The sequence below is a fragment of the Salmo salar genome, chromosome ssa05 (assembly GCF_905237065.1).
Source record: "Salmo salar chromosome ssa05, Ssal_v3.1, whole genome shotgun sequence".
Lineage (NCBI taxonomy): Eukaryota > Metazoa > Chordata > Actinopteri > Salmoniformes > Salmonidae > Salmo > Salmo salar.
The window spans coordinates 54,817,483-54,889,571 of NC_059446.1; the positions used below are offsets into that span (position 1 = coordinate 54,817,483).

The 72,089-nt window shown below is 43.2% G+C and overlaps 3 protein-coding genes and 1 long non-coding RNA gene across 6 annotated transcripts; 1 reads left to right on the forward strand and 3 right to left on the reverse strand.

The window, feature by feature from the left end:
- Positions 1–8,545: 8,545 nt before the first annotated feature.
- On the reverse strand, positions 8,546–25,581 carry LOC106605136 (ras-related GTP-binding protein C-like). The gene is made up of 7 exons (XM_014200482.2): positions 25,161–25,581; positions 22,864–23,067; positions 16,962–17,161; positions 15,149–15,263; positions 12,182–12,324; positions 11,771–11,919; positions 8,546–11,380 (listed from the first exon to the last, which is right to left on the reverse strand). The coding sequence occupies exons 1-7, from the start codon at positions 25,341–25,343 to the stop codon at positions 11,229–11,231; spliced, it is 1,146 nt and encodes a 381-aa protein (XP_014055957.1). The 5' UTR covers positions 25,344–25,581; the 3' UTR covers positions 8,546–11,228.
- A 1,193-nt stretch (positions 25,582–26,774) lies between these two features.
- Positions 26,775–53,225, forward strand: LOC123743121 (uncharacterized). Its single transcript, XR_006769908.1, has 3 exons — positions 26,775–26,901; positions 52,651–52,779; positions 52,892–53,225. It is a non-coding gene; the product is annotated as an uncharacterized lncRNA (long non-coding RNA).
- Positions 53,226–53,783: 558 nt separating this feature from the next.
- LOC106605137 (gap junction alpha-9 protein-like) lies at positions 53,784–58,084 on the reverse strand. Its single transcript, XM_014200483.2, has 2 exons — positions 56,225–58,084; positions 53,784–55,691 (listed from the first exon to the last, which is right to left on the reverse strand). The coding sequence occupies exon 2, from the start codon at positions 55,667–55,669 to the stop codon at positions 54,176–54,178; it is 1,494 nt and encodes a 497-aa protein (XP_014055958.1). The 5' UTR covers positions 55,670–55,691; positions 56,225–58,084; the 3' UTR covers positions 53,784–54,175.
- A 1,952-nt stretch (positions 58,085–60,036) lies between these two features.
- Positions 60,037–68,473, reverse strand: LOC106605138 (rhomboid-related protein 2-like). 3 transcript variants are annotated; one of them, XM_014200487.2, is made up of 8 exons: positions 68,420–68,473; positions 66,674–66,928; positions 65,292–65,440; positions 62,970–63,082; positions 62,464–62,564; positions 62,300–62,360; positions 62,111–62,172; positions 60,037–61,350 (listed from the first exon to the last, which is right to left on the reverse strand). In XM_014200487.2, the coding sequence occupies exons 2-8, from the start codon at positions 66,908–66,910 to the stop codon at positions 61,174–61,176; spliced, it is 900 nt and encodes a 299-aa protein (XP_014055962.1). In that variant the 5' UTR covers positions 66,911–66,928; positions 68,420–68,473; the 3' UTR covers positions 60,037–61,173. The 3 variants fall into 3 exon arrangements, with proteins under 3 accessions (XP_014055962.1, XP_014055963.1, XP_014055960.1); XM_014200488.2 differs by lacking the exon at positions 68,420–68,473 and adding an exon at positions 68,267–68,413; XM_014200485.2 differs by lacking the exon at positions 68,420–68,473 and adding an exon at positions 68,033–68,413.
- Positions 68,474–72,089: the final 3,616 nt, after the last annotated feature.

Below are 72,089 nucleotides of genomic sequence, written 5' to 3' on the forward strand. Positions count from 1 at the left end.
GCATGCATATGTGTGTGCATTGTGTTCGAGTGAGTGTACAGTTCAAAGGGCCTATACTCCAATGCTCTGCACAAATTGCAGGGCCATACCATTAGCATGTGGATCTTGTGTTAACGTGTTCCTGTGTGTTGCTTGCCTGGCCCCAGATACTGCATAAGGAGCAGGAGCTAGAGGCTGAGACTGGACCAGTGGATGCAATGTATGCAGGCTGGGCTATTGTCGATGTCCACCTGTCCGTGCCTTCAACTCCTGCCTTAGGCCTCCTCTCTCAGCCTTGCTTCCCATTGGTCTCTCTCCACCTCTCTACTCATGTACTCTACTGTGTTACATATCAGCACCTCTCCATCCACTTTCACATCCCGCTCCATTCCTCTACAGTCATCTTCCTCTAATCCTCTGTCCCATGGCTGGTTACATGTAGTTGCTCTCGTTTTCTTGTGCACGCATACACACGCTCGGCAGCAGGATGCAATCCGTCACACTCACTTCTCACTTGCACTCTCTCAGTGTGTTGCCCCTGGAAGGCTCTAAGGGGCAAACACACACACTCTCTCTCTCCCCCTCTCTCGCTTAAATAAAGAAGAATAAAGAAGACAGATCACTTCCGAGGAGAATACTAAGTATACTACCAGACTATAAGAAGCTCATCAGTACAACAAGAGAGTTAGCTTTAGAGCAAAACAGAGAAGGCAGAGACCCAGGGACAGAGACTAAGTATAGAACGTAGTGGGGGTGGTGTCTTGCAGTGCCATTAGAATACAAGGCTCCAGTAGTTACCATGGAGAGACTGCACTTCACACAGCATCAGGACATCGCTCTGCTGGATGTCCATGCTGCTGCTTCACAGTGCCATAGAAGGGTGTGTGTGTGTGTGTGTGTGTGTGTGTGTGTGGTGTGTCTGTGCACACACACACTTCTACATGCACAAGTGTGTGTGTGTGTGTGTGTGTGTGTGTGTGTGTGTGTGTGTGTATCAGGGCTCCATGGTTCTCATTGCTGTCTCCCTGTCATGCGCTCCTCTTCCTGAGAAGACCCAGCAGCATAAGAATCCTACGTGTCATATGCTCACATACTGGCCTCTCTTAGAAAAAGGCCTCACCATGACCGCACAGAATGGTTTAATAGATATTGTCTTCTTAAATCGGGATTTGAACATGTTTTTTTCTGTATTTTTGTGTGTGAGAGAGAGGGAGACCATAGAGTTGCCCCCCATTTTAAACCTTGGCTTTAGACACCAGTATTCCCAACAGAAGGTTCCACAATAGAAAGCAGGTACATTAGTCTGACGTGATCCTGTTTGTCCCCCTTCAGTGAAACACAAAAATGCACAGCCACGTACATCTCCCATGATGCCGATCATTGTCATCTAAGCAAGGCATGACGTCATACCGAAGGTCTGTTTCCAGTCACACTGATTAAAAAGAGAGACAGAGAGAGAGAATGCAGGGCTGGAGGGGGTACAGTAGTGCCCTGATTAGTCTGGCAGCAACGGTGTCAGACACTCAGCGGGGGGGGGTTAGAAGGCTGTGTGTGTGTGTGTGTGTGTGTGTGTGTGTGTGTGTGTGTGTGTGTGTGTGTGTGTGTGTGTGTGTGTGCGAGCGTCAGTGGTGGATGAGGCTGAAATAGCGGAATAACAGTAATGAGTAAAGAGAGGCCTAAAGCGAAGATCTGCTTCCTCACAACTAACTGGATTTATCATTCACCTGTGGAGATTCAAAGACCATGGGAGGAAATGTATCACTGCAGAGACCTTCACTCCTCCATCACAGACTGTGTCTGTCTGTATGCCTGCCTCGCTCTCCCCCTTTTTCCCTTTCTCGCCCTCCCTCCCTCCATCTTTCCCTCTCTCCGGCTAAGGTCCGGAAACTCCAACCCAGTGTTCAGTCTCAGTCTAGAAAATGACTGGAGGGCTGACATTCCACTGTCAACATCCATCTCCACAGTCTATATCACTGTCCCATGTCACCACACCACACTGAGCAGAGCGAGCACAAATTTGTTATACCCCAAAAACACTGCCTAACGACTCTCCCTCCCTCCCTCGGCCAAGCCTGTTAAATATGCTGCCACATCCCCCGTACGGCCCCATTTTGGTTCTCCAAATGACCAGAACATCCTTGGTGAAGTGGAAACTGCATATGTTATAAACCCAACACCAGATGAAACGCGGAGTGCATGCAATGTGGTTTTCATGATCCCTCTGAATACTGAGCGAGAACTGGGTGAGTGATCCAAATGTCTAGCAGTAACTACACTGGTCATGCATACTCAAGCACACACTCACAGTCAGTCCCGCACACACACACTTGGAGGAGTATGGAGGTGCTCAGATGAGTGTGAACAGGCAAGTCTAGTCCCAGTGATAATCCAGTGCTTCTCTAGCGTGTTTCATTAACTTTGCACACGCAGACACACATCCACCCACGTACTCGCTCACAGACACACACACACACACACACGTGCGAACAGATACACACCATCCCATATCCCCTCCTCACACCCACACATCTGACACACACACACAAATGCACACCACTTTACCCCCTCCACACACACACACACACACACACACACACAAACACAGGGCTGCCTGTCTGTCTGTCTGTCTCCAGGCCTGTGTCTGCATCCAGTTGTATCTGCATGAGGCTGAGATAATGGCATCTGTCACTGCTCCTTTTGTCACTGTGGCTGCTCTGCTACTGCCCATTAGCTGGCTGTTGTCTGACTGGCCCTGCACTACATGGTCTACTGGCTGACCAGCAACGGAAGTACAGGAGACGGCTGCCTCTACCTCCCTCTTTCTTTCTTTCTGTCTGTCTCTCCTCTTCCTCTTTCCCCCTCCAGTGCAGGGTCAGAGGGTGGGAGGGGAGAGGAAATAAGGCAAGGGGGTTTGACAGTCTGGGCCCAGATATAGGTGCTCCTGCCCCCTCACTGAGAGCCATGTTTCAAGGCTATTGAACATGACAACACAGTTGCAGTGGCATCATTTCAGGGTATCTATATAGGAGAACAGGGGAATCGTGTACAAAGCCGACTTCTACTTTCAAATGAGTACAAATGTTATTCCATATACTTACTAATTTGTTACATAATGTTATTGAATGTAATTACTCTGATATAAGGCTGATCTAATACAAAAAGTGACTCTTGATTTGAAAACCATACAATCCGAATGAATTAATCCTAATTTGCTTGAAAGTACGACAGTACACACGGTGAGGATGTATTGCCTGACAAATAGAAAGAAATCAATTAACTACCTTCACATTTGTCACAAATTCCAACATGCCTACCCGAGTCGACTTCATTTCCTCCTCATCACGTCTAATACTAACACACAGATCAAAAAGATAGTTCACGGGAGTTAGAGCTTTATTAGGGTTTCACTGACTGTATCGTCGCTATAATGACAGCGCACGCAAATAAAATAAAGGTTCAACTAGACGTGCGTGCGCTCGCAACGTAACGGAACCGAGAGTGTGACATCACAGACAGGCAAAAGTATGTTCTGCTGGTTTAATTTCATTATTGGGTGAGTTTTCTTATTAGATGGTGAGGAGAAGACAAGCGTCGGTTTTGATAAAGCAAGGCAATTTCAGGAGCTGCTATAGTGCCAAATTACAGCTGTACATCAAGCTGCTCTCCCTCTCTCTCATTGTGCAAGTCTGCGATGTTAACATTTGATTTGCATGTTGCACACCACTGTGAGAAAGTGTGTGGGTGAGGACAGGATATTAGTGACTCAGGAAGTTTCAAAACGTAGACACTAGTGCCATCCAGAGACTGAAAGGAAGTGCTACAGGGATACTGGAGTATGAAACGTGTCAATATTTATGGCAGTCATGTCAGCCTGCCTGAAAAAGTTTTAAATGTGATTTACTTTAATATAATCCACATTATGTTGGACAGTAAAACGTTTGTCATTAATAAAAGATCTGTTGCTGTGCTTTTCATCACTATATTTTGTTTTGCTTACAGACTGGATTGCTTGCTGGTATCAACATATGCCAGCATCATACATAGGCCTATGTACTTAGTGTATTCGGAAAGTATTCAGACCCCTTGACTTCTCTACATTGTTACGTTACAGCCTTATTCTAAAATCATTTTTTTTAAATCCTCAATCTACACACAGCACACCATGATAACAAAGCAAAAACAGGTTTTTAGAATGTTTTGCAAATGTATAAAATAACAGAAATACCTTATTTACATAAGTATTCAGACCCTTTGCTATGAGACTTCAAATTGAGCTCAGGTGCATCCTGTTTCCATTGATCATCCTTGAGATGTTTCTACTATTTGATTGGAGTCCACCTGTGGTAAATTAAATTGATTGGACATGATTTGGAAAAGCACACACACCTGTCTATTTAAAGGTCCCACAGTTGACAGTGCATGTCAGATCAAAAACCAAGCCATGAGGTTGAAGGAATTGTCCGTAGAGCTCCGAGACAGGATTGTGTCGAGGCACAGATCTGGGGAAGGGTACCAAAGCATTTCTGCAGCATTGAAGGTCCCCAAGAACACAGTGGCCTCCATTATTTTTAAATGGAAGAAGTTTGGAACCACCAAGACTCTTCCTAGATCTGTCCGCCTGGCCAAACTGAGCAATCAGTTCTCTATGGGGGTGCCACAGGGTTCAATTCTCGGGCCGACTCTCTTCTCTGTATACATGCATGATGTCGCTCTTGCTGCTGGTGATTCTCTGATCCACCTCTACGCAGACGACACCATTCTGTATACTTCTGGCCCTTCTTTGGACACTGTTAACTAACCTCCAGACGAGCTTCAATGCCATACAACTCTCCTTCCGTGACCTCCAACTGCTCTTAAAACGCAAGTAAAACAAAATGCATGCTCTTCAACCGATCGCTGCATGCACCTGCCCGCATCACTACTCTGGACGGTTCTGACTTAGAATATGTGGACAACTACAAATACCTTGGTGTCTGGCTAGACCGTAAACTCTCCTTCCAGACTCACATTAAGCATCTCCAATCCAAAATGAAATCTACAAATCAGCTTCCTATTTTGCAACAAAGCATCCTTCACTCATGCTGCCAAACATACCCTCGTAAAACTGACCATACTACCGATCCTCGACTTCGGCGATGTCATTTACAAAATAGCCTCCAACACGCTACTCAACAAATTGGATGCAATCTATCACAGAGCCATCCGTTTTGTCACCAAAGCCCCATATACTATCCACCACTGTGACCTGTACGCTCTCGTTGGCTGGCCCTCGCTTCATACTCGTCGCCAAACCCACTGGCTCCAGGTCATCTGCAAGTCTTTGCCAGGTCAAGCCCCACCTTATCTCAGCTCACTGGTCACCATAGCAGCACGCGCTCCAGCAGGTATATCTCACTGGTCAACCCCAAAGCCAATTACTCCTTTGGCCGCCTTTCCTTCCAGTTCTCTGCTGCTAATGACTGGAACGAACTGCAAAAATCTCTGAAGCTGGAGACTCATATCTCCCTCACTAACTTTAAGCATCAGCTATCAGAGCAGCTTACAGATCATTGCACCTGTACATAGCCCATCCAACTACCTCATCCCCATATTGTTATTTATTTATATTGTTTTGCTCCTCTGCACCCCAGTATCTCTACTTGCACATTCATCTTCTGCACATCTATCACGCCAGTGTTTCTTTGCTAAATTGTAATTATTTGCCAATACGGCCAATTTATTGCCTTACTTCCCTAATCTTACTTTATTTGCACACACTGTACAATATATATATATATATAACTCTATTGTTGTATGTGTCAAACTGCTTTGCTTTATCTTGGCCAGGTCGCAGTTGTAAATGAGAACTTGTTCTCAACTAGCCTACCTGGTTAAATATAGGTGAAATTTATAACAATATTTTTTAAATCGGGGGGGGGGACCAAGAACCTGTTAGTAACTCTGACAGAGAGTCAGAGTTCCTCTGTGGAGATGGGAGAAACTTCCAGAAGGACAACCATCTCTGTAGCACTCTACCAATCAGGCCTTTATGGTAGAGTGGCTAGACGGAAGCCACTCCTCAGTGAAAGGCACGACAGCCCACTTGGAGTTTGCCAAAAGGCACCGAAAGGAATCTCAGACCATGAGAATGAAGATGCTCTGGTCTGATGAAACCAAGATTAAAGTCTTTGGCCTGAATGCCAAGTCTGGGAGAAACCTGGCACCATCCCTACAGTGAAGCATTGTGGTGGCAGCATCATGCTGCGGGGATGTTTTTCAGCAGTAGGGACTGGGAGACCAGTCAGGATTGAGGGGTAAAAGGAACAGAAAAGTATAGAGAGATCCTTGATGAAAACCTGCCCCAGGACCTAAGACTGGGGTGAAGGTTCACCTTCCAACAGGACAATGACCTTAAGCACACAGCGAAGACAACATAGCAGTGGCTTCAGTACAAGTCTCTGAATGTCCTTGAGTGGCCCAGCCAGAGCGCGGACTTGAACCTAATCGAACATATCTGGAGACCTGAAAATAGCTGTGCAGTGATGCTATCCAACCTGACTGAGCTTGAGAGGATCTGCAGAGAAGAATGGGAGAAAACTCCCCAAATACAGGTGTGCCAAGCTTGTAGCGTCATACCCAAGAAGACCCGAGGCTGTAATTGCTTCCAAAGGTGCTTCAACAAAGTACTGAGTAAAGGATCTGAACACTAAATGTAAATGTGATATTTAAGTTGTTTTATTTGTAATAAATTTGCTACAATTTCTAAAAACCTGTTTTTGCTTTGTCATTATGGGGTATTGTGTGTAGCTAGATGAGGGGGGGGGGGTAAATCATCTATTTTGGTATAAAATGTGGAAAACATCAAGGGGTCTGAATACTTTCCAAATGCACTATATAGTGTACCATCATCACATCACAATGACTTTAGGTCTATGACCAATGTTGGCAGAAGAGCCCAAAAACATTGACTTCAACTTTAGCATAGTAGGCCAGGACATCAAGTCCTTATTCGCACCATACCTAAAAGGTCAAACCTATTTCAATTTATGAAAATAATAAAAACATCTTAAAACTGCAGAGCAATACCTTAAGTATTCACATAACATCAGGCTGGCAGGCGGCCTATCAGAAAATGTGATTCATCTACAATTTGAGACATTTACATTATAGTCATTTAGCAGTCCTCTTATCCAGAGTGACTTACAGTTAATGCATTCATCTTAAAATATCTAGGTGGGACAACCACAAACCTCAGTCATAGCTAATTTGAGGAAAAATGTACTTACTATCAGCAAAGTCAGGGGGTGCTGTGGGATTATTTAGGACACGCTTTGAAGACGGAGGGTTTCAGATGTTTTTGGGAAGATGGGCAGGGACTCTGCTGTCCTATAGGGAAAAGCTGGTTCCACTATTGGGCTGCCAGGAGAGAAAAGAGCATTGACTGGGCTGAGCGGGAGCTGCCCTTCCGTAGGGGTGGAATGGCCAAGAGACCAGGGGTGGCAGAATGGTGTACTCGGTTTGGGATGTACGGTTTGAGAGACCTTATACTTTGATTGTTAAATTTATGACTTTAGTATGTCACAGTCACATTTTAAGATTCCTTGGCATGGTTACTACAGTGGGAATGCATTATTTATCTTAAATTAGAGCCTATTTGAGGAGCCATCAAACAAACACGGGAATGTTGGAGTAGAGTTTAAAGAACTGCGGGGAAGCTGTCGCCAAGATTAATGCAGGATTTTTATAAGAAATTAGAGGCTTAATGAAGTGGATAAAAAAGCTGTCAGTGTTTTATTGCATCTAAATTGTGGGGAAGTGGTGTTTAGTTGCCTCGCCTACCTCTGCACATAATGGGTCGTCAGTGGCTGTGAGGCTCATTTTAACTGGCAAGGCACTTTCATAGCGGAGCCATTCAACTGATATTTTGCACAGTAAACCAGTGGGGGTTTATGGTTTGGTACATTTATTTTAAAAAAAGACCACACAATGTTGAACCACAGCAAACTCAACAAAATGTGCCATTTTTGGGGCTAAGGTCTCAAATAATAGCATTGTTGAAAATGTAGGCCAACGTATTTAGCCTATGTTATTATAAACGTGGTTGTCAGATTTATATACTTGACTTTACCTTCAGCACAGGCCATTGACGAAGGCCATTGTTCTCCATCTCTCTCGGTTCGGGGCAAGTTCTTTCACAGCGAACCAGTTGAGACCACTCTCAGTCATCTCTGCCTGGACATGTCACCTCCCAAGTGTTGCTGATTCGATCCCTGTGGTTGTGGCTAGGGTTAAAACATTTGCATCGAGTCTATCATAGCCAATGTAGTCATCCCTGAAATGCATAGTGAAATTGTTCAGGTAGTTTGGCAAACAACTGAATTGCAATACACAATGAAAAGAAAAAAAGAGAACAGTCATTTGGCACCATCTAGTGTTAATTTCCAGGTGTGTCAAAAGAGCCTGGAGATTTGGCAAGACAGCACATGAGCCTATGATACCATGCCAGATTTCATACCATACATCATTGTGCCCTAATCTGACAAATATCTAATGTCCTAAAACATCAAGTAAAACCAGAAACATTTGCTTTTGATGTGCAAGTGTTTATTTCATGTGAATGATAAAACCTTTGGCAGAACTGACAACAGTGGATTTACTATAGTCCCAAATGTCTACTATTTGCAAAAATCAAATGAACAAAACAAACACAGGCAAAAAAAAACACCTTTCTTGCATTCAGGGCAGAATAATGCAATTTGGTCATTTTTTCCCAGGATTCATTTTCATTGTTAGACCTGGTCTCCCTTACCAACAGTGAAATACAATGAGCAATGTTATGTTGAGAATAATTTAGCTTGATGACACATTATTGCATACATGCTTGGAATGGGTTTTCATATTGGCTTCATGCTGCGTTTGTTTTTTTGTGAGGATTGCTGTGATAAAACTGACAAAAGTCCTTGAGCAGAACCCTCAGCTAAAAAGTGAAACCTTCACAAAGTTCCAACAAATTTGTAAGTCAAGATGATAGATAACAGCACAGAGACCCAAATTCTAAATCCACCAGTGTTGTGCTGTATGGTACAGAGTGCTGGAAAGTGACTGAACTGGACCTGAACAAACGATTCACCTTCCACATAATGTGTCTGCGAAGAACACTCCACATCTGTTGGCCTAATGCATTAAAAACGCCAACCTCCTCAGACAAACAAGCAATGGCCCAACTCCTTGTGGCTCTGAGACAGACCTAATAGACAATGCTGATCAACTTCAGCAGAGCTAAAGCACAGTGGAGAAGATTTCCAAAGAAGTGCCAGAAGTGGAAAGCCGTTGTTGCTGTCCTATATGCGCCAGACGGCGCGATTAAAAAAAAAAAACTTTTTAATTTTACCTTTATTTAACAAGGCATGTCAATTAAGAACAAATTCTTATTTTCAATGACGGCCTAGGAACAGTGAGTTAACTGCCTTGTTCAGGGGCAGAACGACAGATTTTTACCTCGTCAGCTTGGGGATTCGATCTTGCAACCTTTCTGTCACTAGTCCAACGCTCTAATCACTAGGCTACCTGCCGCTCCTGTGCGATGAGTGAATAAAACAACTAGTCACGTAAGGCAGGGTTTGAAGAAGTGGTGACCGGCGTTTCATTGCCACCATTCTGTTTATCATTATCATAACCATCATTAAATTATATAATGTCGATTGATGCCACACAACCAGAATGTATAGGTCCCATCAGAGACTAGTTAGGCTGGTCCGTGATCTGTTTGTGCCGTCTTGCCAACTCTTTTATTCATTGTCACGCCTTGGCAAGACAGCACAAAGAGATCTGGGACCAGATGAGCTCATTCCTAATGGCATCGGACTCCACCTGCTTCAGTAAAGAGAAGGTTCATGCTCAAAGAACTTGTGACGTCATAAATGTATGAGTTGCACACATTAGTTGAAGATTGGCATAGTTGGTTGGCTGTTAGTAGCATTTGGTCTATGGCAAGCATCCATGCGGGGCAGTATTACGATTGAGTGTCAGAAAATATGGCTAAACTGACTACTTTATGCATAAGGGAGATAGATATATCTAGAATGTGCTTGTACTGCATACATAATTTGATAGCCAAACCAAGAGAATAAGCCCATGCCATGGGTTATTTCCAGAAGACTATATTTAGAATGTTTTGTCTGTGCAAGATTCTAATGAATCAGATATCCAACTGCAACAAATTGTAGTTAGAATCTATAAGCATCACTGATCAAACCGCTGGTAACAGGTTTATTTTTTAGCTCAGTTTTCCAACATGGCATAGCATTATACAGTATGACACTACAGCAACTTTGAGCATAGGGCCTGCAGTGGCAAATCAACATGGGGTAGTCATGAATCCATAATCACCAACTATGCTCTTTTCCAGACACACACACACACACACACACGCAGAACAGAAGCAGAAAAAGTGGACACTACAATCCCTTTTGCACTCTGAGGAACCCTGTTTTCTTCAGAAATTATGAAACCAGAAGCAAAGTCTTGGGCAGCATACAGGCGAGTGAGTAGTGATTGAGCTTGCCTGTTGCAAGCTTTCTATCTAAATAAGGCCTTGAGAAAGTGTTACCATGTGCGTTTTGGATAAACACCAAGCATTTCTTAGAGACTTCGACCCATAAGTCTGCACAGGGTTACACAACTATACTGATCCCCGTTACAGCCTTTGCAGTTTCTTCTCCTTATCGAGGGTTACATCAACGTTTAAATATTTTTTTTAAGTACTTCTTCACATGGATGAACCAGCAGCTAAAACAGACAACGATATTACCAAGCTTCCTCAGGCCTCTTGGGACTTGCAGCACGTGAGGCCTATCTCACTGAAAGTTCCCAAAATGGCAAATACGCTTTTGCTTACGTATACCAGTCCTGTTGGACTTTCATTTAGCTGTTTTTACTCGTGGCAAAGAGTGACAAACAGCGGAAAACAATACCTTGCATTCACACGAAATGTACGAATGTTCCTAGTATCTCTGTATTTAGTTTCCCTTCCATCCTAGCTTTGTAAGCTCACAGTCCTCCTTACCCTCTGAGCATCGGTTTCAGCCCTGACTCTTCATTTGAATTTTTAGCTCTAGTCCTCTTCCTGTGATTTCTAGGATCTGGGTGCGAGAGTTATGATTGGTTTACTGAAAACCCCAATCCATTAGTCTTTTCCACACGATCCCTCCCCATGTTTATTTTCTATCTTTCAGTCCTTTCCTATCCTCTCTCCGTCTGTCTATTTGTGTTTAGACAGTGCTCCGGGGCGTGCCGTTGAGTGTCACAGCCTTGGTGCAGGGCGTGCCGGCCGCCTGGGAGCCCGTCCACAGTGTGGAAACGCCCACCTCAAACACCTCGTGGATGGCCTTCCGGAAACAGTGGAAGTTGTAGTCTATCAAACCTGGGGAGAGATACTTGTCAATGAGAGAAGGGTATGAATATATTGTCACTTCTGTGATCTTAGAGACTTTGAACGTCACTCAGCCGATTACTCCATAAGTCATGTATTGTTGAAACAAAGAATAATACGTGAATAAAAGGATCACCCTATCAAGATAAACCAATAACGCCCTGTGTGAAGAACATTTACAAAAACAATGGCAAAGAAAATATGCTACCGCCTGAGAAGCTTGAAATTCAAGAGACTCAAGACATAATTACTTCCTTAAATAAGACTGTGCCACTCTTCCATTGACATCTGTCTGAATGTTGCGCTTGTGGGCGTGAAGTCACACTTGATAGAGACACTGCTTAATGCAGTAATGAGGAAGTGCTGGGGTGGATGGCTTGCCTTTGCGCTCAAAGCTCTCCTCTCGGAGGATGCAGACCAATGCCAGGAACTTGGTGACCTCTTTCAGGTAGAGGACTGTGGTGTTGTTCAGCTTGATGATGGCCATGGACTCCTTGTCGTAGGCACTACCACTGCCGTCCTCCTTCAGACTGGAATAACACACACAAAATAGAACATTCAACTTAAGGAACTTATTCAAATTGAAAATGTGTTCGATACAGAGACCTAACATATCAAACTTTATAATGAGACATTAAAAGCCGCATACATGCTTATAACAAGGAGTAAAAGTATGATTTTATACCGGTCAGCTTGAAGTAAAGTGTTGTCCCAAAAATGACCACAAACACATGCACGCACACAGCTGTAAACTATTCATATCTGACAGGAATTCAGTTCTAGAGGACTTACCCATAGATGCAGGAGACATCTATAACCACATCGATCATGTCACAGCACAGCTCATAAGACTGCATGTCCACCGGACTGCTGTCTGTGGCGATGTAGATCTTACTGACCACGTCAAACAGAAAGGCCTTCTCTATGCCCGAGTTCTGAGGATGGAAGAAGGGGAAAAGGGAGATGAGGGGAATATGGGTATAGGGGAGGAAGGGCAGAGAAACGCCATGAGTGCCCATTTAGTACTTCTAAAAGCAAGCTTGGCAGAAATCTCTCAGAGCTTTCTTTCAGGTCATGTCAAAAGCAAGGGTTTCCAAATGAATTATTGAACTACGAAGTAAAACAATACATTTTATTTACCAATGTAAAACGTATTTTGACCGGGATTGAAGAGATTTTGGGGTCTGGAAGGTTGGTATTATACAACAACCATAAAAGCAGTGCATGAAAGAGTCATCAGGGCTGACGATGATGATGACATACGTCACAATGTAAGTCACACACCAGACACCATTTCTGCTAGGGCTGGGAATTGCCAGGGACCTCATGGTTAGGGCTGTGGCGTGCATGACATTTTGTCAGACAGTTATTGGAAAGCAAAAGATTTCCGGTCCCGCGGTAATCGACTGATAATTAACAGAAACACGTTTAGCATCTCCAGACATGCACAGTGATGAGCGCCTTTGGAACACCTACATTTTAAAAAGTCTAATAAATCAACTTAATATACACCCTCACAATAAATCCATTATTTATTTTAGGCAGGTCTAAAGAAACATTATGATATGAAGAACATGTATTTCAGAAGAACATAATGTGAGTTGGCCTACTGTATGTTATCTGGCTATGTGCCATGCCATAGGCAGTAGACTTGTTCATTTAGCAGACAAGATATGCTTATAAGTCCCGTGCCATTATTTGATTTAATACTAAAAAGAATATAATTGAACTTAGCTGAATAAAACAGGAAGGATATTTTTTCCCCATTCCAAAGTGAGTACGCATATGAAATGGCTATGTTGAGCATAAAAAAGTGATCATTTGGAACAGGTCTTATATGCTAGATTCAGAGTTATTTGGCAACTTTAGTTGTGAATGTATACAAACCTTAGAATATCTTAGAAATCAAAATGTTTATATATGGGCTGCATGATGCCCCATTATGAAATGGGCAGGAACAGGGGATGCACTCGAATAACGAACGGAGGACGCTTTCCCACCAGTTTGTTTTTTTAATTATGCCGGGTAGGCTACTCTGGTTATTACACACTGCATCAACCACTGTTTGAGGAGCATGCATCCTCTGTATGCCATGGGCTCTCCAACCCTGTTACTGCAGCTACCCAGTGCTTAATTTGGGAAACCCAAGTGAAATCTGTTCGGGAAGATCGATAGTAAGATGTTTTCAAAACATATTTCATTAAGCTGACAGTCACTCTCTCTGCACCTGGAGAAAAGAATGAAGGAGAGAGGGGAGGAGAAGGAAACGCACAGTGGTGAGCTAGTCTGTACCTTAAGGTAGTGTCAGCCAATTGATTTGGAAAATATAAAACAATTCCCTATTACTAGGCTATACATTTACATTTTACATTTTAGTCATTTAGCAGACGCTCTTATCCAGAGCGTCTTACAGTAGTGAATGCATAATTTTTTTTCTGTGCTGGCCCCCCGTGGGAATCGAACCCACAACCCTGGCGTTGCAAACACCATGCTCTACCAACTGAGCTACAGGGAAGGCTAAACAACTATACAACTGCACTATAAATTGTAGGCTAACTCTGTAAGCCACCCTGCACAATCAACGAACCAACAGCATCGCCTAGACCTATACGTTCTCTCCCAGACTCAACAGCAGTTTGGAGCGCAGCATAAGGTAACCAGTCCATCCAGTATGCATAATAATACAGTCCACAGTCAAAGGTGATTACTAGAGTATAGGCTATACCAAATACGTACCAAAGACATCTTAAATCTGTTTTTCCCCCCATGTTTTTCTCTGTGCATAATATGCGGTAGGCTATGTATTGTATGACGGCAATCATTATTTTATTTCTGGTTTTTTTTGGGGTTCATATGTAGTATGGGTGTTTTGAATTAACCGTCACCGTAGAAAGTGCTGTCCATTTCATGGTGTTAAGGCTTTGAACAACATCCACAATGGTCATGTTTTCCATTCAGTTTCAACCTGTTGTTGAACTTCTTCCTTCAAAATTGGTCAATCACAGTGAGGTGCGTTTTTAAAAGCATGATACTGTTTTGATGAAAAGTGTTTGATGTGATTTTCGATTGCATTTGCATTGATATCAGAGTGGTTAGAGGGTCAACAGAGCCCTGAGTACCAGGCGATTAGGACCTGATAGTCATTAGCGAGTTGGGAACTACGTACCAACGCATGTCAACAGTGCATAAGTGGAATTACCGTGACTCAACGGACACGTGGAATTTGAGTGAAGTCAGGACTCATGTCTGCCGGTGTGCGGTAATACGGTCACCACAACAGCCCTACTCATGATACAATATTATCACAATACTTTAGTGCCGATACGATATGTACTGTAATTCTCATGATCCTATATGTACTGCAATTCTCACAATTGTATATGTACTGCGATTCAATACTGGGATTTTATTGCGATTCGATGTTCCACACATATTGCTGCAGAGGGACAAGAGGGAGCCATGAGGAAACAAGTTTTGATCAGACATAGAAATAAAAGTGCTGAAAACATTTGTCTTCCTATTTAAAAAAGAAGATGGAGAACAAGATATGAAAAATACTGGAGTTTTGGTGCAGGTACAGCCAACTAGCAGGGTGGGACTAGCTGAACTCGTCCAATGAAAAAAATTACTTTCTGTTTTCCGTTGGAAAAAAAATGTTTTGTTATGGTGTACACAACCCAGGTAAAACAAATGAAAGAAATGCAAAAAACATTCAAATCAAACAGCGAGAACTAAATCAAGAGGGAATTTGGTACTTACGGATATAAAGATGTTTAGAAGGTTTTCCAGTGTTGGCAGCTGTGGGATAAGCTTCTGGACCACTTTACTGAAGGCCTCGAATATTGAGTGGTCATAGATACTTGTCAAATAGAAACTGAAAGATATTTAAAAGAAAAGGGAAGTTAGCTATAGGTTTGCACAGGTTAAGACTGATTTGATAACTTAGTTCCTCGTGCGCTGTAGTTCAAGTAAAAACACAAAGTGAGACTGGATCATATCACAAAACAGCAGGGAACATTAGAAACTGAAAGCATTTCTCAGCTTTAAAAACACAAAGATAAGCTATCACTTAATAATGACAATGATGATGCATTTTGGGACAGTCCAACTGCAGAATTGAAAATATTAGCAACGTATTACAAAAGCATTAAGGTAGCGTAACATTTTAAAGAATTCTATAAATAATAGTAGTGATTGTAACTTCATTGTCACAAATAGAAAATTGGGAAACTTTAGAGACTGCAGTTCTAACCAACAGATCCGAAGACTTCGCACAGAGATGTCTTTGCAGTGCAGAGAACAGAACACATCACAACTCAACTCAACATGAGATTCCTCCTCCCAGCTTCACTATAAATCCACCATTGATCCAACTGTCTGGCGTGCACCAACCTCACCTTTCATAAAATAGGCCTACATCTCAAGAAAGGAAAAGCACACAGCCGATTGAAAAACCTAGTACTGAAAATCTGCAGCGCTTGTTTGAACCGGTTTGTCTTTTCATAAAACGACTCGCTAGGCTCAGTATCATTAATGTTTAAAGGGCCTAGGCCAATATCTGGGAAATTATCATCAGGGCATGTGATGATATCCCCATCGAAAACAACCATTTCAGTAGAATTCAAATTTGAGGCTATAGTTTCAATGTCAAAAGAGAAAATAGCAAACATTGAAGGCAGTATAAGCGCAACGGTACATGATATATAGGCTACATGTAATCCTTCTGATCCTTTAACATAGACAGCTTGCACCATGAACACTTGCTGTGGTGTTTGTTCATTAAGAGGCCGGGGTGGAATCTGACAGTAATGCTCGGAGTATGACAACCCCGCGCTGGAAGTATACAAGCAAACCCTATGATCCAGGACCACACACTGACAAGTGTGCTTGTCATTAATATGTTACTGCCCCACTCACAGTCAAACGTTGGACCAAAACAAGGGACGTGTTTTGCCCCACATCGCGGCAAATATTTTCATCCATGTGTTGTGTAAGGCAAGTCATTTCTGGGAACCCTATCTTACAAGCCTAAATAAACTGGCCAACATTCCTAATGCAAAGTGAGAGCGTTATAACAGCTAGGCTAACACTAACACAAAACTACCTGAATCTATTTTCACTGTATCAACATCAGTGGAATCGCAAGTGTGATCTGATTCAGTCAGATTTCAGCCATATTCCAAAACCAATCATGCTATTTAGAAAATAATCAAAGTGACAAGAGGCCACAAGAAATAACTTGGCAGCACAGATGACTAGCTTATGTTGTGAAAAAAAGATGGCTGACCAATGCTAAAACTGCTAACATTTTAGTAAAATGCACATCAACTGAACTCCCATGAGGTCATTGCTGGGTTGAACAGCAGAAAAAAAGAGAATTAGGCCTACAATAGAATACTAACCAACAATAGAAAGGTAATAAACTGAGAAGGCTAATTAGTTTAGTGTAGCTGCTCTTTCTGTAGGCTTTCAATGCTTTTCCCTTGGCATACTGTAAGCTCAAAAGGGAGGATTAAAGGGATGGTTAAATTTTCTGAACTATCCCTTTGAGGGTGAGTGTCTGTGGATCTACCTGAGGTGAAGCTTCTCTAAGCTGGCGTCTGCCAGGTCGTCGTTGGCTCTCTGGTGGATGTCCCTCTGGGTCTCGATCTTGTGGTCGTCGGAAAGGCCGTCCACTTTGTGGATGAACACCTCAAAGTTAATCTCAGGGTTGACCCTGTAGGCCCGCGACACGGTGAGGTGGAGTCTGCCCAATGCCTCCACATAGTCATCCTGGGCAGAAGGAAGATCAAAGAAGAACACACGCACAAACAGAAACAGACAGACCGAGAGACATAGAAAAGGTGGCTTAAAACAAAGTAGTGTACATGTGTGCCTAAAAAGTAGACTACATGCATCTTGCTGCCTGCATGCACATTTCCACATCCATACTATCCAACATGCATAACGCAATCCCCTATGCCAAATTACAATCCCCTATGCCAATATATCCTACTTGTTCCAGTCCCAGTGGTGGGGAGAGTTAGCCAGAATTCCTGGAGAATTAGGCAACTTTTTAGATTAAAGCAATCGAAGATCAACATAACCATCATAATACTTCAGATTGCAAAATCTCAAAGTCCCACTGCAAAAATGAGTGACAACATTGGATGTGTTGAGCAAGCTTGCCAATTTATTTCCCTGCGAATTCTGCATCTGCACTGAGAGATACTGAACACTAGTGAGATATGGAGTGTCACTCCGCCTCAGTACAGTGGCTTGTACAAACACTTCCTAAATTTAACTTAGCTGGAAAAATCTTAATAAACTGCCAAAAGGATACAGTAGGTTTGCTGTACATACAATACCTAGGACACGTTAATTAGTTACAACCTAGTTATACCTCACAGATAATTGACAACATTAACGGGATAATCAACCCACAGAAAGAAATATCATGAAACTCCTGTCAATTTGGTGAAAGCCTATGTTCTATCAGTGGGTAAAATAACAATTTCCCCCATGATTTAACTTCTAAGTGGTCCGTCTGAAATCAGAAAATCGTGTAGGAACGCGTCATAGCTACATGGTTCTCGTCACTGGAGATATGGGATAACACACTGACATTTCATAAAACTTTTAAAACAATTCGGCCTACCTGCACTCCAGATCACCAAATCAACCAATAGATGGTATGGGCATGCTCGTCTAGAACACATACATACATTTAAAAATCGTCATGACAAAGTATATAGTGTTTTTTCACTTAAATGTGCTCAATCCAAACAGTGAACCAAATTTATTCAACGCAGTTCCTCCTTCAAGTACTATATTACAATGCGCCCTGTGTGTCTGTTGGAAACGTGGGAAAGGGCCATTATTGCTATAGCAAAGTACTCTGTACTCACTCTGGGGAGAGGCGAACTCGGTGAGAGACTCCTAAATTGATAGTGCCGTTTTAGGCAATTTTACAGCTAGCTACTTCACATGCTGATATTGACTTTGGTATTATTGTGTGTAGCTATGTTTGCTAGATAGCTAGCTAGCCAGCCAGCCAGCCAGCCCAGAGAGAGTACTACATTGTGGGTTTTGTAGTTGACTAGAGCTGCAAAAGATTTGCGCAACAATTTTCACATTGCTACCAACCTTACAAACAACAAAATTAAACATTTGTTCACAAAAAAATAGTTATTTAAGACCAATTCCTATGATAAACAGTGATTTAGGGTGGATTAAAAACCTTATTATTAAGGTTGAGAGAAAACACCAGCAATGTGGACACGGTGTCCTGTTCCGGGTTATAGGAATGTGACAAATGGACAATATTTCTTAATGTTTAAACTGCAAAAGAAAAAAATAGGGGGGGGTCCATTAACCTGTCAAGGTATAGGGGGCAGTATTTTCGATTTCGGATGAAAAGCGTGCCCAGAGTAAACTGCCTAATACTCGGGCCCAGAGTCAAATATTTGCATATTATTAGTAGATTTGGATAGAAAACACTCTGAAGTTTCTAAATGAATTTTCAATGATGTCTGTGAGTATAACAGAACTCATATAGCAAGCAAAAACCTGCGAAAAATCCAACCAGGAAGTGGGAAATCTGATGCTTGTAGTCTTTTCAAGTCATTGCCCATCTAACACAGTGACTTAGGGTTCATTTTGCTTCCACTAGATGTCAACAGTCTTTAGAACCTTCTTTCAGCCTTTTGCGGTGAACAGAGAGCGAACAAGAAGGCCGGGAAGTTGGCGACTCAGAAAATGACATGAGTTTAGTGGCGTGCATTCACGTGATGAGGTAGCTGTGTTCCATAAAATTTTTCAAGATACTGGAATCGTCCAGTTGGAATATTATTGATGTTAAAAAGGCCCTAAAGAGTGATGCTATACAACGTTTGACATGTTTCAACGAACGTAAATATAACTTTTTTTGACTTTTCGTCGTGAAATTTTCGGCGCGCTTCCTACATTTGGAGTAGCTTAGTGAACGCGCAAACAACAAGGAGGTATTTGGACATAAATTATGGACTTTATCGAACAAAACAACATTTATTGTGGACCTGGGATACCTGGAAGTGCCTTCTGATAAAGATCAAAGGTAAGTGAATATTTATAATGCTATTTATGATTTTAGATGACTCCAAAATGGCAGGTATCTGTATTGTATGATGTATTTTTCTGAGCACCATACTCAGATTATTGCAAAGTCTGCTTTCCCCGTGAAGCTTTTTTGAAATCTGTCACAGCTTATCTATAATTCTTTGAATAACAGTTTAATATTTTATCAATGTTTATGATGAGTATTTTTGTAAATTGTGCTGATTCACCAGCAGTTTTGTAGGAAAATAATTTTCTGAACATCACGCGCCAATGTAAAAATTGGGTTTTTGGATATAAATATGAACTTTATCGAACAAAACATACATGTATTGTGTAACATTGAGTCCTAGGAGTGTCATCTAATGAAAATCGTCAAAGGTTAGTGCTTAATTTTAGCTGTATTTATGGTTTTTGTGACCCCTCTCCTGCTTGGAAAATGGCTGTGTGGTTTTTCTTGTGTTGGCACTGTCCTAACATAATCTAACTTTATGCTTTCGCCGTAAAGCCTTTTTGAAATCGGACAATGTGGTTGGATTAAGGAGAGGTTTATCTTTAAAATGGTGTAAAATAGTTGTATGTTTGAGAACTTTGAATTATGACATTGTTGTTTTGAATTTGGCGCTCTGATTTTTCACTGGCTGTTGAATAGTGTGAACAGTGGGTGGGACGGTAGCGTCCCACGTAGCCCTGAGAAGTTAACCTGTTGGGGCTAGGGGGCAGTATTTTCACGGCCGGATAAAAAACATACCCGATTTAAACTGGTTACTACTCTTGCCCAGAAATGAGAATATGCATATAATTAGTAGATTTGGATAGAAAACACTCTGAAGTTTCTAAAACGGTTTAAATGGTGTCTGTGAGTATAACAGAACTCATATGGCAGGCAAAAACCTGAGAAGATTCCAGGCAGGAAGTGGCCTGTCTGACAATTTGTAGTCCTTCTGTTGCATCTCTATCGAAAATACAGCATCTGTGCTGTTAAGTGAGACTTTCTAAGGCTTCAATTGGCTCTCTAAAGCCCTCAGAAAGTGGAATGACGCGTCTCCTGTCTCTGGGCAAAGTACAGCAGCAGAGTTTGTAAGTGGCCTGCCTGGGGACAGTGACACTGGAGATGCGCGATCACGAGACTTCGGCATTTTTTTTTTTTTCACTCTTTGAATTAATACAACGTTGTCCGGTTGGAATATTATCGCTATTTTACAAGAAAAATAGCATAAAAATGGATTTTAAACAGCGTTTGACATGCTTCCAAGTACGGTAATGGAATATTTTGAATTTGTTTGTCACGAAATGCACTCGCGCGTTACCCTTCGGATAGTGACCTGAACGCACGAACAAAACGGAGGTATTTGGATACAACTATGGATTATTTGGAACCAAAACAAGATTTGTTGTTGAAGTAGAAGTCCTGGGAGTGCATTCTGACGAAGAACAGCAAAGGTAATCCAATTTTTCTAATAGTAATTCAAGTTTAGGTTGTCCCAAACTTGGTGGGTGTCAAATTAGCTAGCCGTGATGGCTGAGCTATGTACTCAGAATATTGCAAAATGTGCTTTCGCCAAAAAGCAATTTTAAAATCTGACATAGCGTTTGCATAAAGGAGTTCTGTATCTATAATTCTTAAAATAATTGTTATGTATTTTGTCAATGTTTATCATGAGTAATTTAGTAAATTCACCGGAAGTTTTCGGTGGGTATGCTAGTTCTGAACATCACATGCTAATGTAAAAAGCTGTTTTTTGATATAAATATGAACTTTATTGAACAAAACATGCATGTATTGTATAATGCCGTTGCCTATGCCGTTCGGCCATCACTCATTCATATATTTTTATGTACATATTTGCATTCATTACTTTACACTTGTGTGTATAAGGTAGTTGTTGTGAAATTGTTAGGTTAGATTACTTGTTAGATATTACTGCATGGTCGGAACTAGAAGCACAAGCATTTCGCTACACTCGCAATAACATCTAACCATGTGTATGTGACAAATAAAATTTGATTCGATTTTTTACGAACTGTTAATCTGATGACGTAGTGGTGGATAGTCGACTCCAAAATCATTTATTCCTTGACTCCATCCACACGACTCCCTTTTCTGTGTCAAGATTCGATTCAGCTACGAATCCACTCCTAAGATTCAGTGTTTTTGCAACGGAGGAGGCTGATTAGATGCCGTACTTCCGAAAATACAAACACTTGCATCTTTCATAGCGTGCTAGCGAGGGATGGAGAGAAGGGCACAATATAGGCAGGTCGGCCACCAGACAGACAGAACTGTGCACTTGGCCGATCTATCGGTAATTAAAAGCTGTATCTCACAATTTCTTATCTTGCAATGTCTCACAACTTCAGTAAAGCAGGGCCTATCATCAATGAAAAGGCTATGATATTGAGCCAGATGCAACAGTTCGCTCTCACAGTCACACACAGTATAGACACATGTGCACGGGTTCGCTTCACGCTGTTCACAGCGAGGTAGCAAGGGCACCAAAACAGCAGAGAAGTTGATCCTCGCGCTTCAACCCTCCTAGTTGTTGCAGAAAGTGACCTACTATGCTGTTACTTTGTGCATCGAAGTTGCGGAAACTGACCTACTATGCTGTTACTTTGTGCATCTAAGTAAAAAAAAAAACATAGATTTTCGGTTAGGGATTTTTCTTAACGTTACGGATCCCAATTTCATTTAAACGTTTTAACGTTCATACCCCTAGTTCATTAGGTACCAAATGGAAGAAAATGGAGTGAAACAAGGAGGGACTACCTGGACACGTCCAATGAGAAACGCTCAATTTCGTATTCCGTTGAAAAATGTTTCAAAGCATTTTTCTTTGCCTGCTCTACTAAACACAACCCAGAAAAATAGAAAACGTAGTGACACTGGTAACTCCTTTCAATGTGATCATTAAATTGAGATAAACGGTAGCCTCCCTGATTAAATTAGCTTTGATTTAGATCATGGTTAAGATCACTTTGTTCCAGCAGTTAGGATAACAATGTGCACTGTCTTCGGAAAACGTCTGTGACAATCAATTGTCTTTGAAGCGGTGGGTCATTTAACGTTTCAACATGAGAAGCTTATCCTGTGCTGCAGAGTAGAAGTAGTCTAGCCCACACTTATATCATTCACTTCTCTATAAACACAAATTAAGTTTATCAACTATACAGTTTAGTCAGTTTGAATACATTTCATTTCATTTAAAGACCATAGAACAGGTTCAGACATTACCCATGACATGAGTATTCTGTTCAAATGCTGTGGTCTGAAGGACTTTTTCCCTTTCTAGTAATTCTATTTCTATGAGATCAGACATTTATCAATTATGGTGTTCAACATGTCAGTAAGTCAGTCAACCATTGTGTTTTTAATACACGTTCCCACTCAATCTTTTCACCTGTGCGTCAATGACGAATATCAAAGCACCCGTGCCTCTGAAGATCATCTCGTAGTCAAAGGTGGGGTCGAAGAAGTCCACTTGCCCCGGGAAGTCCCAGATCTGGAAGTTGACAAACGAGCTACTGGAGATGTCGTCCTTGTAGATCTTGTTGGTGCTCTCCAGGAACAACGTCTCGTTAGGAGACATTTTGTGGAATACCACCTGAAAAAGGAAATTAGACATAGTGCTGTTAAGACAAAATGACCACACCTAGACCTAGTGCTTCCTTCTCAAAATACCAAAGAGAGACTCCATTTTGAGAGTTTGTAGTAGTAACTGGGGTCACTACTACCAGAGGAAAAAGCCAAATCACATGTTTCTGAACTAGCAAGAGGCTTAAGGGAAGAACGTACTCTGTGGCTCAGCACTTAGGGTCATGGATTTAGATGGGCCTTCAACAACAGTGTAGCACTGCACAACCATAGCCTATGAATGAAAATATGAGAAGAACACAAATAAACCATGTAACTAAATAGTTTGGCGCCCTTAAAAGACATGCTCTGGTACTTGAGACTAAAAGTATTTTTTATTTTTTTCAACCTCTCGCCTTGGGCTGGATGTGTCAAGGTATAGTTCATACATGCATAATATATGAGCAGAATTACTGTTTTACTTCAATTTGCCACCACAGGGTGGGCTACTTTCAGAAATACTGGCTAAAAAGTATGCAAAAGTACCAGAAAGTCTCTTTAATACGTTACGTGTTGTGAGTCTTGTATCTTCTACTACTGAAGCAGAAATACTTTCAGGTTACATGATTTCTTCCTCCCTGTATCAAATGGGTGAAGGCATTGCCCCCAACATCTTAACAAGAACGCCAAAAAGTCTGCTACAAAACAACTACATCTAAAACTGGCAAACAGGGATGGGAAATGTTTACTCTAATGAGTAAAGTTATATGGTGCATCTAGAATGAATTGCATTTTCCTGGAAAGAGCATACTTATTGAACCATATAAGTGATGATATGCCTTGTAAAATGTATGGCGTTTGGCTGTAGCTCTGCTGTCATGAGTGAGGTTGTTTAGCAACATAATGTTGATTGAGAGTGTCTGACAAGATCTGGAACGCCAGAAAATAGATTAGACAGGCAGACAGTCACGTGCCAAATCCATACAAGTGATCACACCGCGCGCACACACACACACACACACACGTGCCGAGCAAGAAACATGCTTTCACCTGATTAATGATTAACAAGTAACCTAGCAAACGTTTATTTTACATACATAGGGTTGAATTAATTGTATATTGTTTGAACTCGTTAGCTGAACCAACTAGCTACCTCACATCAATTGAAATAGTTGGCTGAACCTCCCTAGAAACAGTGGTGGAAAAAGTACCCAATTGTCATACTTGAGTAAAAGTAAAGATACCTTAATAGAAAATTACTCAAGTAACGTTAAACGTGAAAGTCACCCAGTAAAATACTACTTGAGTAAAAGTGTAAAAGTATTTGGTTTTAAATATACTTAAGTAGCAAAAGTAAATGTAATTGCTAAAATATACTTAAGAATTGCAAGTAAAAGTATAAATCATTTCAAATTCCCTATATTAAACAAACCAGATGGCACCATTTAAAACATGTATTTTTTATTTACGGATAGTCAGGGGCACATGCCAACACTCAGACAACATTTACAAATGAAGCATGTGTTTAGTGAGTCCACCAGATCAGAGGCAATAGGGATGACCAAGAATGTTCTCTTGATAAGTACGTGAATTGGATCATTTTCCTGTCCTGCTAGCCATGCAAAATGTAACGAGTACTTCTGGGTGTCAGGGCAAATGCATGGAGTAAAAAGTACATTATTTTCTTTAGGAATGTAGTAAGGTAAAAGTTCTCCAGAATATAAATAGTAAACTACAGATACCACAACAACCCAAAAATACTTTAGAAACAAATTATTTTTACTTAAGTACTTTACACCACTGCCTAGAAGAAAGAATGCAACACCACGGAGTTTGTAAACCAGACCATCTCTGTTGATGCTAGCTATACTAAAGTGTTTGCTTGCTTGTCATGTAGCAGTAACTTGCTATTCAGACCAGGATGACAACTGGTCTTTCACATAGCAGTAAAGTCTGGCGTTCAGAATGGATGCATGTTACTATATTAACCTCAGGAATGTTTAGAAGTTGTGGCAATGTTAGCAAGCCATCTCAACTGGTGATGATAGCTATAGTTGCTGATTGAACTAAAATAAGGCGTTATGTAAAGACAGATGAATCATGCCCGCCGACATCGCTTCCTACCTTCTGTATTGACGACTTGCCACTTCTTCGCAAACCCATTAACAGAATTCTAGGTTTGCTGTCAGATGGAGTTGGGCTATCCTCGATGTCGGCCTCCTCTTCTCCATAGCCAAAATCTTTGGGAAACGAGTCCGCAACCCCGTAACTGTCTGCCAACGGTTCCACTTCGTACTGAATCGACATTTTGACCCAACAACTCTCGCTTCCCCAATCCCCCCTCACCCTATTAGTTTTACGCAGTCCTGCTTTTACCGACAGATCCTTCCACACCGCCGATAAAAACGTAAAATACAGTTTAAATGCATCAATTATGCCAATGTTACTTGCATATCCGAGAGTGTGTTGTAATATTCTCCCTTATCCTTTAGATCTTCGGGTCCCCTATGTTTCCCTTTCGCCGAAAACCCTGCTCTTGAACCACCTCCGAATCTAATTGGACGATGTACATAAGATGCGAATAATAATTGGATAACCAGGGTGTCAATCTGTCGAGACTGGTTCTACCCTTGTCAGATGTTTTGCAGTCAGCTGACCAAGTAGAATAGTGCCAGAGAGGAAGAAACGAAGCGAGAGGGTCCATTCCCGTCAAAATCTGTCCCCGCGGTAATACGGCGATAAGCAGACCGAACTTAATTTAAACAGGGTCAACAATGAGACCGATAAGCAAACCGTCTGCCTTCGCACCAGTTAGTGCGAAAGACAAGAGCATCTCGTCATTATATACAGTATCTCTGCTAGTGCACAGGTTTGTTTTGTGACCTTCCACCTGGAGTTATTTTGGCTGGAAATGTATAGTTTGACTGTTTTATTTTGTTTTGACTGGGGGGGTCAATTCACGATGGATGTATCCCTTTGATTCATAGTAAAATTGTACAATCAATGTTATTCCAGTAATTCCTGTATTGTTTTCCATCTGTGGAATGAATCCACATTCAATCAAAATATAAAGTAGCACGCGCTCAGGTATATCTCACTGGTCACCCCCAAAGCCAATTCTTCCTTTGGCCGCCTCTCCTTCCAGTTCTCTGCTGCCAATGACTGGAACGATCTGCAAAAATCTCTGAAGCTGGAGACTTACCTCCCTCACTAGCTTTAAGCACCAGCTGTCAGAGCAGCTCACAGATCACTGCACCTGTACATAGCTCATCTGTAAATAGCCCATCCAATTTACCTCATCCCCATACTGTATTTATTTATTTATCTTGCTCCTTTGCTCCCCAGTATCTCTACTTGCACATTCATCTTCTGCACACCCTACCATTCCAGTGTTTAATTGCTATATTGTAATTACTTCTCCACCATGGCCTATTTATTGCCTCTTATCCTACCTCATTTGCACATGCTGTATATAGATTTTTCTACTGTATTATTGATTATATTTTTGTTTAATCCATGTGTAACACTGTTGTTGTATGTGTCGAACTGCTTTGCTTTATCTTGGCCAGGTCGCAGTTGCAAATGAGAACTTGTTCTCAACTAGCCTACCTGGTTAAATAATGGTGAAATAAATAAAATAAAATGTGAAAATTGTCTGTGTGAAGCCTACAAGATCACCAGCAGAGGGCAGAAAGACAGTACAGAAAGTATTTCAATAAACTACACTGCGCATGCTCTAAGCACGAGCGTGCTTGTGTTGACTTCACGGCTAACAGGGAAAACCCTGCCTGTTGTAGGCGGTGAGAGTCGTAAGAATGTGTTAGCAGTAAAGCCTAAATTTAACTTCATAATGGCACACTACAGAGTAAGTGGACTGCATACATAATGTTTTACATTGGCGTGAGTAACGATGTGTGTAAAATACAAAAAGGGCTTTGTTCCACAAGTAGGAGAGCTTAAAATGTTCCCATATGTAATTTTATAACGCGTTAGTGTGCTAATTTAGCCCTTTACACATTTGCTAGTTAGCTGGCTAGGTAGCGGACTAAACTCCAATCCATGATGAATTTCACCAACTGAGTGGAGCCGAGCCAGGCTTTGTGGAATGTAGTCTCAACTACATCGATTCGCTCAAGGTCAATACTTAAAAATAATAATAATTAAACGCCCACCGTGTACCTATGTTTGTTCTCTGTAGTTGTGTGACTTTCTTTGTTTGCTAAAAATCATACTTTTTCAATAAACGGTATTCAAATACCACGGGTATAGTCAGTCAGTTTCCAAACCCATAGGCACAACATCGCGAGACTTCCGAGAAAGCTTGCGAAACAGACCAAACCGGATAGGCCGGGGTTTGGGATGTAAATGAGATGAGTGAAAAGGTTTTCCGTAGTTGTTAATTTTCTTGAAATCTAAAGGCACAAACTAGATTCGAGACAATATCTTAAGTAGTTGAACATCATGTTATTAGTCCAATTTCGTGAAAGTGACAAACTGACATGTTTTAATTTTCGTCAAAAACATCTTTATATTAAAGGAGTGCCTTTGGGTTGATGGCGTGCACATGCGCAGTTCAGCGTGAGACTACCGTTCGACCCGATAACGTATTTCTACGCATGAGCTAACGGCGCCATGAATCAGCATACAGTGTGATGGAGATTTCAGTTGACGAATCAGTTTTAGTTTATCTTCACATTGTACTGCCATTGGGGTAATATTGATACCACCACGGATTGTGTCCTTGTTGAGATTAAATTGGCACGTGCGCATTTGCGATAAGTTGCCATTTTAGAGCAATGAGCAAACAGTCGGTGGTTGTATTTGAATTAACGTCTATTGACAAGTATGGATTTAAAGCAAACAAAGGCACGCTAACATGGGTACAAGTTTTATAGTTTAAAAGTATTGAATTTGTGCGAATCGATGTAGTCTGAGCTAGATTACCTCAAATCCTGGTCTCGGCTACACTCAGTTGGTAAAGTAAATCAGAAACAAACTTCACCATGGAGTTTAGTCCGTTACTGGCTGCCTAGCTAAACCTGTAGCAAGTTAGTTTATTACCGAGGTACAATACTCAGTTTGGATGTTTTTTTTCTTCCCAGTACACTGTAAGGAAGGCTATACTATTTCTAGCAATCATACTAGTCCCATTAAGCTAGAATTAGATTCCTTGATGGAATCATTGATTAGAAATTACCGGACAGGTGAAAGCTATGTGGTGGAGCCCTTGAGGTCACCTGTCCAATCATGTTTTATTAACAGTGATTACATCAAGGGAGGTATGGATGGACAGGGTATTGTTCCTTCCCTTTCTTGGGCAAAATGGTGCAAGCAAACATCTAGCAGCATCATGGATGAACTAGCTAATTACTGAACCCTGAATAAATTGGAAGGTTTTTTTTTTTGGTCACATACATGATTAGCAGATGTTAATGTGAGTGTAGCGAAATGCTTGTGCTTCTAGTTCCGACTATGCAGTAATATCTAACGAGTAATCTAACAAATTCACAACAACTACCTTATACACACAAATGTAAAGGGATGAGTAAAATATGTACTGTCGCGGTTTGAAAGTTCACCGTTTTTAATGAATGAACCCGGCGGCACACGTGTGGTTTGTCACTCCGCTGCCTGTAGTTTTGCTCAGCCTGTATGTTATTACTGACTGGCGTAGGATAGACCGGACCTACCATCTTATTGTATTCTTACTCCCTGTGTCCTGTCTACTGAGCTTGTCCTCACTGGGTGTGGGGCTTTTGAGTGGGATCTACTTATTCCTTTTAAACTCTGTAACTTTTACTTGCAGCCGGGGTGTATACCTTTCCCTGTGCAGTAACCTACCCTAGGAGAGGCCTATTACTAACTTAACCTGTAGTGACCTCTGAGTCCTAGTCAGCCTCCTGTAGTATCTAAGCCTATGGATACTAGTTAGACTTACTGCTAACGATACCTAGTGTTCTCTATTGGTGCTCTGTAGTGAGAGGCCAGATAGTTTCAAGGTTCGTTTTAATAGATAGATCAACTATGACTTTCAGGTCAAGTGTCGAGATGTTCTCTTGCCCCTAAAGCAGTTGTTGATCTATCTGTTTTTATTTAAGCTTTCAACAGTTATACACTTTACGTCATTTTCCTTTTATCACACCAAGAAGCATAACAAGCAGAGCTGCAATCCTTATATAGTCCTATGTATATACTTTTCTTAAATCGTTTAACTCCTTTGCATAGGCAATAACAGTTTATACAAAACACAGGTAATTACCTTAATCAGAAGTCAAGGAGCCGAGTCGAGATGGATGGTTATGGTTATCTAGATGCGGCGGTAAAATAGCCACTTATGCTAAGTCTAGCTATTAACTTCTACGCTCTAGATGTTATCTCCGCTGATAGCTCTGTCCTCTACTTGAGACGAGTCAAGAACTCCACCAAGACGGTGTTACTCTTTTCACTTGTTTAAGCGCAGTAGCTTGTCAAGATCTCGAGAGTATATAAGTCTATGCGTTAGAGTCGCTTTTCGTTTGAATTGAGAGTATATAAGTCTATGCTTGGAGTCGATGTTTGTTTCGTTTGAGTCGAGAGTAGTATCAGTGGTAAAGTTTCCAATATTACTAATTGGGTCCTTCTTCACGATGATTCGCGCCGAACTGTAGTCAGTCAGCTCCTTTTATACTATTCCTAACCAATCCATACGTTAGCTAGTTTCCTAAACCATCCATTTCACTAGGTCCATGACTGGTACATTAGCTAGTTTAGGCACAGATCTTTCATTAGCTGCTGCCAAGCTTCATCACCCAGTTTCCGTGTGTGATAGTTTCCGGGCTCTTCTTCCCCTTCAGGCTGTCTCTGCGTAGGCGGAGGCAGGAAGTCTTGTCTCAAATCCTTTTTTGGTGGTTCCGCCTCACCCTCTCCAGGATTTGAGTTCTTTCTCTTCTTTTTTACTTCCCCCAGGAACTTAGTTCCCCTACATGTCCCCATTTCCCCGTCTAAGCACATAACATAATTGTATCTTTTTCCGCCCCTCTCATGGGCTAAGATAACATGCAAGATTACATATTCATTTGCTGTTTTACATTTCCAGGTTATAGCGCCATTAAGCATAAGCGTTCTAAAAGATTGGTCCCTTGGCCAATTTCCTGTAAATGAAGAATAATTGCTCCTTTCCATTCCTGATCTAGTGTTTAGGAGGAAGCAACCTTTACACAGGTTCTCCTCCTCCCTAAACCCTCCATCTCTAGTTCCATATTTTATCTTGCTTTCTGTGTACCCTCTGCATCTGCCACAGGAAGGGTTATCCCCGGATTGTTGATCCTGTGGATAGAACAAATTGGTCATCAACCCAGGATGTAGAGTACCTTTCTCCAGTAACCCCCTTCAGGTTAATTACCCCCGTTGCTCTATCCCAAGTCACAATTTCTCCCATATATTTAAATTGTAATCTTAAGGCCATGCGCACTTCCTCTATTTCCCCATCATGCCCCACCCTAAAGCATTTAACCACGGGCCACTTGGTCTCCCTCTCCAAGCAGTGGTAGCAAACCGCTTTCACTGGTTGGAACTGGAGTACCAGTATGCCATGGAATACATCTTCCAAATTTCTGCCACATTGACTACATCCCCTTAAATAATTACCAGGGGTTCTAGCCTGGATCACCTCCCATCTAGGTTGAGTGTTTACATAATTGTCCTCTTAATTTTATCATAATGTTCATCCAAGCGTTTCTGAGCTTGGCGGCCCATTAGGCCATCTTCTTCCTATTCAGGGTTGCAAGAGGGTTACAGATTAGTGGTGCTTCCTACCCTTTCTCTGCTTCTTTCTACTCTGCCCCGGCTTGTCCGGCTGCTCTTTCTCTGGGTTAGAGGTTACTTCTATCCTTAGATTCCCCATCTTGTGGGTCATGTTTACCACCAGGCCATGTACCAGGTCTACCTCAACTTTCCTTCGTTCTTTCTGGGGCAGGGTTTGGTAAGTAGGTTCGTAGAACCTCTTGGGTCTGGGATCTTTTCCTACTGTGCCAGGTTCCTTATGGTTGTCATCTTTCCTGTAGCTAGGTGCCTAGGCAGGCATCTTCCCTTTTGGCGTATGGTACCTCTACCTATGGGTACCCCGTAGGTTACCTGGTAACTAGAGGGGGTGCTCTGAGTCGCTGCTACGCCCATCTCACTGACTGTGGGGTAGTATGACCCTGACCATCGGTTAAAATGGGGTATTCCTGATTCTTTTAGGTTTCCATGTGCAGCCAGGCAGTGGTATCTGGCCCATGCCTCCGTTTTATTAGCTGGGGGTTTAGTCCACTTATCCCACTAATGCTGGCTGTTCTTCCTATCTTTCCTTGTTAAGGAATAGGTTACTCTAGGATGCCATTCCCAATTTGGTTGTTTTCCACATCGTTTTTTAGCCATGACTAAACTCTTGTGGTAAGTGCCATTTATCGAGGTTATGTTTTTTGCCAGGCTCTGTAGGTCTATGGTCACCCCGATTTACCGTTGGCTTCACGGTGGTGGAGGTGTTTACTATAATTATGCAGGTCCACCCATTTGTCTTATAGTTCGTAAGCCTTCCATTTCAATCCCTTTCCCCGGGCATCTGATTTCCTGCAACACTGTACTCACATCTATGCCACCCATTCATTGGGCCCGTTTTCCCAACCTCGTACCCCGGGTACTTGTAGGTTCTATTACTGCTATATTGGTTTAATATGCCATGCGTATGGTTACCGAACATCCTAGTGTCCCAGGCAGATCTATTTCCTGGGTGCAGGTACAGTACTATATCTTGTAACCACTTCTGTTCTTCTGAGGGCCCTTTTGTTTTACGCCTCACTCTTATCTTGGATGGCCCTTTCATACACACCGTGTCATTACGACCTGTGCTTTCCTTTGATGAAGTTTCGTTCCCAGTCTGCGTTCCGTTAGCTGTGTTATTAGTATAGCATGTAACTCCTTCCCAGGGTTCTTTTTCTTGGGTAGCTTCATATATGAACTTTACCTCTACTTCCTGGGTCCCTAAGAGACCTTTCCATTGGCCTCCTTTATAATTCTGAACTGTTACTCCGTTAACCTCTCTAGGGTAGGTGTCACCAAATCGTCCCACCTACGTAACAGCCAGTGGAATCCTGTGGCGCGTTATTCAAATACCTTAGAAATGCTATTACTTCAATTTCTCAAACATATGACTATTTTACACCATTTTAAAGACAAGACTCTCGTTAATCTAACCACACTGTCCGATTTCAAAAAGGCTTTACAACGAAAGCAAAACATTAGATTATGTCAGCAGAGTACCCAGCCAGAAATAATCAGACACCCATTTTTCAAGCTAGCATATAATGTCACAAAAACCCAGAAGACAGCTAAATGCAGCACTAACCTTTGATGATCTTCATCAGATGACACACCTAGGACATTATGTTATACAATACATGCATGTTTTGTTCAATCAAGTTCATATTTATATCAAAAACCAGCTTTTTACATTAGCATGTGACTAGCATTCCCACCGAACACTGCCGGTGAATTTACTAAATTACTCACGATAAACGTTCACAAAAAGCATAACAATTATTTTAAGAATTATAGATACAGAACTCCTCTATGCACTCGATATGTCCGATTTTAAAATAGCTTTTCGGTGAAAGCACATTTTGCAATATTCTCAGTAGATAGCCCGGCATCACAGGGCTTCCTATTTAGACACCCAGCAAGTTTAGCACTCACCAAAGTCAGATTTACTATAAGAAAAATGTTATTACCTTTGCTGTCTTCGTCAGAATGCACTCCCAGGACTTCTACTTCAACAACAAATGTTGGTTTGGTCCCAAATAATCCATCGTTATATCCAAATAGCGGCGTTTTGTTCGTGCGTTCAAGACACTATCCGAAAGGGTAAATAAGGGTGACGAGCATGGCGCAATTCGTGACCAAAAAATTCTAAATATTCCATTACCGTACTTCGAAGCATGTCAACCGCTGTTTAAAATACATTTTTATGCCAGTTTTGTCATTAAAAATGCGATAATATTCCGACCGGGAATCTGCGTTTAGGTAAACAGACGAAAGAAAATAAAGCATGTGGTCGACTCGGGCACGCGCCTAAGCCCATAGTACTCTGATCGGCCACTTGCCAAAAGCGATAATGTGTTTCAGCCAGAGGATGCCTCGATATCGTTCAGCTTTTTCCCGGGCTCTGAGAGCCTATGGGAGCCGTAGGAAGTGTCACGTTATAGCAAAGATCCTCAGTCTTCAATAAAAAGAGCCAAGATGAAACACAACTTGTCAGACAGGCCACTTCCTGCATGGAATCTTCTCAGGTTTTGGCCTGCCATATGAGTTCTGTTATACTCACAGACACCATTCAAACAGTTTTAGAAACTTTAGGGTGTTTTCTATCCAAAGCCAATAATTATATGCATATTCTAGTTACTGGGCAGGAGTAGTAACCAGATTAAATCGGGTACGTTTTTTATCCGGCCGTGTCAAAACTGCCCCCTAGCCCTAACAGGTTAAAACAGGTTTGGTTCACTACCACTTTTGTTGTAGCACTAGTGACATTCCATCTGTATACTTCTAGTCCTTCTATCCTTTTCCATAGGATAGCCCAGGTCCTGGTGTTATGGGAGACCGTGCTATTCCCCCCTATGGAGGAAGTGTTTTGGTTATCCCCAAAATCTGGGCAGGAGCTATTGTCAATCATGCCCCATGACTCATTCCATTTTCCTTGGAGCCTTGTCGATAGACATCCTTCACAGGTGTTATTACCTGTTGTTCCATTGTCCAGACTACACCACACCTCAACGCCTATGCGTTTAGTGAAGGCCCTAAACACTACTAGATTTTGTTCACACTCTTGCTGGCTCACTTCTATGTTTGACATTTGCTCTAGGTGCTGTCTCCTATGATGACTAGTAATTCCCATTCCTACAAATACACTAGCGGGTATTATTATGAGGGTGGATAGCCCTAGTAGCCACCATCCCCATCCTACATACAACCTTAGGTATCTGTCCTTGTGGGCCTTCTCCTCTTCCTCCCTCTCCATCCTTTAACCTCTTGGGGCTAGGTGGGACGCTAGCGTGCCACCCGTGGTGCACTCCATCAACAGCAGGTGCATTTCAAGAGCGGCAAATTTGAATCCAAATAAATGTCAAAATTCAAATTTTTCAAAAATACAACTATGTTACACCATTTGAAAGATAAACATCTCCTTAATCTAACCACGTTTTACGATTTCAAAAAGGTTTTACGGCGAAAGCATAAATTTAGAGTATGTTAGGACAGTACATTTACAAGAGTTGTGTGTAATGTTTTGTCAAGTCAAAGACAGGGTCACCAAAACCATAAAACCAGCTAAAATGATGCACTAACCTTTTACAATCTCCATCAGATGACACTCCTAGGACATTATGTTAGACAATGCATGCATTTTTAGTTCTATCAAGTTCATATTTATATCCAAAAACAGCGTTTTACTATGGCATTGATGTTGAGGAAATCGTTTCCCTCCAATAACCGGCAGTCAAGTCAGCGTCAGAAATTAAATAATTAAAATTAGAAAACATTGGTAAAATATTATATTGTCATTTAAAGAATTATAGATTTACATCTCTTGAACGCAATCAACTTGCCAGATTTAAAAATAACCTTACTGGGAAATCACACTTTGCAATAATCTGAGCACTGCGCCCAGAAAAATACGCGTTGCGATACAGACTAGACGTCATGTTGGGGAGATCTAAAATCGAAAATACTATGTAAATAATCCATTACCTTTGATTCTCTTCATCAGATGTCACTTCCAGGTATCACAGGTCCATAACGAATGTAGTTTTGTTCAAAAAAGCTCATCATTTATGTCCAAAAATCTCCGTCTCGTTAGCACATGATGTAAGCCAGCCGGACTTCTCGTCATGAACGAGGGGAAAAAATATATTTCCGTTCGTTCAAACATGTCAAACGTTGTATAGCATAAATCATTAGGGCCTTTTTTAACCAGAACATGAATAATATTCAAGGTGGACGAATGCATACTCTTTTATAACGTATTGGAACGAGGGTACCCAACATGAACTAGCGCGCCAGGTGTCTAATGGGACATCACCGTTCCATGGCTCTTGTTCGGTCAGATCTCCCTCCAGAAGACTCAAAACACTTTGTAAAGGCTGGTGACATCTAGTGGAAGCAATAGGAAGTGCCAAAATATTCCTAAACCCCTGTGTTTTTCAATGGGATAGGTTTAAAGTCAATACAACACATCAGGTATCCACTTCCTGTCAGAAAATGTCTCAGGGTTTTGCCTGCCAAATGAGTTCTGTTATACTCACAGACACCATTCAAACAGTTTTGGAAACTTTAGAGTGTTTTCTATCCATATATAATAAGTATATGCATATTCTAGTTACTGGGTAGGATTAGTAACCAGATTAAATCGGGTACATTTTTTTTATCCAGACGTGCAAATGCTGCCCCCTAGACCCAACAGGTTAAGAGAATGAGGAGAGGGACAGAGTTAGTCCTTTTATCCTAGCGTTTTTCTTTTCAGGATACTTGGCACCCAAAGGTGATTTGTCACTTTTCCTGAACTAGGCCCTTCTCCTGGGTCATTGCTTGAGGGCCTAATTTTAAACATGTTGGCTACTTTTCCTAGCATTGTCCTAGGCATTTCCTTTGATCCTGTTTCTTCTCTATACTTACTTACAGAGGTTTGCGAAGTCCTTTTCCTGCGGTTTACTGCACCCTCTCCAGGCTTTGCAAACCTATCTACCAGCATATTTGCTGCCATCACGCACTCGACCCCTTTTAGTTCTGCTATGTACAGCTGCCAACCAGCATGTACCTTGATCTTGGGCCTGCTAGTCAGGTCCCCTGTGGGAGCGTGCCCGATCTCCTCTTGGGCACGACCCATGACTGTATACTCAGTTTGTTTCCTAAGGAACTTCCCATTGTGACATTCCCTAACTATGTGGGCTTTACTCTCCCACCAGCCCCTGGTGGTGATTCCTGTGTGTCCTGATTTTTCCTGATTCTGATCTAGGTCCAGGTCCACCTGGATCCACCCAACATGGTTCCCTAGCTGTTCCTTCAACAGGTCCCTAAGCGTCAGCCCTTCCCAGGAGCCATTCTCCCTCCTTACCCAAAGGCCGTCATATGTTAGCCTCTGGCCATAAGACAGGGCAGGATCCTTGGGTCCTCTCATGCATGTCTCCCATGCGGGCCCTGATGCGTATTTATACATATCCCAGCTGTGTCTGCCAACTCTTTATTTACAGGCCAGAGTGGTATTTCTATTCTTACTGGGGCAAGGGTACCACCTGCCAGCAGCCTGAGCCTACTGCTCTTGGCATGTTTGCATGTCCCACAGTTCCCTTCCATCAGTCGACCATCGTGTTGCCAGATGCAGACACATTTTTTAGGTTCCCACTGACTGGGGTAGTAATCTACATATAGTTGCAACCTGGGCACAAGGCAATCTGTGCAGTGCCTGCAGAAGGTGCAGCGTCCAACCCTGCTCCTTCCTTCAGGTGCACCCCAGTCATCGTCCATCATTTGGACATGTTTCACTATGCTATTCGCTGGACCATGGTAGCTAACCTCACTGGTCCCTATGCCACACCCTGTGCAGGGCAGATTGCTCAAGTAAAATCATGCCTGGTTGGGCCTCATTAATTCATATTTTTCCCATTGGGCCTTAGTCTGGTTGGCCCCTATTTTTCCTTGGTCTAGTTTTCTAAGAGGGCTAACCCATCTGGATATCCAGATGTCACCATCTCTCCTCACGACCTTGTTGCCTACCCTGGCGGTATCACCTATATACCAATCTAGGGTTGGGTTTACCGTAAATTCCGGACTATAAGCCGCAACTTTTTCCCCACGCTTTGAACTTCGCGGCTTAAACAATGACGCGGCTAATATATGGATTTTTCCCGCTTTCAAATTTGTGGGTCCTGACAGCGTGGAGCATTATCAAAAAATCTACTATCATCAACGGGTTTCATAAGGCTGGACTGCTGTGTGTTGAAGAGGGCTCAGCGGGGGATTTGCCTCCGGATGAAAGTGACGAGAGCGACAAAGAAAATGATCCGATATCGGATGAAGCAATTCTGAGGCTATTCAACTCCGACACAGAAGGAGATGACTTCAGTGGTTTCAGTGCACAGGAGGAGGAAGATGGTGACCAATGACATTCTTGGTAGGCTACTGTTTACTGCTAATTATTTTGTATTTTTTTTTACAAGCCGTGTTTCGTTAAAGCCTATTTATTTTTGTTACAAGCCGTGTTTCGTTAAAGCCTGTGTAAAGTTAATTTGTTTCAATGTACCGGTAGGCACCTGCGGCTTATAGACATGTGCGGCTTATTTATGTTCAAAATAATACTTTAAAAAAATTCAGTGGGTGCGGCTTATATTCAGGTGCGCTTAATAGTCCAGGAATTACGGTACATGGGCGCACATACTTTTTTTAGTTGTGATATATCCACCAAATCCTCTTTACTAGTCTCTACTGAGTTACCACTAACTATTTTTGTCACCTAGACCCTTTTACCGTATTTCTTAGGAATCACAAGATTCGCACCACCTGCACCTGGAGCGTTTCTGACCCTGATCCAGTCTCCCACCTGTAACACACAAGGTACAGGGGGAGATCTAGAGTTAGTCAGGTCCTCCACTGTGCTCAAAGTGCGCAATCCCATAAGTTCCCTAAGGCTAGGTCCTGTATCCGTTGGCGTTAAATTCAACTGATTTACACGTCTCCTGTAGTTTATCGCCCCAATCCTTGCCAGCTTTCCACAACCCCAAAGTTGTTTTCAGCATGCCTATGGTCCTCTCAGCCAACCCATTCGCCTGCGGCGTATAGGGAGGTGAAGACACCCTACGCACCCCTCTCTCCTCACATCACTTGTTGACCTTCTTATTTTTGTACTGGGTCCCATTGTCTGTCCTTAGAGGCAAAGGGGCCCAATGTCATCACCAGGAGATTAAGAATGATTAGGACAGGATGTGCAGTTGCTTTCTTGGTAGTGATAATGACAGTGTAACCTGTAGCCATACAGACCGCGATGATATGATACCTTTGACCCATGGAGGTTCCCAACCTCATGGGTCCCATAATGTCTAGTGCTACCTCTGTCCAAGATACTGCATTTTTAATAGTTTGGCCCTTAACCCTGCCTCGATTGCTGAGCTTTTGCTCTTGACATGCCACGCATTCGCTCGTAACCCTTTTCACCTCTATAGTTGCTTCTATTTTTTTCTTGGGTTAGGCGCTTCATTATCCTGTAACCTGGGTGCCCCCAGGCATGGTGAAGCCCCTTTATTTTGTCTGACTCCTTCCCTACCAGGAATATTGTCCTCATTTGAACTAATCTATCGACCTGCCTATTACCTTGTTCCTTATAGTCCAGGTCGGTTGCCGTATCTTTTGTGTGAGCCATTTGGTGGGTTGCTACCACATTCATAGTGTCCTGTAGCTCATGGATCTTTCTCCATTCACCCTCATACATCAATGTCTTATTGCGCGCACCTCTATAGTCGATGTTTTGCCAGATTGCTTTGTCTGATGTCAATCCCTGAACGTCGTAGTGACTGTCTGAAACTATTTCTATTGTCCTAAGGTTATGTTTGTGGCAGTACAGGAACCCTTCCAGTACTGCCATTACCTCAGCTTTTTGTGCGGTCCCTTCTATGGTACCTTTATGTTCCACTAATGTTGTTCCTGTTAATTTATTATTTATTACGAAACCCCAGACCGTCTGTCCTTTTTGGCTTCCATCTGTAAATGGTATTATGTCCCTTGTTTATTCCGGGATCTCTTTTTTAGCAGGGGTCTCTGAGTCACTTTCTGGCGTGAACACTACCCCTGGGCTATTAACCACATTTCTCCATTTGTCCCATGTAAATGTGGTAACGCCCCTCATCTTTTTGGTGTTGTTAGCCGCCCATAGTTCGTTCAACTCATTATCTTGACTGGCTATTCCTTTACTTTGGGCTATCATCAACAATTTGTTCCAGAATAGTTCTAGCAGGGACATTTTCTGACCACAACTATCGTACTTCTGGACTGGTCCCTTTAAACTTTTGGTGAAGCACTTAACATAGGCTACTGATCCTTTGTTATGTACCAGGAGGGTCCCATCTAGGTCATGTCCTGGGCCCTCCATGTCTATCCTTATTACTAAGTCTGTGGTTGGGTCTCTATGCTCACTGTGTCGTTGTCTCTATCATGGCGACTAGTTCTTCCCAACCTCCTTCTTTCCAACCTCCTAACTTCTTGTCCCATATAATGGGTTCCATCCCAAACCGTCTAAGGGACAAATCTTTCTAGTCTGGTCTGCGCACAATAGCTTTATACATTATTTTGGCTATTCTAGAGTAACCCTTCAGATGGTTCCTGATGTATCCAAACTTTCCTAGTACCACCTGTAGGTTATGCACTGTCTTTGGTCTCTTAAGTTTTCTAAGTTTATCTGTATACTCATCACTTGTCCTAATATAGTCCTCTATAGTGAATCCTAGGAACTGTACTGATTTTTGGCCAATTTGGCTTTTCTTTAAGTTGAGTTTCATGCCTGCAGCAGCAAGGCGTGCGAGTGCCGCTACTACTGCTTCCGCATGTTCCTCTGGGTCGTCATGCGTAATGTAGACATCGTCTATATAAATTTCACACGGGAGGCCATCCAGAATCTTTCCCATGGCCTCCTGGAATACATTTGGGCTATTGATAAATCCTTAGAAGAACCGTGAATACGTAGCTCTTAAGCTTATCTTGGGTAAATGCAGTCCTTGCTTGGCTTTCCTTGGCTAATGGCACTGAGTCCAGGCATGTCTTGTACTTCTTTATCGACATCTCTGTTAAAGCCTGGTTTGGATCTATGTAGCTCCCTTTGTGGGCAGTTGTCAGTCTATTTAGTGCTATAAAGTTAAACACCATCCTGCACGTCCCATCTGGTTTGGGAACTACTTGCATGGGTGTGTTGGTTATTGGGTTAGGCTCTTCCCTAATTTTCCCTTGAGCTTCCAGCTCTGCTAAGCTTATCCTAATCTCCCCTAGGTGTTCCTGATTAATTTTATATTGGGGCACTGCCTTGTGTGCCCCTCCCTTAATTGTATGGGCATAGTCTGGGCCTAGCTCTCCGCAGTCGTTTTTATACTGTTGAATTGGTATGTTCCTAAGTACATTCAGTACCTTTAATAGTTCACTAGGTGGCAGGGCAGATTGTCTTTCCACCCTGTCCATTTCTTCTTGTACCTGCACAGGTTTATAGTGCATTATTTTAATCACTCCCTCGCTGACTAGGTCTTTTGCATCCCGCAAGCTTAGGAGATTTTCTGCGCCTAGTAACATCTCTTTCCCGTGTTTTTCTACTGTTGGAATCTTAACTATCCTACCATCAGGAAATAGTACTTTCGCACTACCCACTGGGGTCCCTGGTTCAGTGGTCATACTAGATGCTGCTCCTGTGTCTATTAAGTAGTCTAACCCGTCTAATTTTACCATTACATTTTTCTCCAAGGTTCCTGATTCCCAGTTTGCACCTTCCTATTTTTTATCTGGGTTGTCTGCCTTCCATTTGGCAAACTTTTCCCACCTGGCTGACTTCTCTTCTTCTGACAGTTTAGCAAACTCTTCCTTAGTTAAGAACGCGGGTTTGCCTGACTTGGGGGCGCGCTATCCGCTCCCTTCTTGTCCCACTGCTTTTTCTGAGTTTGCGGGGGTGGTGGGGTTGTTTGAGCCGCTGCCGGGCTTCTTGGGGGCCTATTGTCTCTCCTCCCCTGGTCTCTTTGGCCTTCTCTACGCTCCCTAGCAGGGGGTGTAGAGGTGGAGGAGGAGCTACTCCCCTCTGATTGCCTATTCTGTTCTTTCCTATTCTGCCTGCTTTCCTAGTCCTATTCAGTCTTGTTTCCTTCGCTTGGATTCCTCTCCAGAGGATATCCCATTCACCCTGTGTCAGATCTGGGTGTAAGGTCATTAATTGGTCCCCGCAGGGGTGTTCTGCGTTTTCTGCCTGGATGATCTCCGGGGCTTCCTCTGATCCTATTACCTCCTCTGCGTGTGCAAAGCACATCATCCATGGGAGGCCTGAGGCCCTATCGGCTCTGTCTCTCTTTGGCCTGTTGCCTGCCTGTTTTCCTCATCCCCAGGTTATCTACGGCATCTTCAAGCTTCCCTCGCATTCTAGTGCACATTTCTTTGTTGCAGAACACCGAACCTGAGGATGTGTCAATCCCTAATGCATGGCACTGCTCTAACACTGTTAGTGCATACATCTTCTTGTCCTCCCTGTCCTTATACCTGGGGATCATTTCCTTTAAGAGTTTAACCTGTTGGGTCTAGGGGGCAGCATTTGCACGTCTGGATAAAAAAAATGTACCCGATTTAATCTGGTTACTAATCCTACCCAGTGTTACGAACCTCTTTGGCCCAGCGGTCTAGGGGGGATGGATACGAGACCCGTAACATAAATCATGCAAATTATAATCGTGACATGTAACAGTGAGAACCAAAAACCACAGACAACTGAAATCTACCGTCAAACTCAAAAGGTTTATTTTAAACACACGGTAAAGGGGTGTGGGAAAAGGGGCTGAGCTGGACCCAAGCAACGAAACAATAATCCAAAACCACCCCTAAGCTAGACTAGCCTATTTCAACAACAGCTAGCTAACTAACCAAAAATACAGTGGGTGGTCCGCCCAGTTCTAACTATGGTACTTAGACACAGTATTCCTACGGGTAATGTATGCCCATGGGCGACTTGTCTTGGTACCCCCTTTTCCCACCAAACAAACAAACAGTCAAATAACAAAACAATACTCACAGGATTACCGGACAAATGTGACATGTAGTTTGCAAAAACAAAAGAGATCAATACAGAGAGAGAGAGACACGGGGAGATAGAGATTGGACACAAGAGCGAATGAGCACAAAGATTGATCACAGAGTGAGAATGAGCTCGCGAGATAAAAATGAGCTCTGGGAGAAAACAACTGACTGGGTTTTTAAACCAAGGGAAAGGGACTGTGATTGGTTGAGGGAGAAGGAACAGGTGTCTTCTGATTGGGGACTGATGATTGTCACCTGTGATGGGGAGAAGGAGAGAAAAGAAACACACAGGATACACACTTGTATCCGTAACACTCCCACCCTTAAAGAGCAACCCCCAGGGGGGATTGCGACTAAAAGTATGTACACAGTTTATACAAAAGTATCTACAATGAATACTCACAAAATCAAAGTCAATCTTCCGAAACATACAAAAATTATTACACACGAGACAAAGCATCTGCTAACATATTTTCAGAACCCTTTTTGTGGCAAATCTCCAAATTATAATTTTGTACAATAAGAGCCCAACGCATAAGGCGCTGGTTCTGGTTGTACATACGGTGGAGAAACACTAAGGGGTTATGGTCCGTATATACAGTCACAGGTAGGGCACTAGACCCTATGTACACCTCAAAATATTGCAGAGCTAACAACAACGCTAGAGCTTCTTGCTCGATGGTGGCATAGTTTGTCTGACATTTGTTAAATTTTCTGGAGAAATAACACACCGGATGATCCAGTCCACTCTTGTCCTGCTGAAGTAGAACAGCACCAGCACCTCTGGCACTAGCATCTACCTCAAGTTTAAATGGTTTTTCAAAATACGGAGCTGCAAGTACAGGGGTATTACATAATAGTGCTTTAGCAGTTTCAAAAGCTACCTTACAGTCCGGGGACCACACAAACGATCTTGCCGGACTGAGCAAATCGGTCAATGGAGCAACTACCGCAGAGAAGTTTTTACAGAAGCTACGGTAGTAGCCAACCATCCCCAAAAAGCGGCGTAGCTCTCGTCTGGTGGTAGGCGCAGGGAATGCAGTGATAGCCAAGACCTTAGCATCAACAGGGCGCACCTGTCCATGGCCTACCTCTTTGCCGAGATAGGTAACAGTGGCCTTCCCAAACTCGCACTTTGCCAAGTTCAGGGTTAAAGAAGCAGCGGCCAAACGTTCACATACTACCCTTAGAGAGTTAACATGATCTGTCCACTCAGATGAATAAATCACTAGATCATCTAGATATGCACTACAATTAGGAACGCCAGCTAATACGGTGTTAACCAGTCGTTGAAAAGTGGCTGGTGCATTTCGCATCCCAAAAGCCATGACAGAGTATTGTAGGAAGTTGTCTGGGGTAACAAAGGCAGAAATCTCAGAAGCACGTGAGGTTAACGGAACCTGCCAGTAACCTTTTAAGAGGTCCAACTTAGTTACATAAGTAGCAGCACCAACAGTGTCAATACAGTCGTCCAGTCTGGGTAACGGGAAAGAATCTGGCAATGTGACAGAATTTACCTTTCGATAATCCGTACATAACCTGGACGTACCATCAGGTTTAGGAACCAGAATGCAAGGAGAACTCCAAGGGCTTGAACTTGGCGTGGCCAGGTCATTTTCCAACAAATATTTCACTTCATCCCTCATTATCTTCCTCTTAGAAGCATTGACACGATATGGGTGTTGCTTGATAGGGGCAGCATTTCCAACATTAATGTCATGTTCCAACACATTTGTGCGAGTAGGAACGTCATTAAAGAGACATGGAAAACTGTGGAGTAGCCTCACAATATCGTCGGCCTGTCCTTCCGTTAAGTGAACCAGACCTGACTGGAGAGACATCAGCATTTCTGAGTTGGGCAATCTAACACACTGCTGCTGAGTATTGCGCAACTCCAATCCATCTCCATCAACATCATCAATATGACAGTCCACTATCATAGCCGTAGAAGCAGCAGAAATAGCAGTAACTTCCGCTGTGGTTGAACCATCTACCTGGGTGATGGGTCGGGTTTGGTATGCTTTCAACATGTTAATGTGGCACACACGAGATTGCCGTTTTCTATCAGGAGTTTGAAGCACATAATCAGTTTCACTTAACTTCTTTTCAATCAAATAAGGACCAGAGAAACGAGCTGACAGTGAAGATCCTGGAACAGGCAATAACACCAGCACTTGGTCACCTGGCTGTAGTGGACGAGAAACAGCCTGTTTATCATAGTGTCTTTTCATACTTGTTTGTGAGGAAGACAGAGCTTCCTTAGCGAGAGCACAGGCTTGGTGTAGGCGCTCACGAAAGCGACTAACGTAGTCCAACACATTCTCTTCTTCCGTACACAACTCTTGGGACAAAAACTGTTCTTTAAGGACTTTCATTGGTCCTCTCACTGTGTGACCAAACACTAGTTCAGCTGGGCTGAACCCTAGGGACTCCTGTACAGTTTCACGAGCAGCAAACAAAACTAGAGGAACTCCCTCATCCCAATCTTTCTCAGATTCCAAACAATATTTACGTAGCATAGACTTCAGTGTCTGATGCCATCGTTCAAGCGCACCCTGAGACTCTGGGTGATATGCGCTTGATACACGGTGCGCAACTGACAAGGATTTTAACACCTGCTTGAAGAGCTTTGACAGGAAATTTGTACCTTGATCAGTTTGTACCACCTTAGGTAACCCGAATGTCGTGAAGAACTTAATTAAGGCTTTACTCACCACTGGAGCTGTAATCCTTCTCAGAGGAATGGCTTCGGGGTATCTTGTTGCCATACACATTATCGTTAACAGAAACTGGTTACCCGATTTTGTCTTCGGTAACGGTCCAACACAATCAACCACCACATGTTCAAATGGTTCACCTATGACAGGTATAGGACAAAGAGGAGCAGGAGGAATAACCTGATTTGGTTTTCCTGTAACCTGACATGTGTGACATGTCCGACAGAACTGAGCCACATCTTGTTTTAAACCTGGCCAAAAGAAATGTCGAAGGATCCGATCATAAGTCTTCGTGATCCCTAAGTGTCCAGACCACTGGTGATCATGAGCAAGGGATAACACATTGTGTCGAAAGGCTGTAGGAATCACTATTTGGTAAACAGCATTCCAATCTCCCTCCGCGCCACCATGGGATGTCCATTTACGCATGAGGAGATTACCATCAAGAAAGTAAGCCACATTCTTCTTCTTTACCTCTTCCAATGAGACAACACTAGAAAAACATTTAGCAAGCTTGTTGTCAACCTTCTGGTTAGCAATCAGCTGCTCACGAGTGACTGGTAACTGTATTGCCTCAGCAATAAGTTCAACATACTTCGATTCTTCCCTTGTCTGTTTGTCAGAGGTGATCAGCTTCGCAGAGGTAGTACACAACCCATCCTCTTGATCATCTTCTTTGAACAGAACAGTGTTCGACAAATCTATCACGTCACCCACTTGTCTTGCCTGAGCACGAGTGACAGCACAAGCGGGGAACACATGGGGATAACTCTGTGCCAACTCATTGGAGAGAGAGTGGTCACTTTTATCCAACACTTCCAATACGGGTACTACCTTTCCTCCAGCAATATCGTTACCCATTATAAAGGTCACACCTTTTACTGGCAACATAGGACGTACCCCCACTCTGAATATTCCACTGATCAACTCAGAGTGTACATTCACAAAGTGCAATGGCACTGGGACAAAACCCATTTCAATACCCTGAACTAACACACTGGAACCACAGTATGTATTGTCGGATAAGGGCAACACATCAGACAATATAAATGACTGTGCCGCACCAGTATCTCTAAGGATTTTAACAGGACGCTGAGATGCTTCGTCATTCGCTATGGACACAAACCCCTCGAAAATGAACGGTTCGTAACTGCGGTCGGGTACTGAGACTTTCAAACTACATTTACCCTGAGGCACTGGTTTCGTTTCAGACCTCACAACAGTACGAATTAGCCCAACACCTGTCGGCGGCTTTGCACGAATAGGCATCCCTTGTTTGCGTTTTAGTAGGAAGCAATCATTAATCATATGTCCCACTTTATGACAATAGAAACAGGGACGCTCATTTTTCTGGCGTGATTGATATACTGCGGGCCGACCAGGACTAAAAGTAGGCAACTCAGTAGCTCTACTCTCAGTATGAGCCGAAAACACACTCTTGTGCGTCAACACAAACTCGTCTGCCAACACAGACGCTTCTGACAGGGAGGATACTTTCTGTTCATTTAGGTATACTACAATGCGTTCGGGTAAACAATTTTTAAACTCTTCCAACAAAATTAACTCCCGGAGAGAGTTGAAATTAGTTACCTTACTAGCAGCATGCCATTTATCAAACAGATTTCCCTTGTCTCTAGCAAACTCCACATAAGTCTTATTAGAAGACTTTCTATGAGACCTAAATCTCTGTCGGTATGCCTCAGGCACAAGCTCATAAGCGCGAAGAACGGTAGCTTTGACCACTTCATAGTTCAAACTATCTTCCAGAGGTAGCGCTGATAAAACCTCTTGGGCTTTACCAGTTAATTTACATTGTAGCAATAAACACCATACTTCTTCAGGCCATTTCAAGGCTACAGCTATACGTTCAAACACACAAAAATAGGAGTCAACCTCTGACTCTCTAAACAAAGGTACTAAGGCAATCTGCCTACTAATGTCAAACGTGTTGGAAGCTACAGCTGGTGAGGACGACTCACTAACAGGCACAGTAGGAACGAAGGCTAGCCTCGCTGTCTCTGCTTCCAGTTCCATTTGGCGCATTTTGAAATCCATCTGCCGCTGTTCTCTTTCTTTTTCAGCCTCTATTTTACAGATTTCCAACTGCCGCTGTTCTCTTTCTTTTTCTGCCTCAAGTTTACACATTTCTAACTGGAGATTTTCTCGCCTAATTTGGGCTCTCTCTTCTGCCTCCAGTTGAAACTGTATAGAACGGACATCCCTTCTGGCATCACCAGTTGACAGTGGGGAGAGTGGATCAAAACGGGGCAATGTAGCTGGAGCTTTAGCCTCGCCTTCGGTCTCAGACACCGACGGGCTTACAGGAGCAGCAACATCCCCTACAGGGGTAGTAGGCTCAGGCAGCGGTAACACAAGCACCTGCTCTTTCAACAATACATTTAACACTAGTTTCTTAACCTCCGCCTTAACTAAATTGTGAGAAATAGACAATGAATAATGTTCTGCCAAAGTCATTAAATCAATTTTACGACATTTATTAAACACCTCCCACAAAGGGTTATCCAAAAAGGATTTCAACTCAAAAGTAGCCATCTTGAACTACTACCAAACACAAAAGCCAACAAATAGCAAACACTAATGCTTATGACGCTCAACACTGACTAACCACACAATAACAATCTGCATGAGCGGTATGGGCGTCAGTAATGACAGATCCTGGATGAGCCCCCACTTATGTTACGAACCTCTTTGGCCCAGCGGTCTAGGGGGGATGGATACGAGACCCGTAACATAAATCATGCAAATTATAATCGTGACATGTAACAGTGAGAACCAAAAACCACAGACAACTGAAATCTACCGTCAAACTCAAAAGGTTTATTTTAAACACACGGTAAAGGGGTGTGGGAAAAGGGGCTGAGCTGGACCCAAGCAACGAAACAATAATCCAAAACCACCCCTAAGCTAGACTAGCCTATTTCAACAACAGCTAGCTAACTAACCAAAAATACAGTGGGTGGTCCGCCCAGTTCTAACTATGGTACTTAGACACAGTATTCCCTACGGGTAATGTATGCCCATGGGCGACTTGTCTTGGTACCCCTTTTCCCACCAAACAAACAAACAGTCAAATAACAAAACAATACTCACAGGATTACCGGACAAATGTGACATGTAGTTTGCAAAAACAAAAGAGATCAATACAGAGAGAGAGAGACACGGGGAGATAGAGATTGGACACAAGAGCGAATGAGCACAAAGATTGATCACAGAGTGAGAATGAGCTCGCGAGATAAAAATGAGCTCTGGGAGAAAACAACTGACTGGGTTTTTAAACCAAGGGAAAGGGACTGTGATTGGTTGAGGGAGAAGGAACAGGTGTCTTCTGATTGGGGACTGATGATTGTCACCTGTGATGGGGAGAAGGAGAGAAAAGAAACACACAGGATACACACTTGTATCCGTAACACCCAGTTACTAGAATATGCATATACTTATTATATATGGATAGAAAACACTCTAAAGTTTCCAAAACTGTTTGAATGGTGTCTGTGAGTATAACAGAACTCATTTGGCAGGCAAAACCCTGAGACATTTTCTGACAGGAAGTGGATACCTGATGTGTTGTATTGACTTTAAACCTCTCCCATTGAAAAACACAGGGGTTTAGGAATATTTTGGCACTTCCTATTGCTTCCACTAGATGTCACCAGCCTTTACAAAGTGTTTTGAGTCTTCTGGAGGGAGATCTGACCGAACAAGAGCCATGGAACGGTGATGTCCCATTAGACACCTGGCGCGCTACTTCATGTTGGGTACCCTCGTTCCAATACGTTATAAAAGGCTATGCATTCGTCCACCTTGAATATTATTCATGTTCTGGTTAAAAAAGGCCCTAATGATTTATGCTATACAACGTTTGACATGTTTGAACGAACGGAAATATATTTTTCCCCTCGTTCATGACGAGAAGTCCGGCTGGCTTACATCATGTGCTAACGAGACGGAGATTTTTGGACATAAATGATGAGCTTTTTTGAACAAAACTACATTCGTTATGGACCTGTGATACCTGGAAGTGACATCTGATGAAGAGAATCAAAGGTAATGGATTATTTACATAGTATTTTCGATTTTAGATCTCCCCAACATGACGTCTAGTCTGTATCGCAACGCGTATTTTTCTGGGCACAGTGCTCAGATTATTGCAAAGTGTGATTTCCCAGTAAGGTTATTTTTAAATCTGGCAAGTTGATTGCGTTCAAAAGATGTAAATCTATAATTCTTTAAATGACAATATAATATTTTACCAATGTTTTCTAATTTTAATTATTTAATTTGTGACGCTGACTTGACTGCCGGTTATTGGAGGGAAACGATTTCCTCAACATCAATGCCATAGTAAAACGCTGTTTTTGTATATAAATATGAACTTGATAGAACTAAAAATGCATGCATTGTCTAACATAATGTCCTAGGAGTGTCATCTGATGGAGATTGTAAAAGGTTAGTGTATCATTTTAGCTGGTTTTATGGTTTTGGTGACCCTGTCTTTGACTTGACAAAACATTACACACAACTCTTGTAAATGTACTGTCCTAACATACTCTAAATTTATGCTTTCGCCGTAAAACCTTTTTGAAATCGTAAAACGTGGTTAGATTAAGGAGATGTTTATCTTTCAAATGGTGTAACATAGTTGTATTTTTGAAAAATTTGAATTTTGACATTTATTTGGATTCAAATTTGCCGCTCTTGAAATGCACCTGCTGTTGATGGAGTGCACCACAGGTGGCACGCTAGCGTCCCACCTAGCCCCAAGAGGTTAAGATCTTTCTTCAGGCTGACTGGGGGAGTTACTGGGGTTCCAGAGGGGGCGGAGGTAACACTCCCCGTATACGGGGACCTAATGCTACCTCTATCCGCCCCACCCTGCTGACTGGCCCTGCTGCCCCTTGATTCAGCGGACCCGTCTCGTCTAGCTGACCCTGTCATATAATCCAGGGGCTCTGCCCTGGGTCTTACCAGGTCTCTATTTCTTACTGAGTCCTCTCTCCCTCTGTTCGGGGTCTGGGGGGTGAAGAGGTAATAATCATCCTCCCCATCTGATCCACCGGATCCTCCCGAGAGGTCACTCTCCCTATTTCTTTCCTCACTCTGTCCTCTTCCTGGTGAGGCGTGGGGTGTCTGTGCCCGTCTGGGGACTGGTGGTCGTTCAGGCGCGGGGGGGGGGGGGGTCGGTAAACCTGACCCTATCCATGTCCTGAGCGTCCTTAAGGCATTCCTCTAACATGTCCCTGTAGGCGGTGTAGCCCCTAGTGGGCGGCTCCATTATTTCAGGGCGTCACATGGTCGGGTGCTAAAGGATGTCCCACAGCCCTACGGCACTGGACACCCTTGTTACCGCCCTTTTTGACCAGGTTACTGGCCTAGTCCTAACCCTAGTTCCTGGGTCCACCGCTGGGGCTTGTGTGGTCCAGGGGCCTGCTACCGGGTAGGTTGCTTGGCCATACCATGGTCCCAACTCTGGGTAGTCACTGTATACCTCTCCGCTTAGGGTGGCCAGGGCTGCCCTGGGGGCCCTTGGTCTTCTAAAGTTCCGCTGGGGCTGCGGCTCCCTAGGTTGGGTCCATGCCCCTAGCTCCCCCGTGGTAACCTGGGTTCCTGGGGTGATCACTATATGCCTACTCCCCGGGGAGGGGTGCTCCTGGTCCCAATCGGCCAGGGCCCTCAGCGCTATTTCCAGGGGTGACCTGGCGTTTCCCAGGTTCCCAGCAAAGAGGCCTGCACTTATCATGGGGACTGCCATTGTGCAGTCTCTTGCCAGATAGTTGTAGACACTCCTATAGGTCCTGTGCAGGAGCCTTCGAAATTCTATTTCTCCCATGCGCCGCCTGTGGCGTCTGGGCCTACCGCATGGAGGAGTCTTACTGCCTGCTCCTGGCGCCGCCAGTCTACTGGTCCTGGCACGCGGTGCCCTACGGGTATGGGGTGTGCCCGCCCCTCCATGACTTCCTGCTCATACCACTCCTGGGTGGAGCGGGCCGTGATGGCCCCCGCTATCCCTCCCCCATGCCTATGCTGGGCATTGGCTGAGTTGACTAGGTCTTCCGTGGGAGTGTGGAATATATCTCCCTCCTCAACGATAAGCCTAGTGCCCCCCTCGAGGTCTTGGCGGAAGATTGTTCTGTTCCTGGCCTCTAGGGTCCTGTCTAGTGGGTGGGGGCTAGGTTCCGGGGCTCCATCCCGGGGGTCACTTTCCCTAAGGGGTCCCCACCCTAATAGGGACCCACTGTCTAGTCCCGTGGGCCCTGGTGGCCCTGGGAAGGTTTGTGGTGCATCCGGGAAGGGCCTGATATGGTCTGGCTGGGGCTGCAGGGGTGCCCACTCGGGCACTGGGAATCTATCGGGGATTTGAGGTTCCCTTCTTCCCCCTGCTACCTCTTCCTCCTCAGCATCACTTCCTCCTGGGTCGCTTCCCTCTTGGCTGACCCTACCTGTGGACTCTCTGTCCACCTCCTGCTCGGGCCGGGGTGTTCTTGCCCCGAGTGTCGTTAGGGTGCCCTGCCGGCTTAACTGTGCCCTGGCGCTTTGTATGATGTCTAGTACTGGTTGCAGGGCCGGGTGCACGGCCGTCAACTCTGGGTACAGGTTTGGCTGGGGGGGGCTGATGGTGTCTCGGGGTTCTCTGCGCTCTGTCGTGGCTGATAAACGGTGTTAGCCAACGGGGAGCGTCTTAGGCTGCCTGAGCCCTCGTCGCCTGACTCTTCCTGTGTTTCCCCGAAGGCCACCTCAGCTGTTGCAGAGTCAAAGATATTTCCCCCATTCCCTTGGCCTAACCTCGTCATTTTCTCCCTAACCAACCTTAGTGCTCACCCTCTCTGGTCGGTATGAGCCCCATCACTCCAGGTGGTGGACGCCCATGTATCTCGTCAGGCACGCCACCTCCACGAGGAGTTCTGCGGCTGGTTCGTCAGGCCCTGGTACTACCGCGAAGATAGTCCAGTTCCTAACTGTTGTTATTCTTATATACCTCCCGAACCACTGAACGGGAGGTGCTCCGCTACTCCAGAACGCCTGTCGTCCTGTGCTGCCCACTACCAACTTAATAGCCTCCCTATAACGCTTGTCTAGTTCCTTCCACGGAGCCCAGGAGGTCACCAGGTGGTTACCTGTCTCTGGGTAGTGTGGCCTATGGCTGGTCAGCCTAGATGCTGACATGGTTCGGTAGGTGTGATGCTGGAGCTCCCTGAGATCCTCATCTTCCGGACCTCCTTCTGCCATAGTTATTTTTTAGGTAGGTGAGAAGCTTTACTTTCTATGAGGAATGTGGATGTCAAGAGCTTTGGTTTGTATACCTCTTATCTGCAGTTATAGGTTAGATTTCGATTTCCACTCGGGCCCCACGTTGGGCGCCAAATGTCGCAGTTTGAAAGTTCACCGTTTTTAATTAATAAACCCGGCGGCACACGTGTGGTTTGTCACTCCGCTGCCTGTAGTTTTGCTCAGCCTGTATGTTATTACTGACTGGCGTAGGATAGACCGGACCTACCATCTTATTGTATTCTTACTCCCTGTGTCCTGTCTACTGAGCTTGTCCTCACTGGGTGTGGGGCTTTTGAGTGGGATCTACTTATTCCTTTTAAACTCTGTAACTTTTACTTGCAGCCGGGGTGTATACCTTTCCCTGTGCAGTAACCTACCCTAGGAGAGGCCTATTACTAACTTAACCTGTAGTGACCTCTGAGTCCTAGTCAGCCTCCTGTAGTATCTAAGCCTATAGATACTAGTTAGTCTTACTGCTAACGATACCTCGTGTTCTCTATTGGTGCTCTGTAGTGAGAGGCCAGATAGTTTTTGTAATGAATATTTCCTACATAATGTAGACATGCATAGCTATGTTTTTGGAAGGTGATGAGACCCCTCCTCCCATTCAGAGTCTGACCTTTCTGTTGCCTTTAGTGGTCTAGCAACCTGACGTGCTCACACAGATGACAGAACAAGTGTTGACTGTCACAGCTCATGATGGGATGCTTTTCTAAAATATAAAAATAACACATTTTCAATGACTAAGGTTGAGAATGAGTTGAATTCCTCCCTCAGCACACTGTAATTTCTTTATTAAGATCCAGTTTCCTCAAACAGCACTTGGGTGTGGCTGGCCAGGAGTCTGCAGACACTGAGGCACTCCAGCAGGAGCTAAGAGACATGAAGCAAAGGTGTGAGCTGAGGAGAACAAAGGACTCAAGAACAGGGTAGGCCTGCCTATGATTATTTTTCATTGAGTGTGATGATCTATACATGGTAGGCTTGAACTTTTCAAAACTAACAAAATCATTTAATCTCTGTTTTTACACACTTCCTTAGCTTCAACGCTATGAGCCTACACAAGAGGATGGAGCTGCCGAATAGGAAGTGCCTCGGCTTTATTGAAGTAATTTTGTTAAACTCAGATTTTTATGGCAAGTCGAAACCAACAACTGGAGGCAAGGGATTTTATGCACCTCTGTTCTTTTATTTTTTTCTTTTCTACTATGTTTAAATATTTAACTTATTTTGTATATTTGATATATTGAAATATAATAGCTTTTGTCCTTTGACTGTCTCCCTCTCATAAAAGCAAACCCCCCTTTTCTGCTTTCAGTGTACTTAGCCTACTGTACACCAATGCTTTGTCTCTAGTAAACAAACAGTAACATAATGGTGTTTTCCTTTTTTAATCACGTTCACATATTTGTTACAATATATAAATCTTACATGATATCACTTTTTTGTACTGTGTGCACAGAGGCTCTGCTGGCGTTACTTAAATGCATAAAAAACTGAAATACCCCACAACCCTGAACAGAAAAGCTGTGCCTAAAAGAACATGGAAGGCCATTGTAACCGTCGTACATGGTTTTACGACGATAGTATGGACATACAGTAGTTAATGCAAAATAAAAATCTAGATATAAGCTTTTATAAATATGAAATTAGGTCATTCTTTCATGCAATATACAAATACATTATTTAGTCTACATACTCTATTTTCAGTGGTCAATTAGCTACTTTGGCTGCGTTTAGACAGGCAGCCCAATTCTGATCTTTTTCCACTAATTGGTCTTTTGATCAATCAGATCTTTTCATATCAGATATTTTTCAGAGCTGTTAATGAATCAATTAATGAAACCAAATTCTGAATTGGGCTGCCATGAGGACATATTTTCATGGTTTCTCTCTAAACAATGGTGTTTAAAATGAACTGAAATCTACAGAAAGCATTTTTCGGTGTCACTGCTGTGTGATCTGTACTGTTTTTCTCTCTTAGCCACAACACTTTTAAAAGCAGGTCAATATTCCCAATAGCCAGTCCCCACACCCAATGTTTGATCTACTGTGTCTTACGTCATCACAAAGTATGAGGCTTTGAAGCTGGTGAATACAAAAATAAACTACCACATAGAAGATCAACAGTACAGTAAGCAATAAACAGAGGTGACATCTTATAAAACACATCTATCCATTTTGCTGGACTACTGCAACAGATCTCCCTCCGAACCCTAACCCAATGTCACAACTCGTGTCATGTTCTTCTGATCCCTGTGTTTTGAAATAAAGTATTTTTTTTTGTCTGATGAGGGATATAAGATGAGGTTTTACTCTTAGCATTCAAACTTGTAAGTCTGTAGGGGCTCGTCTACTACTTGCGTTGCTTGTGGATGATTGTCGGCGATTGGAAGAGGGTGGTCTCGGACTGTGCTGTGACCCTGAACTTGAGTCCCCCAGTGAGTCTGGGGTGGAGGGACGCATTTTGGGTTCCGATTTTGATGCAGTCCGGGCTTGGTACCCACCACTGGCCTTAGCACCCCCATAAGAATCTGTGTCTGAGCTTTTGCCCTCCACCACTGTGGAACAATTTGAGGGAGCATTGACCCTCCATGTTTTCCTTCCGGCGCCTACTAGCAATGTCGGGCAGGAGGAGGCGTGAGATGGGTCCCTTGGGCGCCTGGGAGAGTCTGGGCTCCCCCTCTTCTCTTCCTCCTCGCTGTGAGGGGGAAGGTGTGCAGACTCCTCTGGCTCCTCCTGCTTTGGCGGGGTCACTGAGTCGCAGGGCGGTGAGCGACTGTCACTGCTGGTATTATTGGAGTTGGAGTTGTGCTCCGTCGGGCTATGTGCAGCATCTTTGAGTTCTTCCACGCTCCGTTTACCAGCCAGTTCACCCTGAACAGGGAGGAAGGCAGAGGGGTTGATAAGGGAGGGGTAGGTGTGACCGTCCTGGGCCCGCTCCAGTAGGAGGTTGTAGCCACTGGGCGCGGAGGCCATGGTGGGATTGCAGCCGGAGGAAGCAATGCATGTCTGATGCACCACGGAGTCTTTCTTGGTTTTGCTTGAGTAGAAGTCGTCAAGCTCGTCTTGCAGGTGTGGATAGTAGTCCAGGATGCCCTTCTTGACCTTCTTGTAGCCCAGGTGCATGATCTCCAAGATGTTTAGGAAGAGGGAGACTACAGCAATGCATTGCATAAAGACCATGAAGACACTCTTCTCTGTGGGCCGGGAGACGAAGCAGTCCACCGCGTTGGGGCAAGGCTCACGCTCGCACTTGAAGAGAGGGGAGAGCTGGAAGCCATAGAGGATGTACTGGCCCGTTATAAAGCCTACCTCCACGGCGGAGCGGGTAATGATGTGGGCCACGTAGGTGCGCAGCAGGGACCCCGACAGCGGAGCCTTGTTGAGCTTGCCTTGCTCCAGCTGCCTCACCTCTCGCTCAATCGTTTTCCGAGCCGCCACCATCTCCACGTCCACCAGCTCTAGCTCGCGACGCAGCAGGACCTTCTTTTTCTGCCGCTCCTTCTCCAGGGCTCGGAGGCGGTAGAGAGCATGGCCCATGTACACCAGCGAGGGCGATGAGACAAAGATGACCTGAAGGACCCAGAAGCGGATGAGGGATATGGGGAAAGCCAGGTCATAGCAGACGTTCCGGCACCCGGGCTGCTCCGTGTTGCAGATGAAGTCGGCCTGCTCATCGTTCCACACATCCTCGGCCGCCACACCCAACACCAGCATGCGGAAGATGAATAGGATGGTGAGCCAGATCTTTCCCACCATAGTGGAGTGGATATGCACCTCCTCCAATATCCCCCCTAGGAAATTCCAATCCCCCATCTTTACATGGGCATCGTTGTGTCTGTGATTAGGAGGCAGAGAGAGGATTGAGGCAATTTTGTCATTTAAAGAAGCTATATGGAACTTTTGCCTTTTTGGATTGGTCTTGAGCCTAAGACCCCTCAATGGACAGAAATGTTGCTCAGAAATTCTAATTGGAGGGGCATTCCTCCCCAATAATGAACAAAAGCATTTTGTTTTTTTTGTGAAATACACATTTATTCATATTAATATCTATATATATAAACCATTCAGCCAACTTTCAAGCCACAATTTGGTGTGTAACAATTAGCAACTGAACTTTCATACACTAGTATCTTCAAAAATACATCGTAAAAATTACATGTAAATGTTATTTTCTATGCAGTTTGTTTTAAAATCTGTATTTCATTAACAAATACTCTATGAAAAATATATTATTCCACAGACTATTTTAATCCCACAAAGGTTGAGTTACCAATTAAAATAATGCATCAGTCCTTTCATATCAATAAATACAACTTAAAACTAAACTTGGTTAAGTCATTGATATACAAATAATGAATTGCAACATACCTTTATCAGGGGAAAAAAAGGAAATGTACATCGAAGACAGATGTAAATTTATCATGAATATGGAGCATCACATATTTGTAAAGCAGATATCAAAATGTACGAAGAAGCAAGCCATCGATTATCATGTTTATTATTTGCCTCTCTTGCTCCTTTCAGTAGTCCTGCTTTGCCAAAAATAAAGGCATTCCCCTTGGTGATTTAACTTATAAACAATGAGAGAAATCAATGACAGAGTCATTTCCATTTACCTTGCAGCAGCATGGACAGACTGCCGGTGATTTGAATCCCCGAGGGTCATCCAGCCGCGATGAGGCCACCAAAAAGCTTTAAAAAAATCATTTGTGCCCCCTCCACATCTGTCGATGCGCATCACCTGAACTTCTGTGACCCAAATTTTACCAGGGTTGCCAGTGCTGACAGTACACTATGTATGACTGAACAGTTGAGACAGCTGCCAGTGCCAGATTCTGGTCAATCAGCGAGATAAAATCAATAATCAGAGTTCTACCAATACAGTACAACATAAATCATAGCCATACAGCAATTGTTTCAGCCTATTCATGCTTGCCATTTATTGATTCAGGGTTATAGGTTAGTTAAATAATGTCCTTAATTAAAAAGAAACAGTGGAATTTTTACTTGGTTAAAAAGATATTTGGCTTCTCCCAAAGGACGAGCTGAACTTAAATTTGAACAGTCCAGTTTGGCTTGAATGTATAGCCAGGAATATAAGAGTGAAGCATGGAAAGGTGTTGTACTGGACAGATGGCCTACTTATTAGGTTCACTCTTGTCTACCGTCTGTAGATTCTATAGGCTGTTGGAGACTCCATAGCCCCCGTGAGAGATGTTTGGTGCAGTTTATCTGATGTTTGATGATCATGGTATATATAGGCAATGTGATGGGAGTTTCTTTTGAAATCAGTTACTGGTTCTGGTATCCCCCCAAACAACATAACGCTATGGCACTGTACCACAACTCTTTCAGATCTATAGTTTTTTACTCTTGTAATGCAATCAATGGGTCATGTCCGATTTCATACTCTGGTGCTTCCCCTCTGTAATTAAGTTGTCTCTGGCAGTTGACACAATATTTTTTATTAATTTACAAGAAATCAATTACTCTGGCTTGTTGCAATTGAAGTCAGTCAATTCAGGAAGTGAGTTGAATTTAAAATCAGAACATTTTACAACTTTTTACATAAATAGCTTCTCCTTTTCAGTTTATTGAGAAGTAGTGAAAAATAGATTCCCTTTTTCAATCATTGAATTGCAATTTCAGTTTACTTCTAAATTGACTGCCTCAATTTAAATTGAGCCTAAACCTGGTTACCACAGATGTTAAGGGAATAATCAAAACTTTGTCCGTTTTTTTTTTGTCCAGGAGTTGGCATAATCTGGGTCCTGTAACTCGACCTGAAAACAGTTACAAACGTGTTTATAAAGCAGTTACAAAATTAATTATCATTGTATGTGTTAGCCTACATATAGTCTCATGTCATGGTCAGAAAACACAACTTTCTTTGTGGTTTCCTTTAACCAGATCATACTATCATTATTTCCAAAGGAATGGATGTCGATGAGATTTTGATAATTGACTTTGGTCAATGCACAGTGCAGTTACATGGGTATGTAATTTTGTCTATCAATATGTAGACTAACACCAATAGGAGTTTGCCAATCTGTGTGATGTGCAATTGATGTCTATTAGGGATGGGCGCGAGTACTAGATTAAAGGTTTATATTCTATTACTAATAATCAAATTTACAAATGTAACTATACTGAACAAAAATATAAATGCAACATGTCAAGTGTTGGTCCCATGTTTCATGAGCTGAAATAAAAGATCTCAGAAATGTTCCATATGCACAAAAAGCTTATTTCTCACATTTTGTGCAGGCATTTTTTTACATCCTTGTTTGTGAGCATTTCTCCTTTGCCACGATAATCCATCCACCTGACAGGTGTGGCATATTAAGCCGTATGAGGTGCACCTTGTACTGGGGACAATAAAAGGCCGCTCTAAAATGTGCGGTTTTGTCACACAACACAATGCCACAGATGTCTCAAGTTGAGGTAGCGTGCAATTGGTATGCTGACAGCAGGATTGTCCATCAGAGCTGTTGCCAGAGAATGTAATGTTCGTTTCTTTACCATAAGCCACTTCAACTTCGTTTTAGAGAATCTGGCAGTACGTCCAACCAGCCTCACAACAGCAGAACACTTGTAACCACGCTAGCCCAGGACCCCCACATCCAGCTTCTTCACCTTGTCTGATTGTCTGAGACCAGCCACCCGGAAAGCTGATGAAACAGGAGTATTTACATCTGTAATAAAGCCCTTTTGTGGGGAAAAACCCATTCTGATTGGCAGGTCCTGGCTCCCATTTTTGTTCAGTATATTTAGCCGGTTAAATGTATAAGCACTGCCACAATTTCAAACTCTGTTCATAGTTTGTGGAGTGTATCAAGTGCAGTGAAAATACATTACATTTTCTTTTCAGTTGTGTTTCAGAACATCCAGTAATTGGCACAACCAATTGCATACAGGATACATTTTTCCTTCAAACCCGTTTCATTTAAAACTAATATGAGCGTACTGAAAATTATTTTCATGAGAGTACTCGAACACATTCTTTCAAATGCAATCCCTAATGTCTATCTCGAACACTTTCCAAAGCACCTCCCACTCATTCATTTTAAATTTGGCTGAAAAATCAAGGTACAAAGTCTGTCGTTCTGCCCCTGAACAAGGCAGTTAACCCATTGTTCCTAGGCCGTCATTGAAAATAAGAATTTGTTCTTAACTGACTTGCCTAGTTAAATAAAGGTAAAATATATATATTTTTTAAACATATCTACTGGCCCAAATCCAAACAGTTTCTACTAGTATCTCCCCATGATGAGTAAACCAGATTGTCATGCTCTAACTAATGACCTGCACAAAGGGAAAATGTGAAAATATTGGTTCTCAGTACAAAACCTTAACCCCAAATCCTGGGTGGATTATTGCTGAGCAGACGGTGTGCCAGTCTGGTTCTGCTTTACTCTACTTTAATACAGGAGCTATCATTGTTCAATCCCAAACAGACTGGTACCCAATATAGACTGACTATACCATTCACCTGAGAACCCTGTGTACTGCCCTGAAATGGTCTCTCTTTAGAATATTGGTCAAATCATTTGGCAACACTAGGGGGATTGATTCACTTTCCAAATGAGTCTGATTCAAGCACATTTATAGTCATGGGATTCACATTAGGTGAACCTTGTTTGAGGATTTTATTTAGCCTATTTTCCAACAGTTTGTTGAATTTAAGAACCAATATTTATGACAACTTGGCCATTACTAATTTATCAGTACTTTCTGAAGTTCATTATCCCTCTTAACCAATGGTTTAAGTGTCCACAAAACAGACAAGGAAGCACTAACTAGCACACAATTAAATAATGGCACTGTATTGATGTTCCGAGTCTGGAACTATGGAATGTTCCACATAAACTGGCTAGAGTGGTGGCTGTCATTGGGGTACGATCAATTGTCTTTTTTTGAAGCCACTGTTAGCTAATAATAGAAGCGTGGCACCCTAGGTCAGGTCAGACATCAGTCAAGCAAATATTCTGCTCCGTACCCATTCACTAATCCCCATGTCTGGCTTGCTATAGGCCAGATGAATTAAGATAGTTCATCTTGGCAAAACATTAGTCGTATAACACCAAATAGAGTTTACACAACAAAAAAACTCATAATCCAATCATTTTCACAGAGATCAGATTATGCATGGCTTTGTCAACACATCTAAGATCCGAAGGGATTTTGGAAATGTAAAATAACATTTATTTAATGTAAAAGTGATGAAAAGATACAAGATTGAGTCTGGAGATAAAAAAAAAGAGCTTAAAATACAAAACAAGTCATTTACAATTGGAATGTTATGCTATCTACCTGACATTTACTTTGAAAGTACATTGTACAAGTTGTAATTACATAATAAATACCTAAAGTATGTATAGGTTTCTTAGAGATTTGTTGAACTGCCATTTGGTTTCACATACCAACTAACAAATATCACCACAAATAAGTTTAGGAAAGCTTTTGAAGATATCACCAATAAAAATATGCCATACAGATGGCCTAAAGATGAGGCCTTTTCAATGACCTTTTCATTTTCCTCATGGACTGTCATACTAAACAGTTACGTAGACTAATACACAGTGGCACAATGGAAATGATGTAGACAATGCCTAATATACAATGGAAAGTGCTGCCCTCTACTGTTCCACTGTACACAAACATCATAAACAACCAAAGGATTAACAGACTTGACTGATAAATTCAAACTGCTGGCAAAAGCTAAAGAGAAACACAAATTGAAATCATGCCTTCAATAAATTATACTTGAAAGAGGCTTAGCCAAGGATATGTGCTATTGTCAGACAGTGTCTCATCCTGTCAACAGGGAAGTGAAACAATAACCTGGCATTGGGTCATTGTCATGGCTTGTTTACGAATTGACACGCCATTCACCAACAGATGACACACTTGCTCCTGATGGCTTGAACATTCCCCAAAAACACACCTAAACACACACACACTTGTAGACCAATCTAAAACTTAGAGGAAAGGACCTGCTTGAAATAATGTCCTACCTCACTGACTAATCAGGACAAACATCATATGGAAAAAAAATACCCGTAACGCCAATGAACTGAGGTATATTGAGTTCGGTACAAAACAATAATGCATTTCATTATCAACATCACTAAAAAACCCATGTAAGAAAGATCATTTGCGCTGAGTGAAATACTACACTTCAACAAGGAATCCCTCTTTCAATTTAAATTTCTTCTCTCCTGCAGTAGAGGTTTTACATTTTTTAGATAACCTTCCAAGTCGATGAAATGCCCTATTTCTGTTATTCAAAATGCATTCATTTGTATAGTGTGAAATTATGCAGGGGAAAGGAAGATGTTGAAGAGCACAGCGAACAAGAGGAAGACTACGTAGCCAACTATGCAAAGCCAGAAGCGCGGGTCCTTCAGGAGCTTCTGGTTGTAGGCGCTGAAGAACACATAACCAATGGTCATCCCAGCCACCCCTCCTCCGATGTGCGCCACAAACGAAACCTGAGGGAGACCAGGGAGAAGTCTAATTTCAGTCTAATTTTCCCTTCAAACCAACAAAGTCATGCTGTGCTACAGCCTTACAATTAGCATCCTCTGCCCTGTCGCTGTGGTTAGTATGCAAAGGGTGGACAGCCAGTACAACTAGCAGGACCAGTTTAAATGCAGACAGTGAATTTGGAACCGCACTTCTCACAAAGACTAAGAAAACATGAAATAAAAGCAAGATGAGAGAGTGGAAGCAGGTGATAGATTAGTAGCTTATAGCCCAGTCAGTTAAGCTGCTGGAAAGACAAACAGCTGCAACCCTTATCATGCTCAGCTTCTCCTAAAGCAGAGAGAATAGAATCAAGGATCACACTCATCACAGTCTAGTGACAGGAATGGTTTGGGTGCAATAATTCAGGGGGAACAGACAGGATGTGTGTGTGACAGAGTGTGTAGAGGGCAATCTGGTTTAGAGATTAGTCAGTCCTGTGTAACTGTAAGCCGTATTATGCAGCTGGGTGGTACTGCTACTGCAGTTTTTTTCTCTCTAGTTTTCTATTTAGGCACACTGATAAAAGCCAGATCTACTCACTGTTATATTGGTCTAGGGTTGGACTTCGCATAAGAGCCTCTCCAGTTGTGAACTAAAGACTGTTCTAAAAAAGCATTGCTCTCTGCTGAAACAATACTTATCTGTCTGTGGAAAATCTTTCAATGCCATGCATTTTAAGAAGAGAAAGGGCATGCAGGACAAAAAATAAAAAAGATGTCTTACCTTCAAGCCAACGTCGTGAGTAAAAAACCTTCTGTAAAGGGCGAATCCGACATCTGTCCCGACTTGAGAAAAAAAACATTGAACGTTTAGTTACTGAAATACAACCACAGAAGCGTGGGCGCTGCTGGAACAGCAAACCTTGAGGCACTGGTGGGAAAATATTACGAGTGGATCTGGGAAGGGACCTACCGATAATCACAATCACTCCAATACGAAACACTCCAAGGAGAGGAATCATCTCTCTGAAGTTCTGTAGGCCAGGGAGTCACGCAAGAGGAAAGAACAGGGAAATAATGAGAGAGAAAAAAAGTCATCTGCTAAAATAGTAGAATCAGCAGTTAGCCAGAACTCACCACAACAGCGTTCATGAAGTATCCACCTATGAGGGCATATACCCCCCCAGAGGCCCCTACCAGAGCACTGAGAGGATCAAATATGGAGCTGGCCAGGGAGCCTGAGGACAACATGCATGAGAAGGTCATCTATAGCATTACAGACATTTCAGCTATGAAACCCAAACAGGAAAAAACGAACTTTTGTGAAGCGAAAGAATGTCAGAGACTTAAGTGTGAAACGTGATTACCATCTACACAGCTCTGTGCCTGTGAGTTGCTAGCATTGTACAGTCATGATCAGCAAAAATCGAGATGAGGTATGTAACAAGTGAGCTAATAATAACTAAGGCAACCTGTCGCGCACATTGTGTTGGTTAACCAATCATATGCTATACTATTCATGTCACTAGCTAAAACAGAGTCAACTTAAAAGCAACTTCATTCAGTCGTAACAGACCTTTGAAGACAACTGTGTCTAACTGACTGTGCGTCAATGGAAAAAGGGGGTGTATGTCGATGCCCACCTGCTAGGACGCCTGCCATGTAGACCATGCCCACTTCAAAGCCTTTGTGGACCAGCTCCAGCGGGATGCCCAGCAGTAGCTGCATCACCAGGTTGCCTAGGATGTGCTCTACGCTGTGGGGAAGGAAGACATAGAGAGGAGATGGAGACATGGGAGTTGAGACTTAGGAGTAGTGGTGGCGCCAGGAATTTTTCACTGGGGTAGCTTGGTCATTGCAAAGGGGTGCTTGCAATCTATGAAGTACGTACACACAAGCTAAAATTCAAGCTAGCTAGATACTATCTGTACAATGGTAGCCTCTTCGCCCCGGGATACATGTACACTGGGGCCAGTGTCAAAGAGAAGTTAATCAATCATTGACATTGAAGCCACAAAAAAATCTCAGAAGTAGAAGTGTCAGCTGGTAAAATTGCCAACCAAAGTGAAAACAACTTTGCATTCTAGCATTAAATATTTTACAGCTAGTAGTATCTAATAGGGCGGCAGGTTGCCTAGTGCTTAGAGCATTGGGCCAGTAACTGAAAGGTTGCTAGATCGAATCCCCGAGCTGAGAAGGTAAAACTCTGTCGTTCTGCCCCTGAACAAGGCAGTTAACCCACTGCTCCTAGGCCGTCATTGTAAATAAGAATTTGTTCTTAACTGACTTGCCAAGTTAAATAAAGGTGAAATATTTTTGTTGTTGATATATCAGCGTTAAATCAAATAACCACCAGCTTCACCCTTATGTGGCTGCTAGAAAAACTAGAAAGCAAACGTCAACAGCCAATCCAGTAGGGGCTAGAAGCTATAGTCAGCTTTTATTGGTCAAAAGCGACAGGATATCGCGGAGTATATGCATAAAGTTCAGCTTTCCACAACTTTGGTCCCACCCCGTTCACGCTCCCTCGCGTCACCCAACTGTCCCCCCCGCCCACTTCACTAAAAATGAAATGAGGCTCCATTGTTTCGTCGCCCACATCATGTTATGTGGATATGTAAGGTCAGGCTGCCTATATGAAACAACACAGTTAATGTTAACTGCAAAACCTTTAGCTTTTAGCTAACGCTAGCTGATGGCTAGGTTGGCACATATTTGCAAGCAAAGTACATTTCAACACATCCTCAAAAACATTATTTTACCTGAGAAGATCTTCTTAAATTATTTCAGGTAAAAACTCCTTATTCCACAATTCTGGAGAAAAAAATACAATCTAAAATCTTCATAAAAGGCATCAGGTAGAAGTAAATTAAGCTATGAATACGAAGAGAATTGTACATTTTCATGAATTTGATAATATAAGATTGAAGCCCATTCAAAAACAGTACAGGACTTGCATGAGGAAGTAGGCAAGACTTTCATAGGGTATAGCTAGCTATAAGCAACTTTTACATAGTCCGAATATACAGTATCTCAATTAACAGGATTTTTCAGCCACTCAAATTCATGAGATTTTGGCTGAGCCAATGAGGAGGCACTGCGTTATGTAGGCTGTGCCATCTTGCTGAGCAGTTGGAGCTCGTTCGTGAGAAAAGGATTTTGAGAGAGAGAAATCCTGTGGATTTAGCACTTTGTGACATCGGCTGATGTAAAAATGGTTTTATAAATACATTTGATTGATTTGAATGAAATATGTTAACTTTTGTTATATATTGACAATTTAAAACATAGGCCTATTCTAGAGGGGGCTTCCGCCACTGTCTTGCTACCCCTTAGCACCGCCAGTGTGAGAGTATGATTGAGTGGATAGGCGAGTGAATGTCTTACCAATGAATCAGAACCTGTGGAAAGACTCAGGCCAGGATTCAAAGAAACACAAACAACGTGCACACTGCAATTAACTTTTAAAGGTCATTTTTGCTTGGGCCAACATCCACAGCATTTACAGTGAATGCAAGCTCTATGAACATTTGGGAAATTGCCTTTTAAAGCCTTTCACTTGGATTGAATCGTGACCTCAAACTCTGAAGAACCCAGAACTGCTTTAGCAGTGGCCAAGTGTTGTATAAACAGATGATATGGGAGAGAGTGAATCATTTCAGTGAGATGTGTCAAGTAGAATGATCTGCAATGCTCTACTCTTTTGGACACAGATTAAGCCACAGGAGGTTGGTGGCACCTTAATTGGGGAGGACGGGCTCATGGTAATGTCTGGAGCAGAATCAGTGGAATGGTTTCAAACACATGGTTTCCATGTGTTTGATGCCATTCCATTCGCTCTTATTATGAGCCGTCCTCCCCTCAGCAGCCTCCTGTGGATTAAGCCTAGTCCTGAACTAAAAAGTTTGGTCAATGGTAAATCTCCAGTGGGCTTGGGCATCTGTGTGAGGTGAAGTGACCCTTACCCAGCGTGGACAAACATGTAGGAGACAAAGCGCCACGCCTCCTCCCGCTGGTCAGACTTGTAAGTGAGAGGGCTGTTCCAGATGCCCTCGCCCAGGGTGACCCACTGCTTCTGGGGCTTCCACACCGCATAGTAGATAAACACTGCTAACTGTCCAGACAGACACAGATTAGATCAGTGACTAGTAACATAATGACAGGAGGGGTCCTGAAAGGCTAAACAGTTGCTTTAAATGTAGCCATTAGTCAGCCTTTTACATAGTGTTGCAGTATGGTCAGAGCAGACCATTATAGTAAAATACAAACATACTTCAAACTGATAACACACAATGGCAACAAAGTTAATGAGAAGAGCAGAGAGAACCCTAGACAAATTCCTTTAACAAACTGCGTAGACATCGCACATTTTTCTACTCACAAACTCATTTCACCTTTAATATCAAACACACATCTCAATTATTTTGCCATAACAAGCTCACCATACTACTAAAATATCTGAAATGTCATGGACACAGTGTACGTGGTGTATGATTAAAATCACATTCCTTGGGAGGATAACCTTAAACCTTGGTCCCAATGTTAATTGTGCTCAAACTCTATTTTCATTGAGCCAACGCATAGGTCTAGGGATTGCTCTAAGAATCTTGGATGAATTCAGACATTGAGATGGATAAGCTGGCCGAGACCTCCCACAGCAGAAGGAGAGAGAGGAATGTCTGGTACAAGAGCTCTTCAGTTTGGACCTTAGCCACATCCAAACTCAGAGAGTTTGAATACACAAATACCAATGTTTGGCCATTTAATCGAGCTCGCCAGATTGTAGTCCTAAAAAAACGGAAATGAGTTACCTCTGGTTCGTTCAGCCATTCCTAAGGGGGAAATTAATGGGGAAAGAATAGGGTTTTGGGATAAACATAGAAAATAAGGTCTGAGGTTAACACAGGCTTAGGAGAGACGTTTTATTCTATGAGATAATATCAGTCAGTTAAAATGACCTTTATGAATTATGAAGCCTTTGTGCTTTATGTGCTTCAAAATTCACAAAAAGTGACGTTAGCTGATTAAGATTATCTCATAGAACAAAACGTATAAGATCTCCTAAGCCTGTGTTTATCACAGACCTTATTTCTGGCATTTATAATAAAAATAAAAAAACATTCATTTTCCCATAGGCTTCGTCCAATGAACCATGGTGGAGGTATAATATCAGCTGCACCTCTCTCTTTAAATACCATGTCCAGAGCATTTCCTGAAAACGAAAATTCACTCAGGTATAACAACACAATCATAACAACGTATGCACATGCAAAAGAGGCTACTTGTTGTCAATGCTGCGCTGCCATTAGTAGGATGCATATTAACCATGATGCGTATTAACCCTCACCTCGCCGATGCTGATGAGGATGATGAAGATGGGAGGGGGGCAGCAGTTGGCTCGCTCCCGGTACTGTTCGTGGAGTTCTTCCGGAAGCATCCACTTGGAGATGGAGCGATGGAACCTCTCGCAGCATCCAACCTTCCTATTCCCGTCATCATCACGTCCTGTATCCCCCATCTGTCTCCCATCTCTGTCTACAGGGTCTACAGCGAGGGGGTCCTGCTCTTCAATGTCTATGTCCATCACTCCTCAGATCGTAGCCTAGACAAATAGAGTGGATGAGTCCTACAGTCAAATTAATTGACAGGAAGAACACGATACATTTCAGATCTCTATGAAAGTATGTCATTGTCTTTTCACTATGTGTCGATAGACACACATTGAGGGCTGGTTTCCTAGACACTGATTAAATTTGACTTCATCTGTGTCTGGGAAACTAGACCATAGGCAGAGGATTTTTTGGGGAATAAAACCATAAAAAGGTGAGGAATGCACCATTCAATGTAACAGTAATTGATTTGTTAAGAGTGTATGTTGTGTTAAATGGGTTGGGTTTGCGTCAGATTAACAAAACAAAGGGTGAGATATTGTCTTCTGAATTATTGGTTGAGTAGCTACAGGGTTAACGACACATTAGTGAGGTATTTAATGCTGTGATAAACATGAGAAAGAGCTGAAGTTCAGCTTTGATGTATACAATTGTTGTCTCTAGGGACAATTACAGTAGCTATACAAATCTTCCTGGAACACAGAGCAGATGCTTTTTGGAATTATCCTAATAAAGGGGTCCCCAATTACATTCAGCCGTGGGACGATTTTTCCTTGAGCTGATGGTCATGGGGCCGGGAAAATGTACTGCAAGAATCCCAAACAGATATAGTATTTGGCAAAAACAATAATTAAAACATTGATTACATTGGGATACAATCACATATGCCTCTCTATTAATGTGTGGGAATACTTGGTAACAGATTTTTTTAAATTACAATTTTTACAATATATATAGACCTTCTCAGAAAACTTAAGGGGGGGGGCAAATACATTCGGACCGCCCATTGGGGAACCCTGGCCTAATACATCAATGGCTGATATATTGGACTACTTTGGAGTCTGCCACTGTAGGGTCAATATGAATGACAGAAATACAAGCGCGGTCAATACAATTTCAAAGTGAATTTTCCTAAGCCCTTTTTTTGACAACGTGGCTTTTTTTTCTCCAATTTACCTGTATATGAACCATGTAAACTTAACCCACACACATATGATCATGTCCCATTCAGTACAGAAGTTGGTCTACACATTTCCCATAATAACAGAGGCCTATATAGCAGGCAATGGTGTTTAGAAAGTTTAGAAGTAACTTACGTAACGTTACTGATTGGTAGAGCTGTCGTGTAAAATGATTCAACTCAACCTTTCCACTAGCATCTTAAAATACATCAATTACTGTAGAAGTTTCTCTTTGATACTTTTTCTTTTGTTTTATATTTTCAAGCAATTCTAAAACAGTCCGGACATTCCAAGGCGCGTAAAATCCTGACTACTGTCCTTTGGAAAATGACCGTCAATTCTGATAAATGACTTGAGATAATTACAGACCTCCCTTCGCTTTTCCTGTTACGAACTTCCTTCCTTTTCCAAACAAACAACTGAAGCACCCCCACATGAAACGAATAGGCTACTGAATCTCATTTCATAAATCTAAAAAGTTGAATGTAGCGCAAATTTCGCAGGCATTTTGCAACAACTCACCTGCGCTTCCGGTAACACCTGAGACCGGTGACGCCATCATGGGCTTGAGGCTTTGGCTGGAGGTCCCCATTGATGAAATGTCCTCCATCAACAACATATTATTAAAAGTGTGATATGCATCGTTGTTTCGTGGACCACAGACAAACGAGTCATATACTTGTTTATCAACGATTCTGGTGTTCAAATATTTTAATTGTTCCAAAGGAAAAGCTTGTACTGTCAAGCATCCTCTCAATGCAATTTCTGCACAATACGAGTTGTACCACTAGAGGGTATAAGAGACCATTACAAAAGAGAGACACCCATAATAATTTTTTGTTGTTGTTGAAGTTTTACATGTACTGACTATTGGGCTGCTTGTTGATTTTCACATATACACCAATCCTCTCAGAACTTCATAAGTGCCCATGGGGGTAGGAAGTAGTGTTAAATTAGACATTTTGGAATTGTCACAATAGTTACCCCCAACCTGATAACTACTCAAGTCATACAATGCATTCGGATATGGAACGCAAAGACCCGCTTGTCAAAAAAGATAAACGTCAAATAACACTATTTGACATGTCAAATGAGCTCGTTCACCAATCAGGACCTGAATATGACTGCACGTCACATAATAATTTAACACGTTAATACATTTTTTACGTAGTCATTACACATTGATTACACTAGCAATCCTATTCGATATGTCACAACGATTCACGGATATGTATGCTATGACGCTGGTAAAGTTTTGACTCGCGCACCTGCCGCTGTCGCACGAGTGCAGACACACTTCCCCTTAATAGTGATGGGCTCGTTCGGCTCAGTTCACCAAAAATAGCTTTTGCCTCCCAAACGGCTCTTTAAAAAAATATGTTTTGTATTTTTTCAAGTGAAACAGTTTGCAATAGTTTGACTATGATTGGTGTTAAAACAATTCTAATTAATTGATTACATGAAATCATACTCTACTTTAACCACAATGTATTTAAAAATGCATTGATTTGTTATGAAAAAGAATGCTATTAAACATTTGCATTTAAAGTATAACTTTTTAATCTATTGTAATGACCTGGCTAGATCATAAAGGAACAATTGTCCAGACAGTGGATTGAGTTTACGAATTTACGGTTTATTAACCCAACTTCACACAGGCTACTGTTTGGCCATAGCCCATGCCAAATAAATGAAGTACACCCAATAAAACAACCGTGACCTTCTCTTGTGAAGGCCAGACGTAAGAGAGAGAACAATGTCTAAACCTGGTCTTAACATTCCAATGCTCAGGCATTCCCGTGATTGGCAGAAAGGGTTGATTGGCATGTCGGACCCCGCGAACACTGGGTACTGGTAAGTACAACACAACAACCAACTAATAGCCTAACACATAACACACAGCTGTCTGTGCAGGTCGCTACACAGCCCCCCTCACCACAAAGTCCCTCGTCCCCGAGGGAACAAACAAAGTCTCTGAAGCGACCCGGAGGTCTCCTTTGCCTGCGTGGCCGTGATGGACGCAGAGTGTCCAGATCTGAAACAGGGTGCTCCGTCCGTGGCAGTGGGCTGCCCCTCTGGGAACCAGGGGATGAAGGCAGGGATATGGGGGACAAGGATGTGGGAACAGGTAATACAATCCTTGGCTCTGGGGAACCATGCGGTGACACAGGGAGGGAGACTGGGGGAGTGGGCTGTTTGGAGCCTTGTCTGCAGCACCTCTGGGTGGGTGCCTGGAGAATGTCATTGCCAGAGAGGGGAATTGTGGGGGTCCCTGGGGTTTGGGAAGAAGAGGCCCCTCTGTATGGGGCTAACCTGTCCCGGTGCAGTGCCACCTTTCTCCCTCTGGGAGAAAGCTGCACCCGGTAAACAACCTCCCCTCTCTACCTTCTCCAGGACGCTGCAGGGTCCCACCCAGTGGCTGTCCAACTTGGGGCATCTGCCTTTTTTTCTTAGGGGGCTGTAGACCCAGACCAGCTCCCCAGCCACAAAGTGCCTTCCAAGGGTGTGCACGTCATAGTTCCTCTTCTGCCTCACACCGGCATTCACCAGCTGCTCTCTGGTGAAAGTGTAGGCTGTCTCCAGGCAGTCCTGGAGTCTGCGGGCATACTCTGGCTCCGGGGGAACATGAGGCTTATCCAGGGGCCGACCAAACGCCATCTCTGCAGGGGTGCGGATCTCTCTCCCCAGCATGAGGAGGGCAGGCGTGCAGGAGGTGGAGTCTTGGACAGCGGAGTGGCATGCCATGAGGACCATAGGCAGTTGATTGTCCCAGTCACACTGGTGTTTGGCAGAGACGATGGCCAGCTGCTGTCCAAGCGTTTTGTTGAAGTGCTCCACAAGGCCATCACTTTGAGGATGGAGAGGAGTAGTGCGGGTCTTGTGAATACCCAGCCTCTCACACATGGTGGTGAACACACGGGACACAAAGTTTCTGCCTTGGTCGCTGTGGATGGACTCCGCAGCTCCAAACCTGCTGAACATCCCCGCTGTCAGAGTGTCGACGATGGTCTCTGCCTCCTGGTCAGGCAGGGCATAGGCCTCAAGGCCATTTTGTGAAATAGTTCATGGACGTGAGCAGCCAGCGGTTTCCACTGTCTGTGGTGGGGAACGGCCCAACTACATCCACTCTCACCCTCTCCATGGGAGCCCCCACTGGGAACTGTTGGAGCTGAGCATGAGAGCAGCCTGGGGGGCCCTTTCTCGCTGTGCAGTTGTCACAGCGGCGGCAAAAGTCCTCCACATCCCTTTTGTGCTGCCCCCAGTAAAAGCCCTGACGGAGGCGGCGGAGTGTTTTTGTGACCCCAAAGTGTCCAGTCCCCACCCCCCCCATGATTACTCTGGAGCACAGCCTCCTGCAGTGCTTTTGGGACCACCACCTGCCACCTCTCCTCTCCCGTAACTGACTCCTTCCATGCCCGCTGTAGCACGCCATCAGCCAGCCGCAGTCTCTCAAACTTTGACCACAACCCTTTGGTCGCCAGTGAGAGAGCGCTGCCACCTCTTCCCACAGTGGCCTCAGCTGCGCCACTACCCACTGTAGCACCGGCTGTAGGTCTGTGTCCTGTCCCTGCTGCTGCCCCATTCAGCCACATCGACAGTCTGCAGCTCACAGCAGACAGGCCCACTCACCCAACACACTGTAGCACAGACCCCCTCCTCTGCACACAGCTCTCTCTCACGTCCCTCTCTCCGCTCACAGTGGCGGCACCCGTCTGCAGTACAGGGCCGACGGGACATGGCGTCAGCATTGGAGTGGCATGCCACTGCCCTGTGCACCACTGTGAAGTCGTACGGCTGAAGCTCCTCCGACCAGTGTGCCACCTGCACCTCTGGCTCTCTGAAAGACATGAGCCACTGGAGAGCAGAGTGGTCAGTCCGTACAGTAAAGGGCAGGCCACCCAGGTAGTACTTGAAGTGTTTGATGGAAGCCACAACAGCAAGGAGCTCCCGCCGGGTGACACAGTAGCGGCGCTCATGTTTGTCAAATGTTTTGCTGAAGTGTGCCACCACTCTCTCCCCCTCTGGTCCCACCTGAGCCAGCACCCCACCCATGCCCACATTGCTCGTGTCTGTGTCCAGGATAAGGGCAAGGTGAGGTCAGGGGGGCGAGCACGGGGTCCCGATCAGTGCACGTTTGAGGGTGTTGAAGGCCTCCTCACACTCCACTGTCCAAGTGAAGGCCTTGTCCTTC

Bases quoted from the DNA above. Each gene is read 5' to 3' on its own strand.
- LOC106605136 (XM_014200482.2), bottom strand. From the start codon at position 25,343: ATGTCGATTCAGTACGAAGTGGAACCGTTGGCAGACAGTTACGGGGTT. The intron at 23,068-25,160 runs GTAGGAAGCGAT...TTCCTTTTTCAG, and splicing joins GCAAGTCGTCAATACAGAAG to GTGGTATTCCACAAAATGTC. The intron at 11,920-12,181 runs GTAAGTCCTCTA...GTGTTATTCCAG, and splicing joins GATGTCTCCTGCATCTATGG to TCTGAAGGAGGACGGCAGTG.
- LOC106605137 (XM_014200483.2), bottom strand. From the start codon at position 55,669: ATGGGGGATTGGAATTTCCTAGGGGGGATATTGGAGGAGGTGCATATC.
- LOC106605138 (XM_014200487.2), bottom strand. From the start codon at position 66,910: ATGGACATAGACATTGAAGAGCAGGACCCCCTCGCTGTAGACCCTGTA. The intron at 62,361-62,463 runs GTGAGTTCTGGC...CCTGGCCTACAG, and splicing joins ACTTCATGAACGCTGTTGTG to AACTTCAGAGAGATGATTCC. The intron at 62,173-62,299 runs GTAGGTCCCTTC...TTTTTTCTCAAG, and splicing joins TGGAGTGATTGTGATTATCG to TCGGGACAGATGTCGGATTC.